Below are 72,089 nucleotides of genomic sequence, written 5' to 3' on the forward strand. Positions count from 1 at the left end.
GTGGCCAGAAAAAAGCAGACCAGAAGGGTAATGAGAATAAGCAAAATTACCAGAAGTCTTCAACAGGGCCCCAACAACCTAAGGAGGGTGGGTCCCAAACTTCCCAAAAGAAGAAGAATGATGGTCCTAAGAAACCATGGTGCCAATACTGTAAAAGTAAGACTCACTAGTTTAGTGAGTGCAGCAAGAAAGGCCAAACTCCTACCACTACTGTCCCTAAGACACCTGCACCCCCTAGTACAGTTAGTAGTGGTAGTGTACCTCCCAAGGCTATAGTTGGGTTAACCCTGGGAACTGAGGTGGGTTCTGACTTAGTTAGAATCCCAACTCAGGCAGTTCTTGTTTGTACTGGGGACATGGATATGACCCCTACTGTAAGTCCTAGTACTCTGGGCAAATACAGACAAACGCCTTTAATCAATGGAAAGATGGCTCAGGCCTACAGGGACACATGTGCCAGTGTCACTATGGTGACACCAACATTTGTGGACCCTGACCAGATCATGCTAGGTTCAGACTACCTAGTGGCCAATGCTAGCAATGTCACTACCAATCACAGTATGGCAGTTGTTAATTTCTCCTGGGGAGGGGTAACTGGCCTCAAAAGGGTTGTAGTTAGTTCAGAACTCCCAGTAGATTGTCTTTTGGGCAATGATTTGGAATCCTCACTGTGGTCAGATGTGGAGTACAGGACTCATGTAGAAATGCTAGATCTCTCCTCACATGTCCTTTCTGTGACTAGGTCACAGGCCAAGAAATGCCCAGCTGAACTAGCGCTGGATCCTGGAAGAATGGACCAGACACTATCCAAGAGAAAGAGCAGTAGGGGTAAGGCTGAGCCTTCACCCCTGCCTCAGGTTGAGAATCAGCCCTCTCAGGAGGCTGACCCCAAGACCCCAGAAGGAACTGTCCTAGAAGAGCTTGAACCTGAACAGGTTGAGTTTCTTGGGACAGGGGGACCTTCCAGGGCAGACTTGAGGCAGGCCCAGTTAGACTGTTCCTCCCTTGAACCCCTCAGACAGCAGGCTGCTGCTGAGGCTGCAGGGAATGCTACAGGTGCCCATAAGGTATATTGGGATGATGGACTCCTATACTCTGAGGCAAGAGACCCCAAGCCTGGTGCTACCAGTAGGCTGGTCATCCCCTTGTCTCTTAGAGGTTTCCTTCTCACCTTAGCCCATGAGATTCCGATTGCAGGTCACTTAGGCCAGAACAAGACTTGGGACAGGCTTGCCCCACACTTTCACTGGCCTCATATGTCTGAGGACACTAAAGAGTTTTGTCACCTGCCAAGCCAGTGGCAAATCAGGTGGCACCACCCCCCTTATACCACTACCTGTGGTGGGGGTTCCCTTTGAAAGAGTGGGGATTGACATTGTTGGACCAATGGACCCCCCAACAGCATCTGGGCACAGATTTATACTGGTGGTAGTGGATCATGCCACCAGGTATCCAGAAGCTATTCCCCTTAGGACCACTACAGCTCCTGTTGTGGCCAGGGCCCTGCTTGGAGTTTTCTCCAGAGTGGGGTTTCCTAAGGAGGTTGTCTCTGACAGAGGTGCAAACTTCATGTCAGGATACTTGACTGCAATGTGGAAGGAGTGTGGTGTAAATTACAAATTTACCACACCCTATCACCCACAGTGCAATGGGCTTGTTGAAAGATTCAACAAGACCCTCAAAGGGATGATAAAAGGGTTACCTGAAAAGCTTAGGCAAAAATGGGACATCCTTTTACCCTGCCTTCTGTTTGCTTACAGAGAGGTCCCACAGAAGGGGGTTGGGTACAGCCCTTTTGAGCTTTTGTTTGGACATCCTATAAGAGGACCCCTATGTCTTGTGAAGGAAGGATGGGAGCTACCTCTCAAAAAGCCTAAACTTGACATAGTGGACTATGTACTTGGTCTCCGCTCCAGGATGGCAGAGTACATGGAGAAGGCATCCAAAAACCTTAAGGCCAGCCAAGAACTTCAAAAAGCTTGGCTGGCATGACCAAAAGGCTGTCCTAACTGTTTATCATGCAGGACAGAAGGTGTGGGTGTTGGAACCAGTGGCCCCAGCAGCTCTCCAGGACAAATGGTCTGGACCCCATACCATCATTGAGCAAAAGGGAGAAGTCACCTTCTTGGTGGACATGGGAACTCCCAGGAGCCCTCACAGAGTACTTCATGTGAATAGGCTCAAGGCATTTGTTGACAGGGAGGACATGGGCTTGCTCATGGCCACAGATGAGGGGCAGGAGGAAGAGAGTGACCCTCTCCCAGACCTGCTCACTCAGAACCCTGATGATGGGTCAGTAGATGCTGTAGTCTTTTCTGACAGCCTCTCTGAACATCAACAAAAGGATTGTAAGTAGGTCCTTCAATCCTTTAGACAAATGTTTTCTCTGACCCCCAGTCAGACAAACTGGAGCACACATGAGGTGGACACTGGAGACAGTCTGCCTATAAAGAGTAAAATCTACAGGCAACCTGACCACGTCAGGGACTGCATAAAGAAAGAAGTACAAAAGATGTTGGAATTGGGAGTCATTGAACCCTCAGAGAGCCCTTGGGCTAGTCCTGTAGTTCTAGTGCCAAAGCCTCACACCCAGGATGGTAAGAGAGAGATGAGGTTCTGTGTAGACTACAGGGGTCTTAATGCTGTCACTAAGACAGATGCCCATCCAATACCTAGGGCAGATGAACTGATAGACAAGTTGGCTTCTGCAACTTTCTTAAGTACATTTGACCTAACAGCTGGTTATTGGCAAATCAGGTTAGCTGAGGATGCCAAGGCCAAGACAGCATTTTCTACCCCAGGAGGTCATTACCAATTTGTGGTGATGCCCTTTGGTTTGAAAAATGCACCTGTCACTTTTCAAAGGTTGGTGAACCAAGTTCTCACTGGGTTGGATGACTTTTGTGCAGCATATCTAGATGATATTGCTGTCTTTAGATCCACCTGGGAGGACCACCTGATCCACCTGAGGAAAGTTTTGGAGGCCCTGCAAAAGGCAGGCCTCACTATCAAGGCTATTAAGTGCCAGATAGGGCAGAGTCAGGTTGTGTACCTGGGCCACCTTGTGGGTGGAGGCCAGGTTCAACCCTTGGAGAGCAAGATACAGGCCATAAAGGACTGGGCTCCTCCAACCACCCAGACACAGGTCAGAGCTTTCTTGGGCCTGTCTGGTTACTATAGGAAGTTTGTCAAGAATTATGGGTCCATTGTGACACCACTTAATGACCTGACAAGCAAGAAAATGCCAAAGAAAGTTCAGTGGACAGTTAGCTGTCAAAAGGCATTTGATGACCTAAAGCAGGCCATGTGTACTGCACCTATTCTCAAGAGTCCTGACTACTCCAAAACCTTCATTGTCCAAACAGATGCATCTGAGTTGGGTGTGGGAGCTGTTCTTTCTCAACTGAATATTGATGGTCATGACCAGCCCATTGCTTTTATAAGCAGAAGGCTGACCCCTAGAGAGAAACCTTGGTCAGCTATAGAGAGGGAGGCCTTTGCTGTGGTTTGGGCCCTGAAGAAGTTGAGGCCCTACTTGTTTGGAACTCACTTCAAGATTCAGACCGACCATAAGCCCCTCTTATGGCTAAATCAGATGAAGGGTGAAAACCCCAAACTTCTTAGGTGGTCCATTTCCCTACAGGGGATGTACTTTACAGTGGAGTACAGACCAGGGACTGACCATGGCAATGCAGATGGTCTCTCCAGGTATTTCCACTTAGAACAGGAAGACTCACCTGGTCAAGGTTAGTTTAATGTCCCTAAGTTTGGGGGGGGTTATGTAGGAGAGTGGGGTCTGCAATCCTATGGTCACCCCAGATTTTAGCTTTATGCTTCACTGGTTTACAACTTTCCCTGGCTGTGGGCCTGCTAATCATACCCACAGCCTAGCTGTTCTCTCTCTAAATTGACAACCATGTACCTTAGGTGCATTTACCAATTGGTACTGGGCCACCTCATCAGTCCCTGTACAGTATACCTTAGGTATCCAGGGCATAGGTGTACCCAGGGCCTCCTACTTAGTGGAGAAGTGTGGCTCAATGGTTAGAGCAGGCAGACCTCGATGCAGAGCTCTGGCCAGGTACCAGGGTTCGATTCCCGCCTCGCCGGGTCTCGGGCTCATTAATTCCCCTGACCGGATATTCTCGCCTCAGTGCCTATTCTGATCATGGGTCCCGCGCTGCAACTCTGGGCAATAGCTTGCTTAGTCTCCACAACGGCCCCCACAACGCAAGGGATGCCTGGTCTGCACCATGGGGGTGCCCAGGAGTGGACACTTCACAGGGAAAGCCAGGAAGGGTTCCCTTGCGGTATTCGTACAAGCGCCGGGAAACCCACTGCGGGTAGCTGTGCGCTATACAAGTACAAAAACATTTACATTTACATTACCAGGGGCTGAAGCATGTATTATGCCACCCCTGGCTGGCCATCTAACCAGACACAACTGGCTGCACGACAGCTGGGGCAAGGTGGTGTAATCAGCCTTTGCTTTAGATATAGTTACCTATATCTAAACCTAAAATAGACACATATATTCCTATCAGTCACTCCTATGGAAGGCCTTATCAATCCTGAAGGCAGAGTGCTTGGAATTATGTGAGATGGTGCTCTGGCATGAGCTGAGCCCGTTTGCAGCTTGCGGAACCAAGTCCTTATAGCTGTTCCATGATAACGCTATACCATATACTCTTAAGTGCATTAAATCCTCGCGGTTAAATGCTAACTCTGGTATAACATTATCAAAACATGTCGAGTAAGGTGTCATACGATTTGGAATACTACCCCCTCGCCAATTCTGGCGACGGGGGTAGCATTCCACCCTTCTAGAGGAACACGACATGTATGTAACTGAGAACCCCGCTTAAAGTTAACTCGAGCCTTGGCATCACAAAATGGATGCTGCCACCACAGACACAAGTCTGACCTCCTGCTGCTGGGAGTCCTTTCAGCGAGGGCGGCTTGGACAAAGGGTTTCCTGCCTTGGGAGGTGCTAGCACCACCCCAGACAGGATTTTGTGTATTGGGTAGGGTAGGCTTGAAAGGAATGAGTCATGCCTGGGGCACACAAGGTGCCCTGTGCATACACCGGTTCAAACCAGTTGCTGGGGCACTCCAGCCCCAGCTCTGGCGGGAAGCCGGACAAAGGATTGGGGGTGTAGCCACCCCCCTTCCTGGTACCACCCAGGGGAGGGACCTAGTCAGTAGTGCAGCCCCCTTTAGCAGGATAAAGGTAGGAGCTGGTCCCATTCCAAATCAGATTATCCTGAACATATTCTACAAGAAGAAACTCTGGACTTCGACGTTCTGCTCCACAGAAGACTGAAGAATCTCCCTTGTGGGCAAGGAGTGTCCACCCTGCAGAAGCAGGCACCATCAAGCGTCCAGCGGCTTCCCTTTGTCGTCTCCCTTCCAGGATACAGACTTCAGAGTCCGACGAGATCCGGATTCCCAGACCTCTCCGACCTCAACCCACATCTGCAGCAAAGCTGAGACCCGTGGGTGCGACGAGACACGTGGGACCAGCCATCTTGGAAGAAACTGCACTTCGCTTCCAGCATGACCCTCGAGGTAAACTCGACCAAGTGCTTTGGGGACTGAGAAGCCCCATCCCCGAGCAGCCCCTGCACCGAAGATCAGCCCTCCAGCATCCACGAGATCTGCATGGGGCCCTTCTGCTTTGTAGCTGCTCGACGTGTTGTCTGGTCACTTGCCGGCTGGCTAGTGGGCTCCCAGACGACGAACCTTTGAATCTTTGCTGCTGGTCTGGTTGCTCCCGACCGGCCCTTGCTCCCTTCCAAAAGAAGGGCACCTCGGACTCTCCTAGTCCGCACCAGACGCTTTCTCCACTCACCACGTGGGTTGCCTCTGCCAAGGCCTGTTGACGCCGATTCCGGATCCAACACCGCCGACAGCGAGAGCCTGCGTGGGACAGCTCGTGCCTCCATCCTGGTCGTCGAAGACACCTCCTGGTCCACGTGGCTGCAGAGTCAAGCGTCCACACTTCACCTGATCGCGACGACGACATCTGGTTCCACTCCAGTCACTGGCTAGTGACTGTGAACATTGTCCCCTGTGCTTTCAGGTCTTCTTCTTCACCAATCCACCCTTGGATTGCACCGGACATCTTGCTCCTGGTCGCCTGCAGCATCTTTTCTTTCAGGCTCCATTGACTTCAACGCGAGAACCCGACACACTTTGGCACCTATGCACCCGCAGCCCGTGGGTGAGGTAACGAGAGCATTTCGGTGCTCAAGGGTAGTTTACCTGTCCTAGTGTCCAGTTCCACAGTCGTTGTTGTCCTAACTAGTCAGGATTGTCCGTACTTACCTTTAACTTGAACTGTACTGTCCATAGACGTTGTTACGTATCTCACTTGTGAGTTCACACTCTGCACACGCGTTCCGTGGGCCTCCTATTACTTACCTAGTGTTAGGGTAGCGTGGTCCCAATGATCCTACAGCCTCTGGACAGCTCCATTCCTTCTATTGACTTTCACATTCCACTTACTTAGTATATGGTTTGTCGTGCCCCTAGGGCACCATTGTAATTTCGTGCAACTTATCGTATTTTTCTTAAGAGATTGTCATGTGCTTAGCCCTATGGCCTCATAAAGAGTTCAGAGGTGTTGTTATTAATAAATATATTGTTTATTTTCATAACAACCTGTGTGGTGTCCTTTCATCTGGTATTCAAGGGGTTATATTGTGGTAAAACAGCTGGCTTCACATGTCAAAAGAGTTTAGCCTAAGACTGCTTTGTCCATGCTACCATTAGGTATGATAATATGGTTATATTGGGAGACTTTAATTACCACTGGGAAACTACCCCGAAAGAAGGGCAGGCTAGCCAGATTGATGAGGCTCTATCATCACTAGGGCTAGTCCAACAAGTAAAGGGGCCGACACATGTGAAAGGTCACACGCTTGATCTGGTGTGGACGTCACTTCCGGTACAGGGATTGACGATTACGTTGCCTTGTGTCTGGTCGGATCACCATCTGGTGAAGGGAGATCTCCTGATGAACTTACAAAAAATGAAACCTGTAGAAGGGCAGAGGGTGGTGAGAAAATGGAAAAATATTAATGGAGACAAAATGGTAGCACATCTCCTAGTGAATCCACCCCAGAATTTTCTGGATGAGAATCCAGATGCCCTTTGCAGTAATTTGGATGATAGACTTCGAAGGGCGGCCGATTACGTGGCACCAGCACGACGGGTCAACTTAGTAAATAGAGGCTTGGGATCCCCTTGGTATAATGACTCTCTTAGGGAGAAAAAGAGGGCTATACGCAAGGCGGAGAGAGCTTGGCGCAGAGCCTATGACACTAAGGCGCGAAGTCTCTATATGCTAGAACTAGCGACCTATAAACGGGCAATAACAGCCAGGAAGGCCGAGTTCTATGAGGAAAGGATCACTACAGCTAAAGATCCACAAAAAGAAATCTTTAGAGTCCTAAATGAACTCAGGAAAATAAAGGAACAGAGGCCGGAGTTCACTCTAGAGGACTGTCAGAGATTTCAGGACTTTTTCACCAGCAAAATTACAGACCTTATCTCTGAAATTGCTCGTACTCCCATGCATGCCTGCCCCCTACAGATCACCCCGGCTAAGAAGCTGGTGGACAGTCTTTTGGACACTCTACCCTTGATTGCGAAGGATGGACTGCCATTGCTTATGGGGCGAGTTAAGTCTGGCTCTCAGGCCGATCCTTGCCCTCCTGAAGTATTCAAACTGGCTATGCCAGGAATAGAGGAAGAGGTCTTGGCTCTCCTGAATTTATCCTTAGTATTAGGCAAGGTTCCGTTAGCCTTTAAGGAAGCACGACTGATCCCTTTGCTAAAAAAAACAGGGGCAGACGTGAAATGCCTGAAACATTTCAGGCCTATCTCCCAGATTCCTTTCCTGGCCAAAGTGCTAGAACAGCATGTTTTGTCTGACCTTTCCGACCATCTGGAAAGGAATGGTTTGTTGGAACCAAATCAATCGGGGTTCCGTGCGAATCACAGCACGGAGCTGGTCATGCTGTCTATCTTAGATGAGCTCAGGAATAGGGCAGATAGGAAGATACCTTGTGCCCTGGTGTTGTTAGACCTCTCCGCGGCGTTTGACACCGTGTGTCATAAACAACTTCTGTTGCGGTTGAGGGATTTCGGCATTCAGGGCACAGCTCTTGCCTGGTTCGCCTCTTTCCTACAAGGGAGGACGTAAAGAGTACAGCTGGGAGAATTGCCCTCCACTGCAACACCAATTTCATGTGGAGTGCCGCAGGGGTCTGCTCTGTCGCCCCTTTTATTTAATATATATCTACAACCGTTGATTTCACTCCTCAATCAAATGGATTGTCAGGTGCATAATTACGCTGACGACACCCAAATCATCATCCAAATATATGATGCTCCTGGGGCGTTAGCAAGGCTGCAAAATATCCTTAAGCATACAGCCAATTGGATGTCTTTGAACTCCTTAAAAATCAACCCTGACAAGACGGAGGTTTTACCAATCACCATTGCTGGTAATCCATGGCACGATGGGTTTTGGCCAAGAGAACTTGGGCCACCCCCAGAACCTGCAGCGGTGGTAAAAAGCCTAGGCATCCATGTGGATGATAAACTATCCATGCGGAAGCAAGTCACCACGGTGGTAGGAACCTGTGTCGGTCTTCTCCGACAACTTAGGAAAATTTCGCCATTATTGTCATTCTCCACCTTGAGACGGGCGGTATCCGCAATGATATTATCAAGGTTGGACTATGGCAATTCGCTTTATTTAGGACTGCCCCAAAAACGTCTGGACAAACTTCAAGTGGTGATGAATGATGCCGCCAGGCTCATTTTTAAGAAACCAAGGAGCTCGCATGCGTCCCCACTTTTGCGCGAGCTACACTGGCTGCCAGTAAGGCAGAGGGTGCTCTTTAAAGGGCTCTGCATTGCACACAAATCGCTCTATGGAAAGGCGCCAAGATATATCAAGACCCGTTTGACTCCATACATACTGGGTAGGGCGTTAAGATCTGCTGAAGCAACCCTTCTTACCCAACCACGCTTCAGATTGGCCACAGTGGGTGGCCGCGCCATTTCCAATATCCTCCCAGCAGTCTGGAATAATCTGTCGGCGGATTTGCGGAAGGAATCCAATTTGATGTCCTTCCGGAAGAAGTTGAGAACTGTTCTTTTTCAGAAGGCCTGGGTTGGGCTATAACTCCTGGTAGGGTTTTTTAGGAATCTGCTGTGCTACCTGACAAAGCGCTTAGAGACCCCTGGGTTATAACGCGCTATGTAAATTGAATAAAATAAATAAATAAATAAGGTTGACTTACAACCAATCACCATAAGGGTTGTTTGGACTGATATATGATGTTCACTAGTTCTAGTGATCACCTTGTATCAGGCCAACTTCTCACAGTTAGGTGTGCCATGTTGCAGGGATTCTGCTCATACACAGAACTGTGCACAGAGACCCAGGACCTTAGTGAATTGTGGTGGACCAAAAAACTCACCTCAGTACGTAAAACCCCTAACCGACTAGCATCAGTGTCTCATTAGCTCTCCATCCTATAGCGAAGCTACCAATGATTAGACAACCCAGAACATGCAAATCTGAAAGAAACAGGTTAGTATTAGATTCCTTACCTTAGAATATCCCCAGGCGTCAGACTGAATCCGGAAATTTTTGCGTAGCAGTACCCTTGCGCGTCGGTAGGCGTCGTCTGCGGCTCCGCATCTGTCGTCAGCGTCGTGGGCGCCGTGATGACGTCGTCGGAGTACTTAGACGCCGCCTCCGCGTGCTGATGCCAGTTCTTCTTTTTTCCGTGCCAGCAGCGCAGATCCGGAAAAATGGTACCTTAGTCATATTTTTTACTAAACTTTTTTGATCCCTTTTGATCATTTTTCGAGTCTTCGACTCCGAACGGTGCCGATAGGGATGCCAGGTTTTAAACCCTGTGAGGATTGTGACCGGCTGATGTCGGTTACCGACCCTCACCGTCGGTGTCTCCACTGTCTCGGCGTCGACCACGACGACAAGACCTGTTCCGACTGCCAGTCCCTGACTTTGAAAGCTAGGCCGGAGCGGTCCCGCAAGCGACTCGAACTCCGGCAGTCGGCCCCGCGCCGCGAGAGGTCTCTGTCCGGACGGAGGTCGAGGGACCGGTCGCGGGATCGGAGCCATCATAGCTCCGGGAGTCGACATCACTCCTCTGGGTCGAAGTCATCAGGTAAGCACAAGAAGTCGAAGAGACGTCATCGCTCTTCCGACTCCCCAGACGCTCGCGCGACGCGGCTGGGGGTTCGGGTGACACCGCCCATGCGGCTCCGTCGGAGTCGCATGCGTCGCGTCCGGCACCATACCCTCCGGTCCCTGGGCCACACGCGACGTCGGAGGAGGTCGAGCGGTTCCTCATGGCCATGAGGTCTCTCGCTCCTCCGACGGGCTCCGCGGCGCCTTCGGGCCCAGCGGACCCGTCTGGGGGCCCTAGAGGGTCGGGGGCTTCGGCCCGACGCCGTCGGGTGCTTTGGCCCTGGCGCCGCAGGCCCCCGTTGGATCCGGTTCCGGATCCGGGTCATCGCCGGTTGACCTCACGACCTCACCGGCGCCGGACCTTCAGGTGTCACCTCTGGCACCGTCTTCGGGCGGCGGCATCCCCGATGCCTCCCTTGTTCCGGTTCCGGCGCCGGAACGCCGCCGCGGGGCGCTGCTTTCGACGCCATTTGGAGATTTCTACTTCAACGAACCGGCCCCATCATATGACCCCCCTGAATTTCAGTAGATGGGTAACGAGGAGAATTGGGAGGGGTCTGAGGACCCTCTGACACGGGAGTGTCAGTCCCAGGAGGACTGGACTGGTGGACTTGGGGATGCCAGTGGTCTGGATACCTCACCAGACACTGGTTTCGTCTCACCTCCTCCCGTGGCTACGGAGGAGGGGGGCAACCTACAGTGTGGTGCTGACGCGGGATGCCAAGGCCTTGGGCCTTGAACTCCCCGTCGCGGCCGTGAGGACTAACCTCTTTACTGAGGTCCTTAAACCGCAGTCAAGCTCGGCTGAGCCTCTGCTGCCGTTTAATGAGGCCTTAACCGACGTTCTTTTGGGCACTTGGTCCAGGCCCGCTACAGGTTCGCCTGTAGATAGGAACGTGGCCAGACGCCACCGCCCGGCCCCGGGCGACCCTTGTTTCCTGTCCACCCACCCCACCCCCGAGAGCCTGGTAATTCAGGCTTCGAATTCCCAGGCCGCTTTTCCGTCAGCTCCGCCTGACAGGTAATCCAAGAGGTACGAGCAATACGGCAAGAAGGTATTCTCCTCCCTGAGTCTGGGACTGCGGTCTTCAACACCGCGTGCCTCTTGGGCCGTTACACCCACTCTCTGTGGTATACGGTCGCAGACGTGCTGCCAGAATGCCCGTTGGAGGTACGGGCTAAACTCGGCCAAGCCCTTGTGGAAGGCCGAGATGCGGCACATTACTCTATCCGGTGTGGATAGGATACCACCGACTCTCTGGGCAGAGCGATGGCGACGGTGGCAATTTGTCGCCACGCCTGGTTGAGGTCCGCCAACTTTTCGGCCGATGTCCAGAATACCCTCATGGACATGCCGTTCGATGGCCGTCGCCTCTTTGGCGACAAGGCAGACCATGCGCTTGAGCGCTTTAAGGACTCCAGGGCTACGGCCAGGTCCTTGGGCCTCTCGGCCCCGCGCCAGCAAATGGGTGCCTTTCGTTCCTTTCGTGGCCAAGGAAGGGGCGCCCCCACACGTGCCGCCAGCCAGGCACCGCAAACTAACATCCAACGCGGTGGCGGCCGTGGAAACCGCCGTGGAGGCGGTCGGGGACAACGGCGAGGTCAATCCACACCTTCCCCCGCAGCATCCCCCTCAAAACCCTCCTAGTCCGTGCTTTCAGGCCCATGTGACGCCAGTGGGGGGCAGGGTTCGCCTTTCACCTCTTCCACTGGTGCACTGTCACTTCGGACAGGTGGGTGCTGCAAATCGTCCGAAGGGGCTACTCCCTCCCCTTCAAGGCGACCCCTCCAGCCATGCCACCGCAATACCACCGTGTATCGGGGGATCATTTGCGACTTCTGCAGGAGGAAGTTACCGCCCTCTTGGCCAAGGGGGCCATCGAGCGCGTTCCTGGGCCAGAAGTTGGGTGTGGTTGCTACTTCCACTACTTTCTGGTACCCGAGAAGGGCAAAGGGGGTCTACGCCCTATCTTGGACCTACGGAACGTCATCGGCTTCCTCCGGAAGGAGAAGTTCAAAATGCTGACACTGGCTCAGGTCTTAGCTGCCCTGGACCCAGGAGACTGGATGGTAGCGTTGGACCTGCAGGTTGCTTATTTTCACATCCCCGTCCTGCCGGCCCACCGGCATTATCTGCGGTTCACGGTAGGCCACAAGCACTTTCAGTTTACCGTGCTCCCCTTCGGCCTTACCAGCGCCCCACGGGTGTTCACGAAAGTGATGGCGGTGGTCGCAGCTCATCTGCGCAGGTTGGGGGTTTCAGTGTTCCCCTACCTCGACGACTGGCTGTTGAAGGCGGGCTCGCCCCAGACAGTCGTCAGCCACCTCCAGACGATGGCAGACGTCCTGCATCAGCTGGGGTTTTCCATCAATGTGCCGAAGTCACACCTGTGCCCCTCTCAGAAGCTCCTCTTCATCGGAGTGGTTCTCGACTCGGCGCAGTTCCGGGTTTATCCTCCTGAACAGCGGGTTCGGGACATTCAGGCTCTGATTCCACCTTTCCAGCCTTTGTCCCAGGTCTCGGTCAGGTTGATGCTGCGGCTTCTGGGGCTGATGGCCTCCTGCATCCTTCTGGTGAATCACGCCCGGTGGCAGATGCGGGCTCTGCAGTGGGACCTGAAGTTTCAGGGGGCCCAGCATCAGGGCAACCTCTCCGACCATGTCATGATCTCGGAGGGCACTGCGAGACAGCTGCAGTGGTGGCTTACGGACCGCAATTGGGTCAGCGTCAGATCCCTCTCTCTTCCCCAACCGGAGCACGTAGTTGTGACGGACGCATCCCTCCAGGGCTGGGGAGGCCACATGGGAGAGGCAGAGATCAGAGGCCTCTGGCCTCCGGCGGAGTCCCGGCTCCATATCAACCTTTTGGAGCTGTGGGCGATTTGTCTAGCACTGAAAGCATTCCTCCCCTCTGTCTGGGGGAGTGTAGTGCAGGTGTTCACGGACAACACCACCGCCATGTGGTACTGCAACAAACAGGGCGGGGTGGGGTCGTGGACCCTTTGCCAGGAGGCTCTGCGCCTCTGGCAGTGGCTGGAACATCAGGGTGTGACCCTGGTGGTTCAACACCTGGCAGGTTCCCTGAACGCCAGTGCGGACGAACTCAGCCGTTGGTGCATGATGGATCACGAATGGCGTCTGAATTTGGACATGGCGCAAGGCCTCTTTCAGCAGTGGGGAGTGCCTTGGTTAGATCTATTCACCACACACCAGAGAACGCGCATTGTCATCAGTTCTGCGCGTTGGAATTTCCAAGGCGGCACTCGCTCTGTGGTAAATAAATAATTAATTACCTGTGCTATTTTTGACAAGATATACTAATAACAGATAGCTCAATAAATAAGAGTCAAGATTCGAGGTAGCTGGAGTTTGCAGGTTTTAATACAGGCATAAAGGACAGGAACAGGACAACCTGCACGGGAATAGGATGGCAGCTGCCGGGGGGCAGGATCTGGGAGCATAAGGGGTAACTTTAATAACAGCGTATAACATATATATACTAAAACAATTGCATTGCAGTAAATACAGTAGGCGTAGCAGTGGGCGGAGTGCGTAGCAGTCGCGAAAGATAAGGCAGAAAGTAGGTGTAACAAGAGGCGTGTACATAGACATGTGATGTAAACGTAACAGAATATGTCATAAATGGGGCGGAAACATGGAGGGGGCTACCTAAGGAGCCGGGACCTCTGACCTAGTGGTGCGCGCAAGCTGGCAAATGACGTGTTACTAGGGAGAACTGGGGGCTATGACTTCTGCACTAGAAGAGGAGACTAAAGTCTGGAGAGTCAGAGCGACATGTACCCAAACACTATCTAGTATCTGATGTTTAGAGAACATGTTGATAGAATCCAAAAAGTTATCAGGGCAAAGGCTAACAGACTCTAAGACTGGCGCATGCATTATTCTACATGTAGTGCGTGTTGAGGAATATTAAATGACCATTAATACAGTATTTCTCTTACATGGAGACATAAAGGCTAGACTATGACTGAAACTATTGATGCGATTCAGTAGCTGAGGAATGCAGAGAAGGAGGGCTGGACTGATAACTAGAATCATAACATACTCTTGGCAGACTGGCAGGCAGAGCCAGGCCGAGCCGGCACTGTGAGGCAGGAAGTAAGTGAAGGGTCAGGGATGCAGGTGGGGGCTGTATCGCTCCTCAGCGAGGGTTCAGGAGACAGGAGCTGAATCTGGTGTCCGGGCCCTTTTGAGGCCTAGAAACGGGGACTTTTACTGAATTAACGTGCACACTGTGAAACGTGGCAACATAGCTTTACATAGGCCTAATACTCGTAGCTTTCACGAGAACTGGAAACTGGCATACTAGAGTTGGACACAACTAGATTTGCGTCTTTAATCGATCATAAGGGAATACATATGCATATTGATCATGCACATATAACATAAGATGGGGAACACGTAGGGACACAGAACATGGCAAAATTTACTTTTCCACATTCCCTCCTTGTCACTACGTTTCCATCAGGAAACATCAATATTCATGATACCATCTATCATTTCATACAGTATCATTTGCTCGTCTCGAATTGGCTTGGAACGGGACTTAGGACTAGGACTAAGACTAGGAATACAGGATGTAGCACAAATGCCGCAAATCGCAGGGCCACATTGTAAACAGAGGCAGCAACTGAAAATGATCATTACTGCTATACCTAGGAATGACAATACTTTCCATCCCCAGGCAGAAATTATACTCCAGAGCCAACCGGACCATGTCCAGGTGCCTGGATTCTGGTGTAACTGATGGGCAATTTTATGAAGTCTGGTTATAGCTGAATAAACAGACGGTGCGTTATTAGGAATGAAAATGCAGCAACTAGATCCGATGACTCTACATGCTCCTCCTCTATCGGCCAGTATGACGTCAAGAACGAGACGATTTTGGAGCACAACAAATCTCATAGCAGATTGCTCTTCGGTTAAATTACCTAGAGCAGAAGTAGTCTCATTCACTACTGCTTCAAGGGTTCTGGTTAACCTACGGATTAGCTTACTATTCTGGACAGGGCCTATAAAGAAGAAGAATCCTTTATTGAAATCTTGATATTGTTCTAGAGTAGTTTCAGTTTGATCGACAATTGGGGACTCGATCTCCCTTCTATGTCTAATGTGTACTAGATGTGTGTTTCTATGATAATCGGATGGGGCTAGAAAAACTGGTGGCAGTAGGAAGGCAATGTAACATGTTCCATCCCAATCGAGGGGCAGACGAACATATGCGGTCTGACCACAAACAAAATATGAATGACGTGAGGCTTTGAAAATAGATTTCCCACTGTCACTATACTTGACAATAGTAGTACAATCACTATGTCCTACATGTGCGGAACCATTCTTTCTGACACATAATTCGCCTTTGACTGGTAGTACTGATATAGCAGGTAAATCTGGAGTAGTATCAGACTGAACATTCAGGACCATAAAATTCGAAGAATAATTACCTAAATTATAAACTTCATTTTCTAGATCTAACCCGGTTCTATGGGTGAGACCTTGCTTGTCTGGAAAACATGTACTGTTCAGAAGGGACATGTCAGTTGAGGATGACGTTAACGTGGACCATGCTCCACACAAACCATTATGGGAAAATGGATAAGGAAAGAGTGGCAGAACTCCCTTCGGTGTCTGGAAAGGGGGGAGTCGACCACACACCCAACAATTAGTGGCATTGCTGGTCTGGTGTGAATAGTGCAACATTCTGATAAATGTGTTATTGCGCATAGCAAGACGATAGGATAGCTCGTGGGGAGGCAGATCACTAAATGTGTGCTCTACTGTAGCATTAGAAAACTTATTTACATGAGAAATTGGAAAACATAAATGCAATGCATAACTTGTGCAGGTAACCATCAAACTCAAAAATAGAAGAAAACATAAAATAACGATACATCTGATAGAGTTTTGACTAACTCTCTCACTATGGGGGTCTATCTCATAGATGTCAGAAACCTGTCTAACCGTTTCACCCGAGGGGGACTTAGACAATTAAACTGGCTGACTTATTTTACTAGACCGGAGCTTCTTTTTATACTCCTGCTGCGGAGTTTCCTCTAACAGGGGAGGCTTGGAATCAAAGTTTGTGGCGGGACAGTCCTTGAGAATAGGGCAGTTTTTAAAGTTCTGGCAGTCCTTAGAAATGGAACAGTCCAATGTTTTTATGCGACATCCATGGAATTTCTTGACGTGAGACAGGTGCACCCAGCCCTTGCGGCCTTCCAGCTTCACGGCCGTGCGGGTGGTCAGAAGGACAAGTTGAGGTGATTTCCAGCGGGGCTCCAGCGGACTTGAACGATCAAAGTTCCGGATAAGTACCAGACTTCCTGGAACGATTTCATGCGGTTTCACCTCGGTATTGTCTGGAAATGCAGCGGCAACCTGTGAACGACAAGAGTGTAGGGCAGACATCAAGGAAGCTAGGTAATCTGTCAGCATATTACTGGAAACATCTGTAATACTTCGGGGTCTAGGTGTACCCCACATGTTCGGGGGGCGGCCGAATACGACCTCATAAGGGGACAGACCTGATCTGGAATGTGCGACCATGCGCATATAAAACAGAGCGACTGGCAGAGCTACTAGCCAGTCTACACCTTTCTCTTTACAGACTTTGGCGATGCGGATTTTCAGGGTCTGATTATGTCTCTCTACGAGACCTGCTGCTTCAGGATGGCGTACACAATGGAACTTCCACTGGTACCCTAACAGAAGGGACACATGCTTCATGAGTTCAGATGAGAATGGCTGGCCGTTATCAGAATACACGACCCTAGGGAGTCCATAACGGGGGAAGAATTCACGAACCAACTGCTTGGCAGTGGTCGCGGCTGTGTAATCTGGAACTGGATATGCTTCTGTCCACCTGGACAAAGCGCATACAACTACAAGGACATACTTGAAACCTCAACATCGCTCCATCTGAATATAATCCATTTGGAGGACTTCAAAAGGGTGGTCAGGAGGTTGGAATCCCCCTTGTTCCACCGGGACACTTTTACCTGGATTGAACTGACAACATATCATACAGGTACGGACTTTCTGCTTGGCTGCAGCTCGTAAATGCTTGTTGAACCAAATGTTCTGGATACTGTCTAACATGGCTTTTTCTCCTAAATGTGCAGGACTATGTGCGGTATTAATAACGACTTGAACCATTGAGTCGGGGAGAAACCATGTGGCTTTTCCCTTCGTCAACCATCCCTGATCTGTCTGGACCCCTCCTTGTTCGGACCATTTCTTGATTTCATCGGGAGTAGCATGTGACTGGATATCTATGACATCTTGTGTAGGATCCTTAACTGTCATACATGTAGTCGGATCTGGAGTGTAAGTCTGTGTCGTGTTAACTGGAATGTCTGGAGTCTGAGCTGTGAGCTTGGCTGTTCGATCTGCTAGATCATTACCTTGAGAAATAATGTCAGTGACTTTCGTATGTGCTTTGCACTTCATGACAGCGATAGCTGTCGGTAAATGTATTGCATCTAACAGAGCTTGAATGAGGAGACCATGCTGAATCTTGGTTCCATGAGAAGTCATAAAACCTCTTTCTTGCCAGAGCACTCCAAAGTCGTGTACAACTCCGAATGCATAACGTGAATCTGTGTAAATATTAACTTTCAGGTTCTTGGCACGTATGCAGGCTTGGGTCAGAGCGACTAGCTCTGCTGCTTGAGCGGACAGAGTGTCAATACGGTGTGTCTCTATAACTTCAGTGTCAGTAGTCACTGCATACGCGGCTACTAGATCTCCTGTACTTGTTCTCATACATGAACCATCCACATAAAGTGTCAGGTCGGGATCTGGTAATGGAATATCTGTCAAGTCTTGTCTTGGCTTTGTCATAGTGTTAACAACTTCCACACAGTCATGTGTGGCAGGATTTGAAGTAACTGACGGTAACAGTGTAGCAGGATTCAAAACGTTGCAGCGTCTGATTTCTATGTGTGGCTGGAACAGTGTCAATTCATAACCTGTTAAACGTGCAATTGTCAAGTGCTGAGTCTGTGTTCGGTTTAAAAGAACTTCCACGGAGTGTGGAACTTGTACTGTCAGGGAATGCCCTAATACTATGGAATCACTTTGTCTGATAGCTAGAGCTGTGGCTGCAACTGACTTGAGGCACGCAGGCAGAGCCTGGGCTACTGGATCTAGTGTGCTCGAAAAATAAGCACAAGGCTTGTATTGTCCTGCTTGATCTTGTGTGAGAACAGATAATGCTGTACCTTCGCGTTCTGTGACAAAAAGTGTAAAAGGCTTACTGTAGTTCGGTGTAGCTAAAACAGGAGCTTGGCATAAGGCTTTCTTTAATTCATTAAAAGCAAGTGTATGTTCAGACGTCCAAGGGAGGACAGTCGATACGGCTGCCTCCTGTGTCGTTAACTGTATCAGTGGCTTGGCTAGAAATGCATACTGGGGAATCCATTGTCTGCAATAAGAAGTGAGGCCGATAAAAGCTCGTACCTCTTTCTGGGTCTTGGGCTGAGGAAGACTCGCTATTAACTGGATACGGTCAGGTGTCAACTGCCTACCCCTCTTGGACAGTAAGTGGCCTAAATAGATCACTTGCTGGACACAGAATTGAAGCTTCGAAGGGGACACCTTGTGCCCCATCTCGGCTAGGAAATACAGAACTGTAAGTGACGCACGCTCGCAGTCACGCTCAGAACGGGCTGTGATCAGTAGATCATCGACATACTGGAGCAGGGCAGTGTCAGTTGGCATGTGAATATTGTCTAGTTGTCTTTTAAGTGCTTGACTGTAAATGCTAGGACTTTCTGTGAAACCTTGAGGAGCTCGTGTAAATTAATAGCTCCTTCCATTTAAACAGAATCCGAAAAGGAACTGGCTGTCTGGATGAATGGGGACACTGAAAAATGCGTTTTTGAGGTCTATGACAGTGAAAAATGTGGCTTCAGAATCAATGGCTGTCAATAGGGAAGAAATATCTGGAACAACTGGGTACAGGGGAATGATACATTTATTAAGTTCTCGAAGGTCAATCACTAATCGATATACTGGAGGTGCATTTGGATCAGTACGTTTCATGACTGGAATGATAGGAGAATTACATACATTGGAGTCAGTTTCTACAACCACTCCTTGAACAATGAGCTCGTCAATAATTTTGGATAAGGCTGCTACAGCCTCAGGTGGCAATCTGAACTGTCTGATTCGTGGTAACACTACACCTGGTTTCAGAGTCACACGGTGGGGTGTAATCTGCATACAACCAACATCAGTTGGACCTTGTGCCCATAGATGCTGCGGGACATTCAGTAATCTTGGATCAAAATCACGTAATACATAGTGACCCTTAAAGTCACGTAAAAACAAACGTATTCCTTCTGGGGAGCAGCAAATAACTGCACCTAATTCTTTCAGTGTCTTAATGCCTAACAAATTTTCTGGACATGATTTCGTAAGTAATAAATCAGTAGTTCGGGACAATGGACCTACTTCTAGAGAAACTGGTTTGGAAATCTCGTTAACTATTGGCTTTCCTGAAAATCCAAGGGAAACATTTCTAGAGCCTGAGAGCGGAGCCCCTGGAACCTCGTCATGACTGATAGTAGTCCTACTTGCCCCTGTGTCAATCAGAAACTTTCTGTCTTTCCCTAATACTTGACTATGAACATAGGGACCCTCTTGATCTACAGGTATCTCGATGAGAGGCAAGCCTACCTCCCTCTCTAGGCTGTTTCATGAATACTGCTGGTACTCTGGATACTCGGACTGTGCATACTGGTACATTTGCTGTGTAACATGCTGTGTTGCAGCTATAGGCTGCGGTACTGTAACTGTCTGTTGTGTATTCTGTGGTGACTGAGAAATCTGTGAAACTTGTTCTTGTCTAGGCGGACGTGGTCTTTCTTTGGTCTTACCGGTAGCTATATTGTGTTTCAGAACTGCACACTCGTTTATAAAATGACCTGGCTGTTTACAATAATTGCAGGTCCCTTTAACAGGAACTGCAGGATGACTGGCTTGATTCGGACCCCTCTTCTGACTGTCTTGTGGAACAGTTTGTGCAACTAATACTTTCATTTTCGTGTCTTTCATACGTTTCCTTTCATGGTCTTGCTCTTCTCTGATTCTATTCTGGTGATACTGAAGCATCTGAAGCATTTGGGACGGAGTATTAGCTTGCCAGGTACTCTCGACTTTCAAAACTCGGTTTTTAACTTGTGGACTTGAATTCTCGACTAGTTTAGTAACAAAAAGATGAGGGTATGACTCACTACTCGTCTTCAAACCACTGTTGATGATAAAACATTTCTCAAATCTAGAATAAAAATCACTAGTATCCTCGTCTTGTTTCTGTTTACAGGCTGAGATTGCATCCCAGTCTTCCTTTTTTGTGGCTAGTAATCTTGGCAAAACTTGAATTAATAACTCTGGCAATTCTTTACATTTGTCTCCTAGACCGGTACCTGGTACTCGTATTTTATCTTCAGCTTCTAGAGCTGCCCAATCAATCTTTTTCTCTCCCACCTCCCATTCTTTTTCCTTGAGTTTTTCATATGTGCCCGCAGGCAACAGGACCTTTAACATTTTAATTATATCTGGATACGTGTATTCTCCCATACGGAGCATGTCTTTTAATTCACGGTGGAACCCTGCTGGATCTTTATCGTGACAGGGAATTAACTTTTTCATCTCTAAGAGTTCCATCTTTGTAATCGGGGTGTAAACAAATACTCGTTGCATTTCACCACCCTGTGTCCTAACTGGGTGTACTTCTCGTAACGGATGCTGTCTATCTATGTAAAACGGTTTACTTTCTGGGGGTGAGACATGAACAAAATGCGGATTCAGGAACGTTCGGTATTTGTGGCGCTGTTCTAGAATGATACTAATTAAATCGGTACCTAGACCTTTCCATCTATACTGGAGTAACTCGTTCAATACATCATGTAACGGACCTGGATCAGAATGTTGACCCTCATACAGTGTTATGAGGTGCTGGATCATATACATACCCACCAGTCGCTGCTCGGCTGGGGGCAGTTTCAGAAACATTTGTGCCACTATTTCGTCTGGAAAAGTGGTAGAATCAGTAGCCCATCGGACTGCTGATCGGGCTAGTTCTTGTTCATGCATGGTACTAAGTTCACTATAACCGATTCGTGATTTCAGAATGTGATCGGTAGCTTGAAATACTTGTTCTAGGGAACCTTGTTCTGGTGCTGGAGGAGGAACAGTTTTCTTGGGTTCTAGACGTGAATGTCGGTCGGAAAATCTAGTTCTACCTACATACGCTATTCTGGAAGGATTCTCGTCATCTACCTCTTCGGTAGGTGAGTCGTCTTCTTTCTCGCTTACTTGTGCTGCTTTGCGTTTGTCGTGTAACCTTATTATTTCCTTACGAATTTTCTTGTACATACTCTCTATACAACTGAGTGTCCTGTGTCTTCCCTCGGCTATATGATCACTCCATTTTGTCAGAACTCTCATTTCGGTCGGATCTTTAGTCGGATAATCTTGTTCCCTTATTAAACAATTAATTAGAAACTTTAATAGCATGAGCTGAATCTCAGCTTTCCTTTGAGACATGGCTTCGCCAATACTTTCTGGATCTGTTCCTGTACGGATGAAACAATATATTCTGTCTAGATCTTCTTTCATATTCGGTAGGGTGTCCAAATACTCGGTCACCCGTCTTACGCGCAATGAATATATAACCATACTATCATCACCTGGGACTGGATCATAATGGCATTCGGTAAGAGCTCGCCTGATATCTGCAACGGACTGATGTTTGGGCGTACGCTGTAACGCACGTTCATGTAACTCGACTGACGTTACACGTTTGTGTGGCGGCGGGGTTCCCGGAGGACCTCCTCCCGCGGCCCCTAAGCTGGAATCGTCGACTGATACTCTTCGTGCTGGCAGAGTGACCGATGTAGCGGGAACTTGTACTGTAGGCTGGACCGGGGGTACCGTAACAGGTGCTGTAACAGGTGCCCCGGTGGCTGGAGGAGCAAGAATTACATTATTTACAGGAGCTGGCGGAGCAGGATTTGCATATTCGGGGACTGTGTCGTCCAAGTAGGACGAGAGAAAAATATCAGCAGCGGTCGGTTTGCGACGTAGCTTAGTCGGAACTAGTGGCGGCGGAAAATTACTGGATGCCTCCGGGGTTGCTTTTGGCGAGCCCTCGGCAAGAAGAGGGTACATACCCTTAATAAGGGCATTCCTCTGTCTGTCTGACTGTTCGGTTTTAACTCGTTCACCTATTTCAATTAATTCCCTTTCTTGGGCTCTTTCTGAGGATTCTCTACTTAATTCTGACCTTCTGATTTCTTTTTCGGTTCTTTTATGAGATTCTTTGCGCCATAACTCGATGGCATCTTTCTGGGACTGTCTGGCTTTCTTTTTCCATAATGCTTCTTCTACTCGCATGATGCACTCGGCATCCCATGTACCTGATACGGGCCATCTATACTTTTCTTCTAATTCCTTGGTGTACTCCACCCATAAATCTAGATATAATATGGCACTTATGCCATGCTTTTGATACATAAAATGACCTGGACTGTCCCTAGGCGGGACAGGAACTGCTTCCTCGAGCAGACATTTTCTAGTTCTTAACTGACGTAATTTTGAGAACAGAGGCATGACTAGGCTGGAGTTCGGACACAATACAATACACAATGAACACAATAATTACTTGAATACAAAGCATTCATACCACGACATTGAAAAACACATGGAATAACATTTAAAATAACAGTTCGGACAAGATACTACCTGAAATACTGAGAACAGAACACATGAATTTTCTCGAGAACAGAACTGACTAGAACAGAAACTAGAATGACTGGATGCACTGCTAAAACAGTACGAAACTTACCGGTCTCATAAAGAGACACGTCAGGACCCCCATCCACCTAGGTGGACACTTCGTGTTGGATTTGCGTACCCAAACCCACGGACCAGAGACAAATTAATTGACCCTGTCTAGATACTACCCCAGCAACGGTACTCACCGGGCAGCAAGAACGGAAGGCCTCGGACTGGACTGGACTGCTACGACGACGGACTACGAACTTCGGACTTCAGTTACGGGTGGGCCTCCGGATACCTCGGACCTTGCACTCTCGGCTTGGGCTCTGGTCGGGACTCGCCGCGTTCCTCCACCGCCTCGTCTGGATGCTGGACCGCAACCTCCGTCGCCTCCGTGGGCCTGAGGGATACTTGAAGCAGAAATATCTGCCACTGCGCAGGATGGTTCCGTCACGACTGCAGAGGATCAGAGGGGTTGCGTGGCTTCTCCGGCGCGTGGGGAAAGGGCAAGTTCCTGTTCGGGCGCCATTATGTGGTAAATAAATAATTAATTACCTGTGCTATTTTTGACAAGATATACTAATAACAGATAGCTCAATAAATAAGAGTCAAGATTCGAGGTAGCTGGAGTTTGCAGGTTTTAATACAGGCATAAAGGACAGGAACAGGACAACCTGCACGGGAATAGGATGGCAGCTGCCGGGGGGCAGGATCTGGGAGCATAAGGGGTAACTTTAATAACAGCGTATAACATATATACACTAAAACAATTGCATTGCAGTAAATACAGTAGGCGTAGCAGTGGGCGGAGTGCGTATCAGTCGCGAAAGATAAGGCAGAAAGTAGGTGTAACAAGAGGCGTGTACATAGACATGTGATGTAAACGTAACAGAATATGTCATAAATGGGGCGGAAACATGGAGGGGGCTACCTAAGGAGCCGGGACCTCTGACCTAGTGGTGCGCGCAAGCTGGCAAATGACGTGTTACTAGGGAGAACTGGGGGCTATGACTTCTGCACTAGAAGAGGAGACTAAAGTCTGGAGAGTCAGAGCGACATGTACCCAAACACTATCTAGTATCTGATGTTTAGAGAACATGTTGATAGAATCCAAAAAGTTATCAGGGCAAAGGCTAACAGACTCTAAGACTGGCGCATGCATTATTCTACATGTAGTGCGTGTTGAGGAATATTAAATGACCATTAATACAGTATTTCTCTTACATGGAGACGTAAAGGCTAGACTATGACTGAAACTATTGATGCGATTCAGTAGCTGAGGAATGCAGAGAAGGAGGGCTGGACTAATAACTAGAATCATAACATACTCTTGGCAGACTGGCAGGCAGAGCCAGGCCGAGCCGGCACTGTGAGGCAGGAAGTAAGTGAAGGGTCAGGGATGCAGGTGGGGGCTGTATCGCTCCTCAGCGAGGGTTCAGGAGACAGGAGCTGAATCTGGTGTCCGGGCCCTTTTGAGGCCTAGAAACGGGGACTTTTACTGAATTAACGTGCACACTGTGAAACGTGGCAACATAGCTTTACATAGGCCTAATACTCGTAGCTTTCACGAGAACTGGAAACTGGCATACTAGAGTTGGACACAACTAGATTTGCGTCTTTAATCGATCATAAGGGAATACATATGCATATTGATCATGCACATATAACATAAGATGGGGAACACGTAGGGACACAGAACATGGCAAAATTTACTTTTCCACAGCTCGGAGATGCTTTTTGTCGCGAGTGGAGTTGCGGTCTGTTGTACGCCTTTCTGCCTATACCACTTCTGCCCAGAGTGCTGAAGAAGATCAAATGCGACCGGGCCCAAGTTATCCTTGTGGCTCCGGACTGGGCACGAAGGTACTGGTATCCAGAGCTACTCAGTATGTCAGTCGATCCCCCGGTTTGCCTGCCTCTTCAGGAGGACCTTCTTTCGCAGCAGCAGGGGATGGTCCTCCACCCGAACCTGTCCAGTCTCAACCTCCATGCTTGGAGATTGAGCGGCGACAGTTGAGGCCATTTGACTTGCCTCCTGAAGTCTGTGAAATCATTCTGGCAGCCAGACGTCCCTCCAGAAAGTCGGTATACGCCTGCAGGTGGAACAGATTTGTGGCATGGTGCACAGCAAAGGCTGTGGATCCACTTTCTGCCCCTCTTTCTGAGGGTTTTCTCTTCCTTCTTTCTCTTGCCCAGCAGGGCCCTGCTCTGGGCACTATCAAGGGCTACCTTTCTGCCCTTTCAGCCTTACTGAGGCTGCCTGATCAACCTTCTTTGTTCAAGTCCCCTATTGTAACTCGCTTTCTGAAGAGCATCACACACATGTTCCCTCCTGTTCCGTTTGTGATGCCTCAGTGAGACTTGAACCTGGTTCTTACATTTCTGATGTGCGCTCCCTTTGAGCCACTTCACAACTGTCCTCTCCGCCTTCTTACACTGAAGACTGCTTTCCTGGTTGCCATCACCTCTGCCAGGAGAGTGAGTGAGCTCCAGGCTCTTTCATGTACACCCCCTTTCCTTTCTGTCCATCCGGACAAGGTTGTGTTGCGGACTAAGCCGTCTTTCCTGCCCAAGGTTGTCACGGCCTTCCATATCGGGCAGTCTATCACCTTGCCCACCTTCTTTCCGCCACCGCATCCCTCTAAAGAGGAAGAGCGGCTCCACCGCCTGGAGTCAAAGCGTGCGATTTCATTCTATTTGGATCGCACACGCCAGTTCCGGGTGGATGACCATGTCACAGACTGCGTGATCCTTGTTACGCTGTCCTTTTTCTTTTCGAGTGATTTACGTTCTAGGGCATGAAACTACAATTCCAAGCATGCCCAGAACGTCAACGACGTAATGCTCACCCGCGCTCTATCAGGAAATAAGGTCGGACCGGAGGAAGTCGGCGTTGCCGAATATTTTGCCTATGTTGATGCTACTTCGGATTGCGGATTCTGGGTAAGTGCTGTGCGTTTAGCACTGCCGTTCACGTACCCTATTTGGTTGCCGGAAGCCTGTTCTGCTGTTCTACGTGTATGAAGGACGCGCTGAGTACCCGACTTCTATGCACATTATTTATCTTGTACTGTTGCTATATGTTCGGTTCCGTATAAAGGGAACCGTTTTGGGAGACTTTTCTTGCATCGGAACGGTGCTTCTGACTTGTTCTACGTCTCCACGAGTTTAGGAGTGCTTTACGTGGGATTGTACTAGTGATTGGGGTCCAGTCTGGACTTGTCAATCTTCGGTTAAAACAATAACTGTTTGTTAAACCTTGAAGAATCTACAGAGTCCGTTGTATGCTTTGGAAGGAGACGTTAAGGATTATTATCGTGTCTATCTGGTTTGCCTATTTTCTTTTCTCCACAACCTGTTCTTTTTGTTTTCACATAGAAGAGAGTATACAAGGGATTCACAGGGGATCATAGTCCTAAGAACTTCACACGAAACGTGTTGGTAGGTTGTGACTCATGTTATGCAATAATTGTACGCCATGTTTAACATGTTATCTAAATGTTGTTGTCTCTTCCTAGAGGTCTAATATCTCCTGGGATCTCCTTATCTCTTCTTTCATACAAAGACTACTATTTTCCTTTTCAGGTAGGAAGATTGTATGGTTAGATTAGGGGTAAAGGAAGAAACTTCAGTTGATCTAAACTACACTGGTGTTACATGTATTGAGTGCAATATTGTTGCTGTTGCAGATCTCCCTCCCCGCTGTCCCCTTCCTTTCCCTCCCTCGCTTGACTATCCTGGTGCTCTGTATATATGATCTCAGACACCGGGGACGTCAGGAGGTGAAACCTATTTATCTTCAGCACAATCCCGAAGACACAGGAAGACTGAGCCTGACAGAATATTCGGCCCACGAATTCATCTACTTCCTGATTGTGCTGAAGGTAATATACATGGCCTCCCTTGACGATGTGATGGCCGCCCTGGCGTTGGTACAAACCGAGTTGGCTGCTTCTCGTCAAGAAGTTGCCGACTCTAGAGCGGAAACCGCACAGTTGCAAGCCCGTGTGGACAGGTTGCAGGGTAATCCTTTCAATGCCAGTGGTAGTCACACCCCTCCGGCCTCAGTGATAGTTGAAATGCCTGCTCAGATACCTTTAGCTCCTCCAGAACGTTTTCTTGGGGATAATAATAAAGTTCAAGTTTTTATAACCCAGGTTTTACTACACTTCATGTGTAAACACAAAATGTTTGCTACCAATCAGGCCAGGGTAGCGTTTGTGATCTCTTACCTAGGGGGTGATGCAGCGCAGTGGGCAGTACCAACAGTGAAGGAAGCGAGAGGATCCCTTGCTGTATGACTGGGATGAGTTCCGCAGAGAATTTGAAAAGACTTTTGATCGCAGGGCGGATACGTTCTCTGCTGATAGAGATCTCCTAAAATTGAAGTAAGAATCATCGGATTTAGTCACATATCTCAACCATTACCACAGATTGGTGGCAGAAACCGACTGGCCTGAGTCTAAACAATCCGTTGTGTACTACCAAGGACTCAATGATGAACTAAAGGATGCAGTGGCTCATGTAGACTCGCAACCCCGCACATGTACGGCGCTCATTGAACTTACCCAACGGCTGGATCACAGACTTACAGATAGAAAAGGAGACAATAAGAAACATGAACGCTCCTTGCAGCCCTGTGAAAGAGTGGGTCAAAGTGAGAAACCTATAACCACCGTGGAAGCCATGGAGATAGGAGCCATGAGGGCCTCGTTAACAGTGAGCGAGCGTGACCTTCGACGTAAACAAGGACTGTGTCTTTATTGTGGAAAAAAGGGGCACTATCTCAGGGAGTGTCCGGTTAAACCACAACCTGGGAGGTTTCGATCTGGTCGAAACATAGCCGGAGTCACTGAAAAGGGGGCGGAAAACTCCAACGCTTGAGGGTGGAGGAAAAAGAACCCTCGAGCATCAACATCATTCCTTCATTGACTCAAGCTAGTACGCAAGAGAATACCCATGTATTTCTTGCCATGACTGTTGTCATCAACAAAGTGGAGAATGAGATAAAGGCCATGGTGGATTCAGGAGCCACTGGATGTTTTATGGATTGTGATGTGGCTCATAGATTGGGGGTTTGTTTTTTGTCCAAAAGTGTACCAGAAACAGTGTATGCTGTGGACGGGAAAGAATTGGAAGCTGGACCCATACGATATCACACCCCTGGATATGTTCTAATTCATGACAATTATCATCAAGAGACCATATCGTTCAACATCATTCAAGCCCCTCAGTATGGCGTCACATTGGGACTACCTTGGCTGCAAAAACATGAGCCATTTATACATTGGTCTTCCAAAACGGTGCGGTTTGAATCCGAGTTTTGTAGGTCTCATTGTCTGCTGCAGCCAAATAGACCAGCAAAAGAACTTTCCTGTTCCGCATACATTGCTACGGCAGCCGAAAAGGAAACGGTTCTGCCTCAGGAGTATTGAGCGTATGAAGATGTTTTCAGTGACGTTCAAGCTGAAGTCCTCCCACAACACAGCGAATATGATTGTCGGATCGAACTCCTCCCAGGCGCGGTGGTTTCTAGTGGACGAATCTATGCGCTCACCTTGCCCGAAAACGATCTACTCCGCAGCTATTTGGACAAATACCTGGCGGCTGGATTCATCCGATCCTCGAGATCTCCTGCAGCCTCCCCTTTGTTTTTTATTCCTAAGGCGAATGGGGAGAAGCGGTGTTGTATCGATTATAGAGCCCTTAACTCTGTCACGGTGAGGAATCAATATCCTCTTACATTGATCCCGGTGCTGTTGGAACAAGTGCGTCAAGCCAAGATATACACCAAACTTGACCTGAGGGGCGCTTATCATCTTGTCCGTATAAAGCGAGGGGATGAATGGAAAACAGCTTTCAAGACGCGGTATGGGCTCTACGAGTATTTGGTCATGACCTTTGGGCTCTGTAATGCCCCAGCCGCTTTTCAATTCTTTTTGAATGAGGTATTGAGGGAACATCTGGACCTATATGTTGTTGTCTATATTGACGACATTTTGATCTACTCCGATAACACTGAGGAACATGTGGAACACGTTAAAAAAACACTGCACTCGCTTCAGAAACATCGGCTGTATTGTAAACTTACTATGTGTGAGTTCCACGTGGCTACAGTGGAGTTTCTGGGAGTCATGTTAACTCCGTCTGGACAGGTAATGGCTGACCGAAAGATGCAAGCGGTAAAGGACTGGCCTCGCCCTGAGAATGTCAAGGATATACAGAGTCTGCTCGGATTCGCCAACTTTTACCGCAGATTCATTCGGGGTTTTTCTGAAATGGTTACCCCATTAACACGCCTTACCAGAAAAACCACTCCGTTTGCATGGGACGAACAAGCACAAGACGCTTTCATTCGATTGAAGACGGCATTTTCCACAGCCCCTGTTCTTACTCATGCGAACCCCGAACTACCTTTTCTGGTGGAAGCCGACGCTTCTGAAGTAGCGTTGGGTGCGGTTTTATCACAGAGACATGTTGAGACTGGACATCTGCATCCTATTGCTTTTATGTCCAGGAAATTGAAACCGGCTGAAATCAATTATACGATTGCTGAAAAGGAGCTCTTGGCCATTCGAGATGCATTTCTGGAATGGCGGCATTGGCTCATGGGTGCTCGCCATCAGGTGGTTGTTTATATGGATCACCGTAATTTGCAGTTTATGCGATCTGCCCGACATCTCACGCCTCGGTAGTTGAGGTGGATGTTGTTCTTTGAGGAATTCCATTTCACGCTAACCTATCGTCCTGGGGTAAACAACCGGATGGCGGATGCCTTAACGCGCCAAGAAAATCCAACTTTGCACGCTGTAACCCCGGAGAGAGCAATAATCAACCCCTCGAATGTTGTGTGCGCAACAAGAACGGAAAACATCTTAGCACAGGTGAAAGCAGGAATCCAGTCACACAGGTGTTGATCCCCACCATTGCATTACGGAAGACAGTGTATTCATGGTGAAATTGCAAAAAACACAGTTGATGGACAGAATGTAGAACAATGTCATACATTCACCCCAGTACAAGGATCTGGGCCTAAATCCATCGTTTTTTTGCACTCCACACCACCCTGGGTTAGACACTGGCCATATGCAAATCAGCTCTGACCCTGTGCCTCATGGGAACAGTCCAGTCCGAACTACCAAGCCATGTCTTTCCCAGACCGGAATCAAGCATCCAAGGACCGGTTTCTGGCTATCAGCCCTCATCAGCCTGGATAGCTTGACTCCAGTGGTGTGGAGAGCCTGGGACCCACGTCTGAGCATCCCCAGCACACTCAGGGTGAAATTGCAAAAAACACAGTTGATGGACAGAATGTAGAACAATGTCATACATTCACCCCAGTACAAGGATCTGGGCCTAAATCCATCGTTTTTTTGCACTCCACACCACCCTGGGTTAGACACTGGCCATATGCAAATCAGCTCTGACCCTGTGCCTCATGGGAACAGTCCAGTCCGAACTACCAAGCCATGTCTTTCCCAGACCGGAATCAAGCATCCAAGGACCGGTTTCTGGCTATCAGCCTTCATCAGCCTGGATAGCTTGACTCCAGTGGTGTGGAGAGCCTGGGACCCACGTCTGAGCATCCCCAGCACACTCAGGGTGAAATTTCAAAAAACACAGTTGATGGACAGAATGTAGAACAATGTCATACATTCACCCCAGTACAAGGATCTGGGCCTAAATCCATCGTTTTTTTGCACTCCACACCACCCTGGGTTAGACACTGGCCATATGCAAATCAGCTCGGACCCTGTGCCTCATGGGAACAGTCCAGTCCGAACTACCAAGCCATGTCTTTCCCAGACCGGAATCAAGCATCCAAGGACCGGTTTCTGGCTATCAGCCTTCATCAGCCTGGATAGCTTGACTCCAGTGGTGTGGAGAGCCTGGGACCCACGTCTGAGCATCCCCAGCACACTCAGGGTGAAATTGCAAAAAACACAGTTGATGGACAGAATGTAGAACAATGTCATACATTCACCCCAGTACAAGGATCTGGGCCTAATTCCATCGTTTTTTTGCACTCCACACCACCCTGGGTTAGACACTGGCCATATGCAAATCAGCTCGGACCCTGTGCCTCATGGGAACAGTCCAGTCCGAACTACCAAGCCATGTCTTTCCCAGACTGGAATCAAGCATCCAAGGACCGGTTTCTGGCTATCAGCCTTCATCAGCCTGGATAGCTTGACTCCAGTGGTGTGGAGAGCCTGGGACCCACGTCTGAGCATCCCCAGCACACTCAGGGTGAAATTGCAAAAAACACAGTTGATGGACAGAATGTAGAACAATGTCATACATTCACTCCAGTACAAGGATCTGGGCCTAAATCCATCGTTTTTTGCACTCCACACCACCTTGGGTTAGACACTGGCCATATGCAAATCAGCTCTGACCCTGTGCCTCATGGGAACAGTCCAGTCTGAACTACCAAGCCATGTCTTTCCCAGACCGGAATCAAGCATCCAAGGACCGGTTTCTGGCTATCAGCCTTCATCAGCCTGGATAGCTTGACTCCAGTGGTGTGGAGAGCCTGGGACCCACGTCTGAGCATCCCCAGCACACTCAGGGTGAAATTGCAAAAAACACAGTTGATGGACAGAATGTAGAACAATGTCATACATTCACCCCAGTACAAGGATCTGGGCCTAAATCCATCGTTTTTTTGCACTCCACACCACCCTGGGTTAGACACTGGCCATATGCAAATCAGCTCTGACCCTGTGCCTCATGGGAACAGTCCAGTCCGAACTACCAAGCCATGTCTTTCCCAGACCGGAATCAAGCATCCAAGGACCGGTTTCTGGCTATCAGCCTTCATCAGCCTGGATAGCTTGACTCCAGTGGTGTGGAGAGCCTGGGACCCACGTCTGAGCATCCCCAGCACACTCAGGGTGAAATTGCAAAAAACACAGTTGATGGACAGAATCTAGAACAATGTCATACATTCACCCCAGTACAAGGATCTGGGCCTAAATCCATCGTTTTTTTGCACTCCACACCACCCTGGGTTAGACACTGGCCATATGCAAATCAGCTCTGACCCTGTGCCTCATGGGAACAGTCCAGTCCGAACTACCAAGCCATGTCTTTCCCAGACCGGAATCAAGCATCCAAGGACCGGTTTCTGGCTATCAGCCTTCATCAGCCTGGATAGCTTGACTCCAGTGGTGTGGAGAGCCTGGGACCCACTTCTGAGCATCCCCAGCACACTCAGGGTGAAATTGCAAAAAACACAGTTGATGGACAGAATGTAGAACAATGTCATACATTCACCCCAGTACAAGGATCTGGGCCTAAATCCATCGTTTTTTTGCACTCCACACCACCCTGGGTTAGACACTGGCCATATGCAAATCAGCTCTGACCCTGTGCCTCATGGGAACAGTCCAGTCCGAACTACCAAGCCATGTCTTTCCCAGACCAGAATCAAGCATCCAAAGACCGGTTTCTGGCTATCAGCCTTCATCAGCCTCGATAGCTTGACTCCAGTGGTGTGGAGAGCCTGGGACCCACGTCTGAGCATCCCCCGCACACTCAGGGTGAAATTGCAAAATACACAGTTGATGGACAGAATGTAGAACAATGTCATACATTCACCCCAGTACAAGGATCTGGGCCTAAATCCATCGTTTTTTTGCACTCCACACCACCCTGGGTTAGACACTGGCCATATGCAAATCAGCTCTGACCCTGTGCCTCATGGGAACAGTCCAGTCCGAACTACCAAGCCATGTCTTTCCCAGACCGGAATCAAGCATCCAAGGACCGGTTTCTGGCTATCAGCCTTCATCAGCCTGGATAGCTTGACTCCAGTGGTGTGGAGAGCCTGGGACCCACGTCTGAGCATCCCCAGCACACTCAGGGTGAAATTGCAAAAAACACAATTGATGGACAGAATGTAGAACAATGTCATACATTCACCCCAGTACAAGGATCTGGGCCTAAATCCATCGTTTTTTTGCACTCCACACCACCTTGGGTTAGACACTGGCCATATGCAAATCAGCTCTGACCCTGTGCCTCATGGGAACAGTCCAGTCCGAACTACCAAGCCATGTCTTTCCCAGACCGGAATCAAGCATCCAAGGACCGGTTTCTGGCTATCAGCCTTCATCAGCCTGGATAGCTTGACTCCAGTGGTGTGGAGAGCCTGGGACCCACGTCTGAGCATCCCCAGCACACTCAGGGTGAAATTGCAAAAATCACAGTTGATGGACAGAATGTAGAACAATGTCATGCATTCACCCCAGTACAAGGATCTGGGCCTAAATCCATCGTTTTTTTTGCACTCCACACCACCCTGGGTTAGACACTGGCCATATGCAAATCAGCTCTGACCCTGTGCCTCATGGGAACAGTCCAGTCCGAACTACCAAGCCATGTCTTTCCCAGACCGGAATCAAGCATCCAAGGACCGGTTTCTGGCTATCAGCCTTCATCAGCCTGGATAGCTTGACTCCAGTGGTGTGGAGAGCCTGGGACCCACGTCTGAGCATCCCCAGCACACTCAGGGTGAAATTGCAAAAAACACAGTTGATGGACAGAATCTAGAACAATGTCATACATTCACCCCAGTACAAGGATCTGGGCCTAAATCCATCGTTTTTTTGCACTCCACACCACCCTGGGTTAGAAACTGGCCATATGCAAATCAGCTCTGACCCTGTGCCTCATGGGAACAGTCCAGTCCGAACTACCAAGCCATGTCTTTCCCAGACCGGAATCAAGCATCCAAGGACCGGTTTCTGGCTATCAGCCTTCATCAGCCTGGATAGCTTGACTCCAGTGGTGTGGAGAGCCTGGGACCCACGTCTGAGCATCCCCAGCACACTCAGGGTGAAATTGCAAAAAACACAGTTGATGGACAGAATGTAGAACAATGTCATACATTCACCCCAGTACAAGGATCTGGGCCTAAATCCATCGTTTTTTTGCACTCCACACCACCCTGGGTTAGACACTGGCCATATGCAAATCAGCTCTGACCCTGTGCCACATGGGAACAGTCCAGTCTGAACTACCAAGCCATGTCTTTCCCAGACCAGAATCAAGCATCCAAAGACCGGTTTCTGGCTATCAGCCTTCATCAGCCTGGATAGCTTGACTCCAGTGGTGTGGAGAGCCTGGGACCCACGTCTGAGCATCCCCCGCACACTCAGGGTGAAATTGCAAAATACACAGTTGATGGACAGAATGTAGAACAATGTCATACATTCACCCCAGTACAAGGATCTGGGCCTAAATCCATCGTTTTTTTGCACTCCACACCACCCTGGGTTAGACACTGGCCATATGCAAGTCAGCTCTGACCCTGTGCCTCATGGGAACAGTCCAGTCCGAACTACCAAGCCATGTCTTTCCCAGACCGGAATCAAGCATCCAAGGACCGGTTTCTGGCTATCAGCCTTCATCAGCCTGGATAGCTTGACTCCAGTGGTGTGGAGAGCCTGGGACCCACGTCTGAGCATCCCCAGCACACTCAGGGTGAAATTGCAAAAAACACAGTTGATGGACAGAATGTAGAACAATGTCATACATTCACCCCAGTACAAGGATCTGGGCCTAAATCCATCGTTTTTTTGCACTCCACACCACCCTGGGTTAGACACTGGCCATATGCAAATCAGCTCTGACCCTGTGCCTCATGGGAACAGTCCAGTCCGAACTACCAAGCCATGCCTTTCCTAGACCGGAATCAAGCATCCAAGGACCGGTTTCTGGCTATCAGCCTTCATCAGCCTGGATAGCTTGACTCCAGTGGTGTGGAGAGCCTGGGACCCACGTCTGAGCATCCCCAGCACACTCAGGGTGAAATTGCAAAAAACACAGTTGATGGACAGAATGTAGAACAATGTCATACATTCACCCCAGTACAAGGATCTGGGCCTAAATCCATCGTTTTTTTGCACTCCACACCACCCTGGGTTAGACACTGGCCATATGCAAATCAGCTCTGACCCTGTGCCTCATGGGAACAGTCCAGTCCAAACTACCAAGCCATGTCTTTCCCAGACCGGAATCAAGCATCCAAGGACCGGTTTCTGGCTATCAGCCTTCATCAGCCTGGATAGCTTGACTCCAGTGGTGTGGAGAGCCTGGGACCCACGTCTGAGCATCCCCAGCACACTCAGGGTGAAATTGCAAAAAACACAGTTGATGGACAGAATGTAGAACAATGTCATACATTCACCCCAGTACAAGGATATGGGCCTAAATCCATCGTTTTTTTGCACTCCACACCACCCTGGGTTAGACACTGGCCATATGCAAATCAGCTCTGACCCTGTGCCTCATGGGAACAGTCCAGTCCGAACTACCAAGCCATGTCTTTCCCAGACCAGAATCAAGCATCCAAAGACCGGTTTCTGGCTATCAGCCTTCATCAGCCTGGATAGCTTGACTCCAGTGGTGTGGAGAGCCTGGGACCCACGTCTGAGCATCCCCCGCACACTCAGGGTGAAATTGCAAAATACACAGTTGATGGACAGAATGTAGAACAATGTCATACATTCACCCCAGTACAAGGATCTGGGCCTAAATCCATCGTTTTTTTGCACTTCACACCACCCTGGGTTAGACACTGGCCATATGCAAATCAGCTCTGACCCTGTGCCTCATGGGAACAGTCCAGTCCGAACTACCAAGCCATGTCTTTCCCAGACCGGAATCAAGCATCCAAGGACCGGTTTCTGGCTATCAGCCTTCATCAGCCTGGATAGCTTGACTCCAGTGGTGTGGAGAGCCTGGGACCCACGTCTGAGCATCCCCAGCACACTCAGGGTGAAATTGCAAAAAACACAATTGATGGACAGAATGTAGAACAATGTCATACATTCACCCCAGTACAAGGATCTGGGCCTAAATCCATCGTTTTTTTGCACTCCACACCACCTTGGGTTAGACACTGGCCATATGCAAATCAGCTCTGACCCTGTGCCTCATGGGAACAGTCCAGTCCGAACTACCAAGCCATGTCTTTCCCAGACCGGAATCAAGCATCCAAGGACCGGTTTCTGGCTATCAGCCTTCATCAGCCTGGATAGCTTGACTCCAGTGGTGTGGAGAGCCTGGGACCCACGTCTGAGCATCCCCAGCACACTCAGGGTGAAATTGCAAAAATCACAGTTGATGGACAGAATGTAGAACAATGTCATACATTCACCCCAGTACAAGGATCTGGGCCTAAATCCATCGTTTTTTTGCACTCCACACCACCCTGGGTTAGACACTGGCCATATGCAAATCAGCTCTGACCCTGTGCCTCATGGGAACAGTCCAGTCCGAACTACCAAGCCATGTCTTTCCCAGACCGGAATCAAGCATCCAAGGACCGGTTTCTGGCTATCAGCCTTCATCAGCCTGGATAGCTTGACTCCAGTGGTGTGGAGAGCCTGGGACCCACGTCTGAGCATCCCCAGCACACTCAGGGTGAAATTGCAAAAAACACAGTTGATGGACAGAATCTAGAACAATGTCATACATTCACCCCAGTACAAGGATCTGGGCCTAAATCCATCGTTTTTTTGCACTCCACACCACCCTGGGTTAGAAACTGGCCATATGCAAATCAGCTCTGACCCTGTGCCTCATGGGAACAGTCCAGTCCGAACTACCAAGCCATGTCTTTCCCAGACCGGAATCAAGCATCCAAGGACCGGTTTCTGGCTATCAGCCTTCATCAGCCTGGATAGCTTGACTCCAGTGGTGTGGAGAGCCTGGGACCCACGTCTGAGCATCCCCAGCACACTCAGGGTGAAATTGCAAAAAACACAGTTGATGGACAGAATGTAGAACAATGTCATACATTCACCCCAGTACAAGGATCTGGGCCTAAATCCATCGTTTTTTTGCACTCCACACCACCCTGGGTTAGACACTGGCCATATGCAAATCAGCTCTGACCCTGTGCCTCATGGGAACAGTCCAGTCCGAACTACCAAGCCATGTCTTTCCCAGACCAGAATCAAGCATCCAAAGACCGGTTTCTGGCTATCAGCCTTCATCAGCCTGGATAGCTTGACTCCAGTGGTGTGGAGAGCCTGGGAACCACGTCTGAGCATCCCCCGCACACTCAGGGTGAAATTGCAAAATACACAGTTGATGGACAGAATGTAGAACAATGTCATACATTCACCCCAGTACAAGGATCTGGGCCTAAATCCATCGTTTTTTTGCACTCCACACCACCCTGGGTTAGACACTGGCCATATGCAAGTCAGCTCTGACCCTGTGCCTCATGGGAACAGTCCAATCCGAACTACTAAGCCATGTCTTTCCCAGACCGGAATCAAGCATCCAAGGACCGGTTTCTGGCTATCAGCCTTCATCAGCCTGGATAGCTTGACTCCAGTGGTGTGGAGAGCCTGGGACCCACGTCTGAGCATCCCCAGCACACTCAGGGTGAAATTGCAAAAAACACAGTTGATGGACAGAATGTAGAACAATGTCATACATTCACCCCAGTACAATGATCTGGGCCTAAATCCATCGTTTTTTTGCACTCCACACCACCCTGGGTTAGACACTGGCCATATGCAAATCAGCTCTGACCCTGTGCCTCATGGGAACAGTCCAGTCCGAACTACCAAGCCATGCCTTTCCTAGACCGGAATCAAGCATCCAAGGACCGGTTTCTGGCTATCAGCCTTCATCAGCCTGGATAGCTTGACTCCAGTGGTGTGGAGAGCCTGGGACCCACGTCTGAGCATCCCCAGCACACTCAGGGTGAAATTGCAAAAAACACAGTTGATGGACAGAATGTAGAACAATGTCATACATTCACCCCAGTACAAGGATCTGGGCCTAAATCCATCGTTTTTTTGCACTCCACACCACCCTGGGTTAGACACTGGCCATATGCAAATCAGCTCTGACCCTGTGCCTCATGGGAACAGTCCAGTCCAAACTACCAAGCCATGTCTTTCCCAGACCGGAATCAAGCATCCAAGGACCGGTTTCTGGCTATCAGCCTTCATCAGCCTGGATAGCTTGACTCCAGTGGTGTGGAGAGCCTGGGACCCACGTCTGAGCATCCCCAGCACACTCAGGGTGAAATTGCAAAAAACACAGTTGATGGACAGAATGTAGAACAATGTCATACATTCACCCCAGTACAAGGATCTGGGCCTAAATCCATCGTTTTTTTGCACTCCACACCACCCTGGGTTAGACACTGGCCATATGCAAATCAGCTCTGACCCTGTGCCTCATGGGAACAGTCCAGTCCGAACTACCAAGCCATGTCTTTCCCAGACCAGAATCAAGCATCCAAGGACCGGTTTCTGGCTATCAGCCTTCATCAGCCTGGATAGCTTGACTCCAGTGGTGTGGAGAGCCTGGGACCCACGTCTGAGCATCCCCAGCACACTCAGGGTGAAATTGCAAAAAACACAGTTGATGGACAGAATGTAGAACAATGTCATACATTCACCCCAGTACAAGGATCTGGGCCTAAATCCATCGTTTTTTTGCACTCCACACCACCCTGGGTTAGACACTGGCCATATGCAAATCAGCTCTGACCCTGTGCCTCATGGGAACAGTCCAGTCCGAACTACCAAGCCATGTCTTTCCCAGACCAGAATCAAGCATCCAAGGACCGGTTTCTGGCTATCAGCCTTCATCAGCCAGGATAGCTTGACTCCAGTGGTGTGGAGAGCCTGGGACCCACGTCTGAGCATCCCCAGCACACTCAGGGTGAAATTTCAAAAAACACAGTTGATGGACAGAATGTAGAACAATGTCATACATTCACCCCAGTACAAGGATCTGGGCCTAAATCCATCGTTTTTTTGCACTCCACACCACCCTGGGTTAGACACTGGCCATATGCAAATCAGCTCTGACCCTGTGCCTCATGGGAACAGTCCAGTCCGAACTACCAAGCCATGTCTTTCCCAGACCAGAATCAAGCATCCAAGGACCGGTTTCTGGCTATCAGCCTTCATCAGCCTGGATAGCTTGACTCCAGTGGTGTGGAGAGCCTGGGACCCACGTCTGAGCATCCCCAGCACACTCAGGGTGAAATTGCAAAAAACACAGTTGATGGACAGAATGTAGAACAATGTCATACATTCACCCCAGTACAAGGATCTGGGCCTAAATCCATCGTTTTTTTGCACTCCACACCACCCTGGGTTAGACACTGGCCATATGCAAATCAGCTCTGACCCTGTGCCTCATGGGAACAGTCCAGTCCGAACTACCAAGCCATGTCTTTCCCAGACCGGAATCAAGCATCCAAGGACCGGTTTCTGGCTATCAGCCTTCATCAGCCTGGATAGCTTGACTCCAGTGGTGTGGAGAGCCTGGGACCCACGTCTGAGCATCCCCAGCACACTCAGGGTGAAATTGCAAAAAACACAGTTGATGGACAGAATGTAGAACAATGTCATACATTCACCCCAGTACAAGGATCTGGGCCTAAATCCATCGTTTTTTTGCACTCCACACCACCCTGGGTTAGACACTGGCCATATGCAAATCAGCTCTGACCCTGTGCCTCATGGGAACAGTCCAGTCCGAACTACCAAGCCATGTCTTTCCCAGACCGGAATCAAGCATCCAAGGACCGGTTTCTGGCTATCAGCCTTCATCAGCCTGGATAGCTTGACTCCAGTGGTGTGGGGAGCCTGGGACCCACGTCTGAGCATCCCCAGCACACTCAGGGTGAAATTGCAAAAAACACAGTTGATGGACAGAATGTAGAACAATGTCATACATTCACCCCAGTACAAGGATCTGGGCCTAAATCCATCGTTTTTTTGCACTCCACACCACCCTGGGTTAGGCCCAGATCCTTGTACTGGGGTGAATGTGTGACATTGTTCTACATTCCGTCCATCAACTGTGTTTTTTGCAATTTTCACCCCGAGTGGGCTGGGTATGCTCAGACGTGAGTCCCAGGCTCTCCACACCACTGGAGTCAAGCTATCCAGGCTGAATGAAGGCTGATAGCCAGAAACCGGTCCTTGGATGCTTGATTCCGGTCTGGGAAAGACATGGCTTGGTAGTTCGGACTGGACTGTTCCCATGAGGCACAGGGTCAGAGCTGATTTGCATATAGCCAGTGTCTAACCCGGGGTGGTGTGGAGTGCAAAAAAACGATGGATTTAGGCCCAGATCCTTGTACTGGGGTGAATGTATGACATTGTTCTACATTCCGTCCATCAACTGTGTTTTTTGCAGTGTATTCATGGTGTCATGACACTCCTTGTGCTGGACATACAGGCTATGCGAAAACATTGGAAAAAGTTTTGCGACAGTTCTGGTGGCCCTCCATTCGGCCCGATGTGCAGAAATGGGGTGCAGAAATGTGTGAAATGCGCTCAAATGAAATCTGATAGGCAACAACCGCAAGGATTGCTACAACCTATGCCCACTCCTGATCTGCCGTGGGAAAGTTTCTCTGTGGACTTCATAGTAGGCCTCCCTAAAGATCAGGGAAAAACAGCCATCATTGTGGTCATAGACTACCTCACGAAAATGGGCCATTTTATTGCTTGTGCTCAAGTTCCCATGGCAGATCAATTGGCACATCTCCTATTGGTACTTGCCGTACGGCTGCATGGCCTCCCTAGGGTCATAGTTTCGGATAGGGGGGCACAGTTTACGGCTCAGTTTTGGAAGACCTGGTGTGCAGAATTGCGGATTTCTTCTTCCCTTTCCACCAGCTTTCATCCGCAAACCGATGGGCAAACGGAGCGGCTGAACCAAACGCTCAAGCAGTATCTGCGTTGTTATGTGCAAGAAAATACCGAGGCCTGGGTGGATTGGTTGTGGGTGGCAGAGATAGCATACAACAGCACGCAACACTCCTCCACACTTCATACCCCTTTTTTCAGCTCTTATGGTCACCATCCTAGGTTTAACCCTTTGTTGCTCCCCAGTACCAGCTGCCATGTGCCAAATGTCAGGGACAGATTGTTGCGTGTTCGCAAGATTCTTCTCACCACACGCTCAAATCTTCCATGTGCCAAGCATAGATACAAAACTCAGGCTGACAAGCATAGGCAACCTTGTCCTGTATACAAGAAGGGGGAGTGGGTGTGGCTATCCACCAGGTACATTAGGTTTAAGAAACGTAGTGTATTCAATCCCCGGTTCATTGGTCCATTTCGAGTGCTGAAGCACTTCAATCCTGTAGCGGTGATGCTACGGTTGCCTTCGCATCTCAGAATACACCCTGTTTTTCATGTGTCCCTTCTCAAGCCCTCACACTGCCCTGTTCGACGGCCTCCCTCGCCAGTTTGGGTGCATCAGGACAGGGAATATGAGGTTCAGAGGGTGCTGGATTCCAAGCTGGTGAGAGGGAGGGTGTGCTATCTGATTTCTTGGAAGGGGTATGGGCCAGAAGAAAACTCATGGGAGCCTGCAGGGGCGGTTCATGCCCCTCATTTGGTGGAGCGGTTCCACCGGCTGTGTCCTGATAAACCGGGCGCTGGTCAGCGTCCCTCATGAAGGGGTATGTACTGTCACAGACTGCGTGATCCTTGTTACGCTGACCTTTTTCTTTTCTAGTGATTTACGTTCTAGGGCATGGAACTACAATTCCCAGCATGCCCGGAACGTCAACGACGTAATTCGCACCCGCGCTCTATCAGGAAATAAGGTCGGACCGGAGGAAGTCGGCGTTACCGAATATTTTGCCTATGTTGATGCTACTTCAGATTGCGGATTCTGGGTAAGTGCTGTGCGTTTAGCACTGCCGTTCACGTACCCTATTTGGTTGCCGGAAGCCTGTTCTGCTGTTCTACGTGTATGAAGGACGCGCTGAGTACTGGACTTCTATGCACATTGTTTATTTTGTACTGTTGCTATACGTTCGGTTCCGTATAAAGGGAACCGTTTTGGGAGACTTTTCTTGCATCGGAACGGTGCTTCTGACTTGTTCTACGTCTCCACTCAGGCATTCTCCGTGTGGATTTAACAGGAGTTTAGGAGTGCTTTACGTGGGATTGTACTAGTGATTGGGGTCCAGTCTGGACTTGTCAATCTTCGGTTAAAACAATAACTGTTTGTTAAACCTTGAAGAATCTACAGAATCCGTTGTATGCTTTGGAAGGAGACGTTAAGGATTATTATCGTGTCTATCTGGTTTGCCTATTTTCTTTTCTCCACAACCTGTTCTTTTTGTTTTCACATAGAAGAGAGTATACAAGGGATTCACAGGGGATCATAGTCCTAAGAACTTCACACGAAACGTGTTGGTAGGTTGTGACTCATGTTATGCAATAATTGTACGCCATGTTTAACATGTTATCTAAATGTTGTTGTCTCTTCCTAGAGGTCTAATATCTCCTGGGATCTCCTTATCTCTTCTTTCATACAAAGACTACTATTTTCCTTTTCAGGTAGGAAGATTGTATGGTTAGACTAGGGGTAAAGGAAGAAACTTCAGTTGATCTAAACTACACTGGTATTACATGTATTGAGTGCAATATTGTTGCTGTTGCAGATCTCCCTCCCCGCTGTCCCCTTCCTTTCCCTCCCTCGCTTGACTATCCTGGTGCTCTGTATATATTATCTCAGACACCGGGGACGTCAGGAGGTGTAACCTATTCATCTTCAGCACAATCCCGAAGACACAGGAAGACTGAGCCTGACAGACCAACTCTTTGTTGGTTACGTGGGCGCTAAGAAGGCACGGGCGGTGCACAAGAGGACCATCTCTCGGTGGGTCGTCTTGTGTATCAAGGCATGTTACTCCTTGGCGAGGAAGGAGCCTCCTGTTGGGCTGAGGGCCCATTCCACTCGGGCCACGGCGGCAAGCACTGCCCTGGGCCGTGGAGTCCCCTTGCAGGACATCTGTCAGGCACCTACGTTGGCGTTGCTGCACACGTTTGCAAGACACTACTGCCTGGACAGCCAATTCCGGAGGGATGGCTTCTTTGGCTGTTCTGTCCTCCAGGACTTTCTGGTGTGATTATTGGTTTGCAGACCCACCACCGGGGTTGGTATTGCTGGGGTATCTATTCTAAGGTAAGGAATCTAATACTAACCTGTTTCTTTCAGATGAACAAGTTACTTACCTTCGGTAACGAATATCTTTGATATCTGTAAGAAACAGTAGTTAGTATTAGATTCCTTACCGCCCCACCCATCCTTCCCATTCTGCGAACTGATATCTAGGGTTAAGGTCATCCCCTTTCAGGGCCCTAGTTTCAATCGCACCAGTGTCGGTTTTTAACATGGCTCTGCGTTTCTGGCACGGAAAAGCTATGTCTAAGAACTGACGTCAGCACGCGGAGGCGGCATCTAAGTACTCCGACGACGTTATCACGGTGCCCACGACGCCGACGACGGACGCGGAGCCGCAGACGACGCCTACCGACGCGCAAGGGTACTGCTACAAAAATTGCTAAAAATTTCCGGATCCAGTCTGACGCTTGGGGATATTCTAAGGTAAGGAATCTAATACTAACTACTGTTTCTTACAGATGAACAAGTTACCGAAGGTAAGTAACTTGTTCCTTAGGCTACTCTCAGGAATGGTGGGAATCAAGAACACTCTTTAGTTTGTTATTCTCATACCAGTCCACAACGTATGTAGATAGAGACACAGAAAAGTTTAAAATGTTTATTTTAACGACGTGCTCTAAGATGCAGTATTTTTGCTAACATAAGCAGGCATATTATTAAAAATAATACGATCAGCATTGTTACAATTCCATAAAACACAAAGGGAGAAATCATATTATAGTGATAGTGGGAACAGGTCCTATAGTACCTTGTGTACCACCCTCCTCTGCTAGAAACTAGGTTTTTATAACAATAGAAGGTCTCTTAGGCTTGAATGGGGAACCCCATACCTCCAAGATCAGCAGAAGTGAATCACATCAGGATCAGCAAAAGCTCTCTCTCTCTCTCTGGAAAATGATTTTCTCCAAGTGCCCTAATCATGCATGCAGTGCAATATTAAAGGCGCTAGAATTTCAGTTAGCTGCATCTGTGTGTGTGTTGTGTCTAGAGCGTGGGCCGATCAGCCCGAATGACAGCTAACATTGTTATGGTAACCTTGGAGGATTCTGCACTCACTGTACAGACTAAGGACGCGATGTAAGTCTAGGGATGTTGAAAACAAGCCGTTCTCATGTGAAGAAATTCAAGCAGTCTAACTTGCAACAACAGTTACATGCAGTGTCGTGTGCAAATGCCGCAAAAAGGTTAAATGGTGTTTAAACTTCTAATAAGCCTATGCTAACATCGTAATGTGTGCAAGCAGGGCCCTGCCTTCACTACAGAGGTGGTCACACCTCCATGTGACAGGAAACCAATTGTAATACCTTCCCCTGCTCAAGCTCAGCAGTAGAAGGGCAGAATCGTGTCTGTGGTTGGCAACAGCACTAGCTTGCTTGAAGACCCTGAAAGGCTGTTATTAGGAGTACAGGAGGAGGCTCCTAGGGAGCCCCACAGTACATGGGATCACACTTCCAACACTGGAATCAGTGTTGGGGTGTAGGGGACTGGCTTAGTATATGGTACACACTTATTTAAGTGAAGCACTTTGCACTGATCCAGACAACCCTTTTGGTGATTTTAGTGGTCTTAGACAACTATAGAAAGCTCTCTAAGTGGTAGTTGTGGAGAGCAGCCTTCAGGTTTATTCCATAACGAGTGTTAAGCAGCTTGTTTTACCAGATCTAATCATGTAGTGTAGGTTAAGTGGAAAAGAAACACACAGTGTAGTTATAAAAATAGTTATTTATTATCCACACTCACTAACACATAAATATATCTCCTGCCCTGAGACATAAACACAATACACATAATATTTAAATAGTAAGACAGGTAAGTAAGTACAAATACACAGTGGTCTCCAGGGAGAGACCAAACCATATACTAATTAAGTGGAATGCAAACTGCGAGCAAAGTCTTCACGTAGAAGACTTAAAAGATGTGGGGACCCAAGGAACCACTTAAAAAGAAGGACCCCTCTCAGCAGTCCCTGGAGATACCCCGTGGTAGATGGAAGGTTAGAGAGTCACCACACCGGGTGATACCCAAGGAACCAGGATACCTACACCAGGTAAGCCAGGTGCATAGGTGCAAGTGACGTTGGAAACTGCTGTAGTCCACAATGGAGGACTTCAGTGAAGATGCCATTGGTAAAGAGGGTGAAAAAGTCCAATGGAATCCAAGGGTGGATTCTTGAAGAGGAGTACCTGCAAGCAGAGGGGACAGAGTCTATGCGATTCAGGAGTGACCAGGTGACACGGAAAAGATCAATGACCACCGATGACGGAAGATGTAGGAGAGTTTACGGTGCCCTTGTCGCTGAAGCTGTGAGGACCAGGCGATGCTATGGAAGACCATGAGCCATTTGCGTGCTTTCTCACGTCGGAAGTCGAGAACCAGGGCATCGGGGACCAGCGGGAGCACCATCAAGCCTTGGTAGCTGCAACAGATGTGGAAAATGAAGAAGGTGCAGTGTTGGGACCAGCAAGGTCCAATGAACTTACCAAGTACAGGAGAGTCAGAGCAGGCCCGAGCAAACAGGGGAGCCCACTGGAGTCAAAGATGACCCTCAAGAAGACCTACAGGCCAAAAGCACTGGAGTCGCAAGAGGACCTCGAGCAGCTCACCAAGGATGTAGAGACATGGTGCAGAGGATGTGGTGAGGGCGAAGATCTTGGTAGCAAGAGGTGCTGGAGGTTGGAGCTTCTTGGGGCCCGAAGATCTCTGGAGAAGATGGGCAACAAGCCTTGGCAACAGCAAGTCAATGCAGAGCACATGGATGCTGCTCCAGCGGTTCTGACGAGGGATAATGGCTTCAAACTTGCTGAGAAGACAGTACAGGCCTCGAGGAAGTTTCAGAACCACAGCCTGTGTTACTGGGCCTTTTGAAGTCTGGGGGATGTCAGGAGCAGCAGACCGGTCAGCTTAGTTCCAGTGCCTGCAAATGCAGGGGAGTGACTCCTTCACTCCAAGGGAGATTCCTTTGGGTGTCTTTGATGCCCACAGGCCTGGAGAAGAACCTGGATGGAGCACAGGCACAGATGACACAGAAAACTGGCAGGACGATGAGACAAGGAGCAGCAGGAGTCTTCCAGATTCAGTTTCCGTTCCCAAAGCGAAGTCCAACCAAGTCAAAAGTGCCCAGACAATTAAAGTTTAAGTGTTTCGGATCTGAATCTACAGGTAAACCCTTAAATACCCAAAGGAAAGGGTTGGGACGATTTTGGGGTCCCTCCCAGAGGAGGGGCTGGACAGAGGGGATGATACTACCTTGTCCAGTTTCGCGCGGGAGCCAACAGCTTCCTAAACTGGTTTTAACTAGTATGCAAGGAGGGCACCAAATGTGCCCTTCAAAGTGGTCTTTGTGTCTGGGAGGCGGTTACACCTCTCTGTGAAAGCAAACCTATTGTTCTGCTTTCCCCTGCTCGAGGCTAGCTCAGCAGCCAGAGGGCAGAGTTTTGTCTGAGGTCGGCCGCAACACTAGCTTGCTGTTAAACCCTGAAAGGCTGGTACCAGGAATACAGGGGAGCTTACTAGGGGAGCCCCCAAGTACGTAGGATCCTACATCCAATACTAGATTCGTTTTTGGGGTAGGATGCCAACATGTTTGATACCAAACATAACCAGTTTCGGTGCAGCAAATATACAGTTAGACATCTCGTAACTGATTTGATGTCCACTATATGTATAAAATGGCTGACCGCACTTACAAAGCCTTGAGAATCCTTGGTATGTAGAGGGTGTCCTCCTCATGCAAGGTACCCTCACACTTAGAACCAAGCACCCTGCCTTCAGGATTAAAAGACCTGCCTTAGGGGTGACTTGCAGTTTGTAAGTGCAGTGACCTCAGATATAAGGAAAATTATATCTGTGATGAGTGGTGCTAGCACAGTTTGAGTGGTCTCTCATAGATAGCATAATACATGATGTAGCCCGTGGAAGGCATGTACCTATGCCCTGGGTACCTTAGTACCATTTACTAGGGACTTAGAAGGGTACACCAGTAGCCAATTAGGAAGGTACCAAAGTAATGACCATAGTCCAATTCAGGGAGAGAGCACAGTGACTGGGGTCCTGATTTACAGGATCCCAGTCAGACTACTCAGACAACAGAATGACACCACCAGAAAGTGGGGGGAACCATGAAAGCAGGTCCTACTTTCCTACATGGGGTATGATTCCAACATGTCCAACATGACCGGGTTCAGTGCAGCCACTATATAGTTAGACATCTCATAATGACTGATATCCACTATTTGTCTTAAAATGGCTGACCATACTAACAAAGCCTGGAAAATCGACTCCGGGGTTTGCAGGGGTGCCCTGCTCATGCAGGGGTACCCTCTTACTTATAACCAAGCACCCTGCCCTCAGGACTGAAGAGCCTGCCATAGGGGTGAAGTATAGGTTTTACATGCAGTGACCTCAGATATAAGAAAACGTCTATCTGTTGTAAGAGGCGCAAGCACCAACTCACACAGGCTGCAATGGCAGGCCTGTAATCACAGTCTAAGTGGACTCCCATGGGTGGCACAATACATGCTGCAGCCCAGGGGAGACCCCTAGTGTACCTCTGCCTTCTGTCCCCTAGTACCATATACTACGGACTTATATGGGTACATCAGTAGTCAATTGTGGGGGTACCAAAGTACTTGCCATGCCATCTTAGGGGAGAAAGCACAGTTGTTTGGGTCCTGATTAGCAGGATCCTAGCAGACTAGATCAAAAACACACTGATACCAGCCGAAAAGTTGGGGTAACCATGCCAGAAGGCTCCTACCTTCCTACAGTCCCCCAGAGGAAGAAGTTTATGGACCTGAAGAAGACTCTTTCTTGTTATCTTTAGGTGTTCTCCCTGCTTTCTCTTGGGGCTTGGAATTCATTTTCTTCTGGTCACCCCCACTATGAGACGTACTGCTCACTCTGGTGCGAACCCATGTGTCTGCCTTCTTTCCCAATTCTTGAGGAGAGGTCAGATCAGAATCCACCAGATATTGTGCAGTTTTTCAGACACACAGTTAAGGATGTGCTCTCCTATGATCACATTGTACAGTCTTTCATAGTCATGTACCTTGCTACCATATAACTAGCCTTCCAGTACCTTGACTGCACAGTCTATAAAATCAACCTAGTCTTCTGAGGTCTCCTTTCTGGTATTTCTGAACTTAATTCTGTATTCTTCACAGGTAAGCCCTAACCCTTCAATGAGTGCCTCTTTCAAGATCTGGCAGTTGTCTGCATCCTCTTCTCTAACTGCCAAGCACTTGTCTCTGCCTTTGTCTGCAAAGGAGAGCCACAGGATAGCTGCCCACTGCTTCTGGGGGACCTGTTGGACTTTACAGGCCTTCTCCTGTGCAGTAACCATTTGTGGATGTCATCCCCAGTTTTGTAAGGAGGGACTGTCCTGCTAGAATTCCTAGTGTCAAAGTGTTCCTGGCTGACTCTGGAGTCTCTTGTGCTTCCGCCATGGGGATTTAACCCCAAATTCTTTCTCTCTCTCTCTACATCTAGGGATTCCCTATCAAGAGGCAGCTGCTCCCTCATCAAGTTGAGTTTTGCCTTCTCAAATCTGAGGATGCTGTACCCTCTATCTAAAGCTTCCCCCCATGTTAGAATGGATGGACGCGCAGCATGGGATGTTTAGGAGAGTAAGGATGAGGAGGACCTGTTGCTCCTAGGAACCCTGCGTACCAACCTAGTGAGAGAGAAAATGGGCCTACTTCTGTGACCCCTTCTGTACCATCAGTACCTCCTTCTACAGGTATAGGGTTGTCCATAGGAGTCTCTTCTGACTCATCAAGGCCATGTCCAGTGACAGAGCCAGCAGCACTAAGTACCTCTAGCTCTTTTCCTGTAAGGTCATCCTCCTCACCAAGGTCTTTCTCCCGAAGTGCGCTTCGAGGATTCTGGAGGTCATATTGAATGAGTAACTCTATGAGAAAAGACCTAGTAGGATTACTACCGGTCTTTAGTTTTCTAGCCTTAAACAGGGTCCTAAGTTCCTGGAACCTAAGGGCACTGTGGCCAGACACCTGAGTCTGACTGGGTTCCTCACTAGATAGTGTAGTGTGTACCCTACCCAAGTAATCTTAACATCTGATAAAGACATCTAGCTGCAAATTCCTTACCTTTGAACTTCCCTGGCATCAGACTGGATCTGGAAGGTTTTTCTTAAGCAGTACTCCTGCGTGCCGATAGATGTTGTCAGTCAACTCTGCATGACGTGGTCGGCATTGTGTCCGTCATCGCTACATCTGTATCTACATAGGCGCCACCTCCGCATGCTGGTGTTAGTTCTTTTCTTTCTGCACCAGCCAGCACAGATCCACCGAAGAGAGCTACTCCCTGTCATTTTTTGACAGACCTTTTTTGACTATTTGTCAACATTTTTGAAGTGGTGTTTAGGTACTCATCATGTCCAAAAAGACCTTGGGATTCAAACCGTGTGGTGCCTGTTACCCCACCATGTCGGTCATGGATCCCCACCTCATGTGTCTTTGGTGCCTGTAGCGTGACCACGACTCGAAGTTGTGCTTCGACTGCAGGGCCGTGGCGGCTAAAGCTTAGAGGGAGCTGTCCCTAAAGCTGCTTGCTAGTCGGCATCAGGCACCTAAGAGGTCTCCTCGGAGGTCTTGTTCCCTCGAGAGAAGAGTCCGAGCTCTGCTCCAGGGCTCCAAAACAATATCCTCTCATTCGAAGTCCTCAAAGGTGTCTGGTTAGAAACACCACAAAAACACCCAAGAAGTCAAAGCATGCCATATGTGCCTTTTCTTGGAGGCCTGACCCTCTGGTGCGCCTTTGGGCCTCGCAGGCACAGCAGAATGAGTTCCATTGGGTTCCGTGCCAGCTGCTCCAGCCCCGGCGCTCATGGATCCATTCCCGGATCCAAACTGGGGCCGGTCACACCTCGTCGACCTTCCCCGATGTTACATTCAACGCAGAGTCTCCGGACGTCGCCAGCGCCTGCCAGCCGCGTCAGTCCCATTCTCATCCCCGGTGATTCGGAGACGGCTGTGTGTCCAATGATGCAGAGGCCGGCGCCGATAGAGCCTTCAGGCTCTGTTGCATCCTCGCGATACAAAAGGGGATGATGGAGAGAGCGTTTGAGCAAATCAAACACTCACCCCCAGTCAACTGATCTGGGTTTAATCCATCACCATTCTTTAGCCCACTCAGCCACCCCATTTCAGACATGGCTATATGCAAATCAGTCTGACCCTGTGCCTCATGGCAACAGTCCAGCCCGAACTGCCAAGCCATGTCTTCCATGGACCGGAAACAAGCATCCTGGGACCGGTTTCGGATTCATAATCCTCATCAGCCAGGCTATCTTGAATCCAGTGGCCAAGTGAGCAAGGGACTCACGTCTGAGCATACCCTGCCACACTTAGGGCGAACAAAGCGATACAAAAGGGGATGATGGACGGAGCGTTTGAGCAAATCAAACACTCACCCCCAGTCAACTGATCTGGGTTTAATCCATCACCATTCTTTAGCTCACTCAGCCACCCCATTTCAGACATGGCTATATGCAAATCAGTCTGACCCTGTGCCTCATGGGAACAGTCCAGCCCGAACTGCCAAGCCATGTCTTCCATGGACCGGAAACAAGCATCCTGGGACCGGTTTCGGATTCATAATCCTCATCAGCCAGGCTATCTTGAATCCAGTGGCCAAGTGAGCAAGGGACTCACGTCTGAGCATACCCTGCCACACTTAGGGCGAACAAAGCGATACAAAAGGGGATGATGGACGGAGCGTTTGAGCAAATCAAACACTCACCCCCAGTCAACTGATTTGGGTTTAATCCATCACCATTCTTTAGTCCACTCAGCCACCCCATTTCAGACATGGCTATATGCAAATCAGTCTGACCCTGTGCCTCATGGGAACAGTCCAGCCCGAACTGCCAAGCCATGTCTTCCATGGACCGGAAACAAGCATCCTGGGACCGGTTTCGGATTCATAATACTCATCAGCCAGGCTATCTTGAATCCAGTGGCCAAGTGAGCAAGGGACTCACGTCTGAGCATACCCTGCCACACTTAGGGCGAACAAAGCGATACAAAAGGGGATGATGGGCGGAGCGTTTGAGCAAATCAAACACTCACCCCCAGTCAACTGATCTGGGTTTAATCCATCACCATTCTTTAGCCCACTCAGCCACCCCATTTCAGACATGGCTATATGCAAATCAGTCTGACCCTGTGCCTCATGGGAACAGTCCAGCCCGAACTGCCAAGCCATGTCTTCCATGGACCGGAAACAAGCATCCTGGGACCAGTTTCGGATTCATAATCCTCATCAGCCAGGCTATCTTGAATCCAGTGGCCTAGTGAGCAAGTGACTCACGTCTGAGCATACCCTGCCACACTTAGGGCGAACAAAGCGATACAAAAGGGGATGATGGACGGAGCGTTTGAGCAAATCAAACACTCACCCCCAGTCAACTGATCTGGTTTTAATCCATCACCATTCTTTAGCCCACTCAGCCACGGCTATATGCAAATCAGTCTGACCCTGTGCCTCATGGGAACAGTCCAGCCCGAACTGCCAAGCCATGTCTTCCATGGACCGGAAACAAGCATCCTGGGACCGGTTTCGGATTCATAATCCTCATCAGCCAGGCTATCTTGAATCCAGTGGCCAAGTGAGCAAGGGACTCACGTCTGAGCATACCCTGCCACACTTAGGGCGAACAAAGCGATACAAAAGTGGATGATGGACGGAGCGTTTGAGCAAATCAAACACTCACCCCCAGTCAACTGATCTGGGTTTAATCCATCACCATTCTTTAGCCCACTCAGCCACCCCATTTCAGACATGGCTATATGCAAATCAGTCTGACCTTGTGCCTCATGGGAACAGTCCAGCCCGAACTGCCAAGCCATGTCTTCCATGGACCGGAAACAAGCATCCTGGGACCGGTTTCGGATTCATAATCCTCATCAGCCAGGCTATCTTGAATCCAGTGGCCAAGTGAGCAAGGGACTCACGTCTGAGCCTACCCTGCCACACTTAGGGCGAACAAAGCGATACAAAAGGGGATGATGAACGGAGCGTTTGAGCAAATCAAACACTCACCCCCAGTCAACTGATCTGGGTTTAATCCATCACCATTCTTTAGCTCACTCAGCCACCCCATTTCAGACATGGCTATATGCAAATCAGTCTGACCCTGTGCCTCATGGGAACAGTCCAGCTCGAACTGCCAAGCCATGTCTTCCATGGACCGGAAACAAGCATCCTGGGACCGGTTTCGGATTCATAATCCTCATCAGCCAGGCTATCTTGAATCCAGTGGCCAAGTGAGCAAGGGACTCACGTCTGAGCATACCCTGCCACACTTAGGGCGAACAAAGCGATACCATGAGGCACAGGGTCAGACTGATTTGCATATAGCTTGCTTGGCAGTTCGGGCTGGACTGTTCCCATGAGGCACAGGGTCAGACTGATTTGCATATAGCCATGTCTGAACTGGGGTGGCAGAGTGGGCTAAAGAATGGTGATGGATTAAACCCAGATCTTTTGACTGGGTGGGAGTGTTTGATTGGTTCAGATGCTCCGTCCATTACCACCCCCTTTTGTACCGTTTTGGCCGCCATAAGTGTGGCAGGGTATGCTCAGACGTGAGTCCCTTGCTCACTTTTCCACTGGATTCAAGCAAGCCGGGCTGAAGACGGCTGCAATTCCAGAAACCGGTCCTCGGAAGCTTGTTTCTGGTCCAGGGAAGGCATGGCTTGGCACTTCGGGCTGGACTGTTCCCATGAGGCACAGGGTCAGACTGATTTGCATATAGCCATGTCTGAACTGGGGTGGCAGAGTGGGCTAAAGAACGGTGATGGATTAAACCCAGATCTTTTGACTGGGTGTGAGTGTTTGATTGGTTCAGATGCTCCGTCCATTACCACCCCCTTTTGTACCACTGTTGCATCCTCAGCCCTATTTTTAGGTGCTAGGATTGGAGGAATATTGGGAGGGGACACATGACCCCTTAAAAGTTCTGCCTTCTGCTGAAGAAATGGACTGGTATGAGGAGCTGGGTGATGCCAGTGGTTTGGATACCTCTCCAGAGCCTGACATGCTTTCCCCTCATTACTTGGCTATGGAGGAGGGGGCTTCTTTTGCCATGGTAGTATGTAGGGCTGCAGGGATCTTGGACCTGCAGATTCCTACTGTGGCGGTCAAGACCAATGTTTTGGCGGAGGTCCTCCAGCCTGGTGTCTCCACTTTGGAACCCTTGCTGCCAATTAATGAGGCCTCAGCTAATGTTCTTCTGGGCACTTGGTCCAAGCACAGCAGAGGTTGTAGGAAAGTAGGATGTGCTTTCATGGTTTCCCCACTTTTTGCCTGATATCAGCATGTTTTGACTGTAGGCTGCTGGGATCCTGCTAATCAGGACCCCAGCAACTGTGCTCTGTCACCTAAATTGGCTCTGCTAAGTACTTTGGTACACCCACAATTGGCTACAAGTATACCCCTACAAGTCCCTAGTATATGAAACTGAGGTACCCAGGTCTCCTATGGGCTGCAGCTTGTATGGTGCCACCCATGGGAGTCCACTCTAAATGTGACTAGAGGCCTGTTATTGCATCATGTGAGTTAGTGCTTGCACCTCTCACAACAGATATATGTTTCCTTATATCTGAGGTCACCGCACTTAAAACCTATAGGTCACCCCTATGGTAGGACCTTTGGTCCTGAGGGCAGGCTGCTCGGATACAAGTGTGAGGATGCCCCTGCATGAGCAGGACACCCCTACAAATCCCGGAGTAGATTCTCCAGGCTTTGTAAGTGCAGTCAGCCTTTTTAAGATGTATAGCTGACATCAGTCATATGACATGTCAAACTATATAGTGGCTGCACCGAACCTGGTCAAGTTTGGTATCAAACATGTTGGAATCATACCCCAACACCGACTCCTGGTGCTGGAAGTATGATCCCATGTACTGGAAGAACTCCTTAGTGGAACCCCCCCCCCCTGTTATCCCGGTAACAGCCTTTCAGGGTGTGCCAGCTAGCTAGTGCTGCTGCTGACCACAGACACTGTTCTGCCATCCTGTTGCTGAGCTGAGCTCGAGCAGGGGAAGGTAGAATAATAGGTTTCCTGTCACAGGGAGGTGTGACCACCTCCCAGACAGGACTTAGTGTATTGGGCTGTGGTGGGGGTGCTTTCCATTGCCACCAGACTGAATTGAATGGCACATTTGGTGCCCTCCTTGCATACTCTGGTTTGACCCGGTACAGTAACCCTTAGTCCTGCTCTGGTGCAAAACTAGACAAAGGACAGGAAAGTGGCCTCCCCTCTGTCCAGCCCCTCCTCTGGGAGGGACCCTTTTCCTAGGGTACTTAATGGCTCCCCTGTGGGTGGGTACTCAGTTTCGTCATGGAACAAGACTCACCTCTGAAACCAAGACACTCTTCGACTGTCTGGACACTTCGACTTCGTTGGACTTTGTCGGGAATCGAGACTGCATCAAGAAAGACTCCTGCTGCTCTTGGTCACGCTGTTCTGCAACTCTTCTGCCTCGTCTGTGTCTGTGCTTCGCTCAGGTTCTCCAGAAGACCTGTGGGTATCAAGGACATCTGAATAAATCTCCCTTGGAGTGAAGGAATCACTCCCCTCCATCTGCAGGCACCGCAACAAAGCTGACCAGTCTGCTGTTCCTTTTATCCTACGTATTTCCCGAGGCCCAGCAACACAAGTGGTGGTTCTGCAGCTTCCTAGAGACCTTACCTGTCTTCATCGGCCATTTTGAGGATCGTATCCCTCGTCGGGGCCGCTGGGACCAAACCATGTCGACTTGCTGTTGCCAAGTCTTATTTGCTCTGCACTTCAGAGGTCTTTAGGCTACAAGAAGCTGCAGCTTCCAGCACCTCATCCATCAAAGATTAGCGTCCTCACTTCATCCCTTGCACCATGGGCCTCCATCTTTGGTAAGCTGCCGGAGGTCTTCTTGCGACTCCTGTGTCTTGAGCCTGCGGGTCCTCTTGAGGGCCTTCCTTCAGTAGGCTCCCCTGCTTGCTCGGGGCCTGCTCTAACTCCCCTGCACTTGGTAAGTCCTTTGGACCTTGCTGGTCCCAACGTTTGCATCGTTTCGCTTTCCACACCAATTTCGGCTCACAAGGCTTGTTGGTGCTCCTGCTGGACATAAGCAACTAGACACCGACATCCGACTTGGGGTAGCTCATGCATGGCTCCTGGTTCTCCTCCTGAACTTGCCGACAACAATTGGGATTGTGCCTCCTGGTTACTTCCGAGTGGCATAGACTCTGTCCCCTCTGCTTGCCGGTTCTCCTGTTCAAGAATCCACACTTGGATTCCACCGGACTTCTTCAAAGACCTCCAGAAGCACTTTCTTTGAAATCTTCCATTATCGTCAACTGCAGGTTCCGACGTCACTTAACCCCTATGCACCCAGCTTCCCTGGTGCAGTTAACCTGGTTCCTGGGGCAACCAAGTGTGGTGTGGGGTAGCCCTCCAACCTTCCGTCTTCCTAAGGGTTTCTTCGGGGTGCATTAAAAAGGGTCCTTCTTCTTTAAAACTGCAACCACAACTTCTCCATTGACTTCTATTGGGCACATGGCTGTGTTTCCACTCTGCACACAGTTGGGGTTCCTGGGTAATTATCTTGGGTGGTTTCTTGGTCCCTAGCTCCTCTGAATCTTCTGGTCCAAGTTCTGTTCTTCCTTGCAGTTTGCATTCCACTTACTTAGTACATGGTTTGGTCTCCCCCTGGAGACCGGTGTATATTTGTGCTACTTACCTGATTGGTTTGAAGTATTCTTGTGTGTATTGTTGATATCTCTGGGTAGGAGATATATCAATATGTTAGTGATTGTGTTGCATAATAAATAGACTTATTCTATAAACACTCTGTGTTTATAGAAATAAATACTAATAGTAAACACTGTTCTTTTTCATCTAATCTACACTGTTGATTAAATGTGCCAAAACAAGCTGCTTTACACTCCTTCAAGATAGGCCTGAAGGCTGCTCTTCACAGCTACCACTCTCAGAGCCTAAGATTATCAAAGACCACTAAAATCACCAAAAGGGTTGGCTGGATTAGGGCAAGGTGTATCACTCCTTTAAGCGTGAATCACATGCTAAGCTAGCCTCCGACCCAGGGGCTCCTGTGAATAGAACTATCACACACCGCCACCGCCCTGCTCCATGTGACCCATCTTTCCTCACACCTCACCCGACCCGAGAGCTTGGTGGTCCAAGTCTCTACTTTTTGTGGCGCATTCCCTTCTGCACCCCCAAGTAGGAAATCCAAAAGGCTGAATCGCTTTGGAAAGAAACCTTTCTCTTCCACCAGCTTAGCATTGCGGTCGGTAAACACTACATGTCTATTGGCTCATTACTCCTATTTTTTATTTGAGATGGTTGCGCACATGCTGCCACAAGTCCTGGAGTAGGCTTTCGCTGTCCTCTTCCAAGCTGTTGATCATGGGAGAGCTGCAGCGAAGTTTACCATCCGCTGTGGCCTTGACACAACTGACTCGCTGGGCAGAGCAGTTTCCTCGACAGTGGCCATTCGGCGCCACGCCTGGCTGAGAACGTACGGCTTCTCTGGGGATGCCCAAGCCAACCTTATGGACATGCCCTTTGATGGCTCCTGCCTCTTTGGAGAATAGGCAGACGCAGCGCTAGAGCGCTTCAAGGAGTCGCAGGCAACGGCCAAGTCCTTGAGCCTTTCTGTAACATCCCATCCGGTGTCTGCCTTTCGTGGCTGCAGAAGGGGCTTCAGCTGCGGAAGGGGCTTCCAGCTCGCCAGATCTATCCTAGTCAGAGGCCTGTGCAAGTTCTGCAAACTCTGCATTGGCATGGGCACGACTCGCTCTGACCCCATGCCGACAATTCTCCCAGTTCATGGGCGTCCATTTGGTGCCAGGATACGCCATCACCTCCACCACTGGCGGGACATCCTCTCGGACAAGTGGGTTCTACAGATAGCCCGAAGAGGCTACTCCCTCCCCTTTGAGACCACCCCTCCCTCCATGCCACCTACATATTGTATTTTTTTGTATTGTAATTGCTGAAGCAGAGTGATACGAAGGAGAGCACGATTTATGAGCGCTGGTAAAAACCATTGTTTGCACACGATTTTAAAGTGTCTATAAACTGTTTTTAAACTTGTAAATGCACTCACCTACCTAAATTTAAAGCGCATCCCCGGTCCACCGCCAAAAGTTTGGTTTGAGTGGAGGGACGGCGCCACGCCCACCACGGAGGAAGTGATTGCTACTTCCAGGGCACAACCAATCAGCGACCTGAAGCTGACTCCCCACAGGTTCTTAAGCCGCGCCCGCCTTTCCCTCTGTTGATTCTGAAGCAGAGTGATACGAAGGAGAGCACGATTTATGAGCGCTGGTAAAAACCATTGTTTGCACACGATTTTAAAGTGTCTATAAACTGTTTTTAAACTTGTAAATGCACTCACCTACCTAAATTTAAAGCGCATCCCCGGTCCACCGCCAAAAGTTTGGTTTGAGTGGAGGGACGGCGCCACGCCCACCACGGAGGAAGTGATTGCTACTTCCAGGGCACAACCAGTCAGCGACCTGAAGCTGACTCCGCCCCTGCCCCTATAATCCATGTGTCCTCGACCGCGCAGCGGGCGCGCGCAGCGGGTGCGCCGATGTCGCGCCGAAGTCAAGCCAAAGTCCTGCCCGTCTGCGCCCGTCCGCGACCAGTCGCGGCCAGCGGCCACGACCCTTGGCGCTGCCAGCCACTCCCATATTACTTACTCGAAAGAGGCTCTTCTGGCATGTATTCCTTCTACATGCTCAAAAGGCAAGATTATAAACTGCACATACACCCCTTTTTCCTGTTCTGAATGTAACCTCTGTCTTCTGTCCATACCCTCTGAAATTGATTTGGAAACTGCCGACTTTCCACCAAAGCGGCATATACCAATTCCCCCTCAACCTTTAGTCAACCACTGTTTTATCAGTTTAAATTGTAGGTCACTACCTAAACACAAAAGGGATATTTATGATCTTCTTTCTGATTTACAACCAGCTGCACTGTTTCTTACGGAGACCTGGCTGACCAATAGCTCGGGTCCAGACATTGCAGCTGCGCTACCTACTAACTATAGCTATATTAGCAAAAACAGAACACATAAAGAAGGGGGTGGTATCGCCATTATTTTTCAAAACTCCTATGTATGTCAATGGATGGATCTTGACATTCCCAATTGTGAAGCTGGTTCTTTTAAGCTTAAGTTATCTTCGAATTTCACTCTATCTGGTGCTTTAATATATCGAGCCCCGGGCACAGCCAGCACGTGGGCTGCTTCGTTTCCCGAGCTCATTGCACCATATCTACTAGAGGCAACCAACTTTTTGATAGTTGGTGACTTAAACATCCATCTAAATGACATCTCCAGTCACACCAGTACCAACTTTTTAGCAGATCTATCGGCCTTAAATCTCACCCTTCATAATGAAGGTCCAACCCATGAGGCAGGCAATCTCCTTGATCCAATCTTCTTCAATCAAGATAACATCATTTGCAAACCACCGAAACCTATTCCTTGGTCTGACCACTATTTAGTGGAATTTACAATAGCAATACCACAGCTGACCATCTCTCGTAAAGCTCCATCTGGTCCCAGAGTGTTAAGGAACTGGAAAAAGTTGGATGCTATGAAGCTCAATACCTGTCTTAGGGACACCAGGCCCTTAATTAACACAACAAATATAGGAGATGCTACAACTATCCAAAACTGGCTCAGTTCTGCCATAAATACATGTCTTCCACAGAAAAATATAAACCAAACTCCACTCCATCCTCCTGCTCCCTGGTTTACTGATGCCCTTAGGCTGGAAAAAACAACCTGTAAAAATCTTGAGCGCAGATGGCGTGCCCACTATGATCCCGCACAAAAATTATTATATAAAGCAGCCCTTCTGAACTACCATGCAAATTGTGCATTAGCTAGAGCCGAATTTGCTAAAACAACTATTGAAAATGCCCAAAATCGGCCCAAAGCACTTTTTAAAATCATCCGGGATTTATCTGGTTCATCCTGCCAACCAAAAGCACCCTCCCTAGACTCTGCACAGTGCAATGCTCTGGCAGAATTCTTTCAAAATAAAATCGACAAAATCTATGAGGAGTTCAAAGACCCAAATAGTCTTCCATCAGTCCCGAACTCCCCGGAAAGCTTGTCCAAATCAGGAAAAGTTATTAATCACCCCGTCTCAGCCACTCACCCCCAGCTTCTAACCAACTGGGTCCCCCTTAACTTGCTTTCATTACACGAAATTATAAAAACTATCAAGTCTGGCTCTCCCCTTGACCCTTTCCCCCCCCAAATCCTTCCTTCACTTGATACCCCTTCCCTCACGCTCATTTTAGAGCTTCTGAACAGTTCTTTGAGAGAGGCTGAAGTCCCTAAAGCTTGGAAACATGCCATGGTCTCACCTCTTCCAAAGAAATCTACCGCAGATCCAAACGACCCCTCTAATTTCCGTCCAATCTCGCTGTTGCCCCTTTTTTCCAAAATTTTGGAGAAACATATTGTCTCCCAACTCACTCACTTCACAGAATCCAATCACCTTCTTCACACATCCCAATCCGGTTTTAGGACAGGTTTTTCAACGGAACCCACCTTACTTGGTGTCTCTGAAACCATACGTCGGCAAGTGGATGATGGGGAGACCGTGGCACTTATATTACTCGACTTAAGTGCCGCATTTGACACGGTCTCCCACACCATCCTCATTAACACCTTGCAAACCTATGGTATCACAGGACCAGCACTGGCTTGGCTTAGTAGTTTTCTCTCTGAGAGAACTTTTCAAGTATTTTCGGCCACATCCTCTTCTCAACCCCATAATCAACCTTATGGGGTTCCCCAGGGCTCGATACTCAGCCCTTTATTATTTAATTTATACGTCAGTCCCCTTGCCCGTTTAGCCGAACAATCTGGGTTGACAATTTACTCATACGCTGACGACACCCAGATTGTTTACTCACTCTCGGCAAATGCACATTCCAACCCATCTTCCCTCCATTTGGGCCTCTCCAACATTGCCAATTGGATGTTTGAGAATAAGCTAAAACTCAATGGAGGAAAGACGGAATTACTTTTATTTGGAAAACAAACCTCCTTGTGGGGCCCACAACATTGGCCCTCTCAGATGGGGCCGACACCCACCCCCTCTACCAATGCTCGCAACCTGGGCATCATTTTTGATGAAAACCTATCTATGAAACAGCAAACGGTCAGAGTGGCAGCTACGTGTTTTACCATACTCAAGTGGCTAAGGAAAATCAGGTGGATGCTCCCCCAGAATACACTAAAAACTGTAGTCCAAGCTCTAATTACTTCTAGGCTGGACTACGGCAACATCTTATACCTGGGAGTATGCAAGGATGTTACCAAGAAACTCCAAACAGTGCAAAATGAAGCTGTGAGACTGATATGCATGTTACCAAAAAGATCTTCTACGTCATCTGGTCTCCGGAGTCTCCATTGGCTCCGGATTGAACAACGAGCAAAATTTAAAGCTCTATGTTTCATGCATAGAATTAAGGCCGGTAAGGCCCCTGCATATTTGAGCTCCTTGGTTAAACAATACGTCCCCACTAGAACTCTACGCTCCTCGACTCAACATAAGTTCCAGGTACCCAGGATCAATCGAGTTAGACAAGGAGGTCGCTCTTTTTCCTATCTGGCCCCCTTGTTATGGAACTCCCTTCCAATCCAACTCCGCACAAATGAATGCTATTTGCAATTCCGTAAGAACCTGAAGACATGGTTGTTTAACCAATAACTAAACTTCATCTGCTCAACTGTCCCTTTCCCCTTGTTACCGGTTTCAGCCTCTTTCTTAGCGCCGGGAAACCTTAGGGTAGCTGTTGCGCTCTATAAAAATAAATATAATAATAATAATAATAATAATAATAATAATAATTTATATAGCGCTTACTACCCCTGGCGAGGCATCGAAGCGCTTTTTCACAGAGTAGCACACTACTCGAAGACCCATAAAGGATTAGTGTTGAATTAGTATGGTGAAATATGAAAGTAATTAAAGTGGTGGATAGTACAGTCAGTTATTTGGATTCGGAAGGATAGAAGAGGATGAAAAGGTTTGTATTTATATAGCGCTTTTTACCCGTGATGGGGTGTTGAAGTGCTTTTTTTTGGCGAGTAGCACACATATGATCTGTTAACGAGGACTCACATGCCCTACTTTGAGAGTCCGTCACGACTCTTGGACCAGGGAGCCATAGAGAGGGTTCCGGTGCCAGAAATAGGCTGCCGTTGCTATTCCTGCTACCTACTGGTCCCCAAAAAGAAAGGAGGCCTCCGTCCTATTCTCGACCTCACAGCCCAAAACTACTTCCTCAGAAAAGAGAAGTGCCAGATGCTCACTCCTGCTCAGGTTCTGTCTGCCCTGGATCCGGGAGACTGGAAGGTAAATTTGGACCTAGAGGACGCCTGCTTACATATTCCCGTTGTGCTTGCTCATCGCCGCTACCTGCAGTTTATGGTGGGCCACGAGCACACTCAGTTTACTGTGCTCCCCTTTAGCCTTACTAGTGCCCCTCAGATGTTCACCAAGAAAATGGCGGTGGTCACAGTTCATCTGTGGAGATCCGGTGTTACAGTCTTCCCCTATCTCAATGACTGACTTTTGAAGGCGGGCTCACCCAGGCAGTCGTCTTCCACCTCCAGACTACAGCAAACCTTCTGCATTTTCTGAGGTTCACTATCAACATGCCGAAGTCACACCTGACTCCTTCCCAGACGCTCCCTTTCATTGGATCTGTTCTGGACAAGGTCACTGTCAAATCTTCTGAACCTCTCAGCATAGGTGGGCATTGTGCTTCTGTGCCTCCTGGTCACCTCCAAGTGGCATAGACTGTCCCCTCTGCTTGCAGGTTCTTCACTTCCAGAATCCACCTTTCGATTTCACCGGATTCCTTCACAGTCCTTTCCAGGGGCATCTTCTTCGAAGTCTCTCATTGCTGTCTATGGAATGTTCCGACATCATTTCACCCCTATGTACCTGGCTTCCCTGATGCAGGTAACCTGGTTCATGGGGCATCCATGGGTGGGGTGGCTCTCCAAACTTCTGTCTTCCAAAGGGTTTCTTCAGGGTCCTCCAGGGTGGGTCCTTCTTTAAAACTGCAACCACAAATTCTCCATTGACTTCCATTGGACACACTGCTGTGTTTCCACTCTGCACACCTCCGTGAGGTTTTGCTAGGTACTTACCTTTGGTGGTTCCTTGTGTCCCTGGCTCCTCCGGGTCTTCTAATCCAAATCCAATTCTCTTTTGCAGTTGGCATTCCACTTTCTTAATATATGGTTTGGTCTCCTCCTAGAGACCAGTGTATATTTGTGCTACTTACTTGATTCTTGCAAAGTATTCTTGTGTATTGTGTTGTTATCTCCTGATAGGAGATATACCAGGGTGTTAGTGAGTGTTGTGTAATAAATAGGCGTATTTTTATATAATGACTTTGTGGTTCTTTTTCATTTAACTTACACCGTTGATTAAAGTTGGTAAAACAAGCTGCTTAACACTCCTTCAAGATAAACCTGAAGGCTGCTCTCCACAGCTACCACTTTGAGAGCTTTCAAAAGTTATCAAAGACCACTAAAATCCCCATAAGGGTTGTCTGGATTAGTGCAAGGTTCATCACTTGAATAAGTCTGCACCATATACTAAGTTAGACTCCTACACCTCCCACCCATCCTCCGCATGCTGCAGTTCTTCATGTCAGGGATATTCCCCTTAAGAGCCCTAGGGCAAGATTTAGGTAAATCTGAAATACCGATTTCTTAATAGCGAATTTTACTGATTCGCTATTAAGAAATTGGTATTTCCTATATAGGGAAAGATTCGGTAAAAAATACTGAATCCTTAATATTCCTTATTACCGAATCGTTAATTGAGATTCTGTAATAAGGAATACCTACCCATTCATTTCTATGGGCTTGGAGGATCATAGGAATGAATGTGAAGACATTCACTATTAGCGATTCGGTATTACTGAATCGCTAATAGTGGGAGCACTTTCGAGTGTGCCAGGGTGTCAAAAGGACACCCTGTTGCACCCCTGAAATGTGCATGTTTGCACATGTGGCGCACATACATGCCCTAAGGGCATGAATGTGTGCCAAATCTCACTTAACAAAAAACAAAAAAGTGATTTTTTTAAAGGAAATCAGTAATTACCACCTCCTTGAAGTTGGTGGTAATTACCGATTTCTTACGGCTCAAAAACACTCTTTAATGTGCTTCCTACATTGCATTTAAGGAATTGGTATTACCGATTCCTTAAATGCAAGAGCAATAAGGAATCTGTATTTACCGATTCCCTATTTACCGATCCCTTACCTACATTAGGAATGGCTAAATACCGGGCGGTACAACTGAAATTTACCGAATTTTGGCGTGACCGACCGGTATTTAGCCACATACATTAGACCCCTAGTACTCTAAACACACCACTGTCCGTCAACTTCATGGCTCCATGCTTCTGGCATGGAAAGTTGTGAAAAGTACTGACTTCAGCGCACTGAGGTGACGCCTATATAGACGAAGCAGACAAAATGATGATGGAGACGACGCTGACGACGTCACACAGAGTTGACCGACGGGGTACTGCTATGATGCCTGGTGTAGGGAAGTAGGATCTGCTTTTATGGTTACCCCCACTTTTTCCCTGGTGCTATGCTGTTTCTGACTAGACTGACTGGGATCCTGCTAATCAGGATCCCAGTCTCTGTGCTTTCCCCCCTGAAATTGGTATGGTAAGTACTTAGGTACATCCCAGATTGGACACTGGTGTACTCTTCTCAGTCCCGAGTATATGGCATAGGTACACCAGGGTTCCCCCATGGTCTGAAGCATGTATTATGCCACCCATGAGGGACCACTCAAACTGTAAGTAATGGCCTGCCATTGCAGCCTGTGTAAGTTGGTGCTAGCACCACTTGCAAAATATATAGGTTTCCCTATATCTAAAGTCACTGCACTTAAAACCTATAAGTCACTTCTAAAGTATGCCTTTCAATCCTGTGGCAAGGTGCTCGGCTCTAAGTATGAGGGTGCCCCTGCATGAGCAGGACACCCCTCCAGCCTTCGGAGTCTATTTCCCCGGGCTGTAAGTGCATCAGCCATTACGATACGTAGAGTGACCATGAATGATTCCGTGATGACCATCGCTAAACAGGCTGTAACAAACCCTAACATGGTTGGTATCAAATGTGAGAAGTTGGCCTGATATATGATGCTCACTAGTTCTAGTGATCACCTTGTATCAGTCCAAACAACCCTTATGGTGATTGGTTGTAAGTCAACCTTATAGACCAGCTATCCTAATGGTAGCATGGACAGAGCAGTCTTAGGCTAAACTCTTTTGGCATGTGAAGCCAGCTGTTTTACCACATATAACCCCTTGAATACCAAATGAAAGGACACCACACAGGTTGTTATGAAAATAAACAATATATTTATTACTAACAAACACCTCTGAACTCTTTATGAGATCAGAGGGCTAAGTACATAACAATACTCTTAAGAAAAATACTGTAAGTCTCACATATTACAATGGTGCCCTAGGGGCACGACAAACCATATACTAAGTAAATGGTATAAGGAAATCGATAGAGGAAATGACGATGCCCAGAGGCTGTAGGATCGCTGTGACTACACTACCCTAACCTTAGGTAAGTAGCAGGATGCCCACGGGACACGTGTGCAGAGTGTGAACTCACACGCGAGATGCGGAACAAAGTCGATGGGCAGAACAAATTATGAAAAGGTAAGTAACAGACAGTTCCGACTAGTTAAGACTAAAACGACTGGATACCTGGACACTAGGAGAGTCAATCTACCTATGAGCACCAAAATGCTCTCGTTACCTCACCCACGGGCTGCGGGTGCATAGGTGTGAAAGTGTGTCGGGTTTCCGCGTTGAAGTCAATGGAGCCTTGAAGAAAGATGCTGCAGGCGACCAGGAGGAAGATGTCCGGTGCGATCCAAGGGTGGATCGAGGAAGAAGAGGACCTGAAAGCAGAGGGGACAGTGTTCAAAGTCACTAGCCAGTGACCGGTGTGGAACCAGGAAGGAACCAGATGCTGTCGTCGCGATCAGGTGAAGAGTGGACGCTTGTCTCTGCAGCCACGTGGACCAGGCGTTGTCTTCGATGACCAGGATGGAGGCACGAGCTGTCCCACGCAGGCTCTCACTGTCGGCGGTGTCGGGTCCGGATTTGGAGTCAACAGGCCTTGGCAAAGGCAACCCACGCGGTTAGTGGAAACAGCGTCTGGTGCGGACCAGGAGGGTCCGGGGTACTTCTCTTTTGGAAGGAAGCAAGGGCCAGTCTGGAGCAACCAGACCAGCAGTGAAGATTTCAAGAATCGTCGTCTAGGAGGCCACTAGCCAGCCGGCAAGTGACCAGACAACGCGTCGAGCAGCAATCAAGCAAAAGGGCCCCACGCAGATCTCGTGGATGCTGGGGGGCTGGTCTTCGGTGCAGGAGCTGCTCGGGGCTGGGGCTTCTCAATCCCCAAAGCACTTTCTCGAGGGTGCCTCTGAAGTCGTGCTGGAAGCGAAGTGCAGTTTCTTCAAGATGGCCGGTCCCATGTGTCTCGTCACACCCACGGATCTCAGCTGTGCTGCAGATGTAGGTTGAGGTCGGAGAGGGCTGGAAGTCCAGATCTCGTCGGGCTCTGAAGTCTGGTTCCGGCAGGAAGGACGACAAAGTGAACCGCTAGGATGCTTGATGGTGCCTGCAGTTGCAGGGTGGACACTCCTTGCCCACAAGGGAGATTCTTCAGTCTTCTGTAGAGCAGAACGTCGAAGTCCAGAGTTTCTTCTTGTAGAGTTTCAATTCAGGATAATCTAATTTGGAATGGGACCAGCTCCTACCTTTATCCTCCTAAAGGGGGCTGTACTGTGACTAGGTCCCTCCCATGGGTGGGACCAGGAAGGGGGGTGGTTACACCCCCTATCCTTTGTCCGGTTTTGTGCCAGAGCTGGGGCTGGAGTGCCCCAGCAACTGGTTTGAACCGGTGTATGCACAGGGCACCTTGTGTGCCCCAGGCATGTCTCATTCCTTTCAGGCCTGTCCTACCTAATACACAAAATCCTGTCTGGGGTGGTGCTAGCACCTCCCAAGGCAGGATCCCTTTGTCCAGGCCTCCCTCGCTGGAAGGACTCCCAGCAGCAGGAGGTCAGACTTGTGTCTGTGGTGGCAGCATCTATTTTGTGATGCTGAGGCTCTGTTTAACTTTAAACGGGGTTCACAGTTACATACATGTCGTGTCCCTCTAGAAGGGTGGAATGCTACCCCCGTCACCAGAACTGGCGAGGGGGTAGTATTCCAATTCGTATGACACCTTACTCGACATGTTTTGATAATGCTATACCAAAGTTAGCATTCAACCGCAAGGATTATAATGCACTTAAGAGTATATGGTATGGCGTTATCATGGAACAGCTATTAGGACTTGGTTCCGCAAGCTGCAGATGGGCTCAGCTCATGCCAGAGCACCATCTCACCTAATTCCAAGCACTCTGCCTTCAGGATTGATAAGGCCTGCCATAGGAGTGACTGATAGGAATATATGTGTCCATTTTGGGGTTAGATATAGGTATACTATATCTACAGCAAAGGGTGATTACACCACCTTGCCCAAGCTGTCTTACCAGCCAGTTGTGTCTGTTTAAATGGCCAGCCAGGGGTGGCATAATACATGCTGCAGCCCCTGGTTGGCCCTGAGTACACCTATGCCCTGGGTACCTAAGGTACACTGTACAGGGGCTGATAAGGTGACCCAGTATCCAATTGGTTATGTACCTAAGGTAAATGGAGTCCATTTTACAGAGAGAGCAATTAGTCTGGGGTTCAGAATAGCAGGGCCCCAGGCCAACTAGGTCGAAAACCAGCTAAACACTAGGCAAAAAGTTGCGGGCAACCATAGTCAGATATCCACCTTCCTACATCAAATATGTTGGAATCATACCCCCACACCATATTGTGTGGGAGGCATGATTCCATGCACTGTAAAGCTCCTCCGGGAGGCCCTCAGTACTCCCGGCACCATTCTTCTAGACCCGGACAGCACAACATGGCTAATGTCGACCAGAGACACGATTCTGTCATCCTGCCGCTGAGCTAGGCAGAACAATTGGTATCATGTCACAGGGAGGTGTGACCACCTCCCAGACAGGGTTTAGTGTATTGGGGCCGGGTGGGAGCGCTTGCCAGTTCCACTCAGTCTGCATGAAGGGCACATTTGGTGCCTTCCTTGCATAGTCCAGTTCAAATCAGCTCTGGGAGCCGCTGGCTCCCGCTCTTGCGCGATTCTGGGCAAATGACATGGGAGTATCTTCCCCACTGTCTGACCCCCTTCCCTGGCAAGGAACCCTGAATTGTCCCAACCCTTTTGTTAGGGTACTGAAGGGCTTACCTGAGGGTGGGTCCCTAAATCTGTTGTGGTACAAGATTCATTTCAAGACACCACTTCCTCAACCATGTGGGCCCTCTAGACTTTGCTCTGGGCATCAAGGCTGCAACTGAGAAGGCTCCTTCTGCTCCTAATCTCGTCCTTGCTTGTCTTCTGCAACGTCCGTGCCTGTGCATACAGAAACCTTCCAAGGCCATGTGGGCATCCTAGACACCTGAAGGAATCTCACTTGAAGCGAAGGAGTCACTTACCTGCATCTGCAGGCACCGCAACTAAGCTGACTGGTCTGCTGATCCAGGGCTCCCACAGTCGCCGAAAGGCTCAGCAACACAGGTGGTGGTTCTTCACATCCCGAGGCCTGCCCTGTTCTCTTACAAAGTTTGAGGCCAGTATCCTTAGTCGGAGCCGCAGGGACCGAACCCCTGTGCAGCGCGTCAACTTGCAGTTGCAAAGGCTTGGTGGCTTTCTTCCACCAAGATCTTCAGGCTCCAAGTAGCCCCAACCTCAAGCATTTCCTGTGACCAAGATTTTCATCCTCACAAAATCACCGTGGGCCTGCATCTTTGGTGAGCTGCTCGAGGTCCTCTCATGACTACAGTGCCTCCGGCCTGTGGGTCCTCTTGAGGATCATTTTTGAATTCTGTGGGCTCCCTTGATTGCTCGGGGCCTGCTCTGACACCCCTGCTTGTGGTGAGTCACCTGGACCTTGCTGGTCCCGACACTGCACCTTCTCTGTGTTCCGTATTGTTCGCAGTTGCCAAGGATTGTTGGTGCTCTCGACGGACACCGACCCCTCAACTCTCAACATCCGACGTGGGGCAGCTCATGAACGGCTTCTGGTGTTCCACAGCGTCGCCTGGTCATCACAACTGCAGCTCCACGGTCACATCATCTCTCCGGTAACACTTGACATCGGTGAACATTCGTCTTCCGTGCCTCCGGGTCACTCCTGGGTGGCATAGACGCTGTCCCCTCTGCTTGCAGGTACTTCTCAACTTAAATCCACTGGACACTTTCACCTTTCCCAGCAGCGGCATCTTCCTGAATTCCTCCATTGAGTTTGACTGCGGTTTCTGATGCCACTTCACACATATGCACCCTGCTTCCCTGGTGTAGGTATCCTGGTTCCTAGGCTATCCACGGGTGGGGTAGCTCTTCAACCTTCTGTCTTCCACTGGGTTTCTTCAGGGTCCACTGGGATGGGTCCTTCTTCTTTAAAATTGCAACAGCGACTTACCCATTGACTTGTATTGAGCCTGCAGTCGTGTTCCCACTCTGCACACGGCCTCTGTGGGGTTTCTAGTTACTTACCTCGGGTGGTTCCTTGGGTCTCCGGCACTTCTACTGTAGTGTAGTTCATATAGTCCCAATAGGCTCTGCGCATTGGAATAATATCTTCAGTAGTGTAGAAGTAGGACTGAGGTTAACTAGGTCTCTACTGACTATATTAGACTTAAGTTTTTGCCAGCTAGCTCAGAGTTCACTAGAAACTTTCTCGAATAAGCGAGGAGGAGTTTAACCTCCCTGGATAGACAAGAAGGGATTTAGTTTCTGACAACCATAAAACATGACAACTTTGCTCTCCCTGATTAAGAGTATATCTCTAGAGTCGTGTGAAAACAAAAGACAGCTATTTCACTCAGTCAAAAAGTGCGTACTTAGTTTCACCAGATTGCAGAGAAAAAGAGAGACGGGTGTTTTCAATAAAAGGTATTATTTATTGAGCAGTCTCCTTCCTCATACAAGAGAAATGAATTGCTACAATTGCAATACTTATAGTAAAGTAAAGTGCATATAGTAAAAGCAGGATTATAAAATAATACTGTAAAAGCATTGATATGGTTTCTTAGCCATATGGTACTTTAAAATGGATAAAAGATATACATACATATATACATTGACTAATCGTACTCAACTGGTGCTTCTAAATAGGCCTACCCCGGTGTACCTGACCTAAGCCTAATACGTGGGAACGAGTAAGGAAGTAGCAGTTTAAGTTAAGTTTGTTTTGCCAAGAATCTGACTGAAGAATTCTCTGTAAGGGTTTAGTCAGTTCAGTACCTGGGTATTAGAAGGCAGGAGGGCTGGTATCTCTATCTCAGGACTCGATATCCCAGTCACCCGCAAGGGTAAGCTGGAAACGCCGGAGGCTGGATTTTCTCGGCAGGAGAAAAGACAGCGTCTTTCTCAGCGCGTCAAAAGGGGAGGGGCAGCGTCCGTGGGCTCTCGCATCAGCTGGGCTCTCGGGCAAGTAGTAGCTGCTCCAGATTCATCACCACCGTGTCTGCTTAAGGCAGCGTTGGTATATTTATACCTGAGAGGTGCCGGGTTTGACGTAAGGCTGGACATAAGACGTCAATAAAGATGTCACTAAGAACTGGTCGTTCTTACAGTGCTTTACAGGAGTTCTTGGACGAAATCAAAACAAAGGCAGCGTGGATTTCCCAGGTTGCTGGAGGCTTGGATTTGTTTAAGAACTCGGTGTGCTTTCTAGGGGGGCTGGAGGAGTAGGCTTGCTTAATGTGACAGCATGCGCTACGACTGAATTATGAATAGGGTTTCTATGCCGTTGTAGGGATATTATTGATTTATAACCGGACAAGGGCAAAGAATAGGAATATAGATTCAGGTTCCTAGATAAACACACTACACCCACTCCACGAATACATGTCCATAATTACTAAAACTAAGCAATAGTAAACATATCTAACGGTGCATGTGTATACCGATCCACCCCAAAAAACATTTTTTTGCATTTGAAATGGCGTATGCGAAATACATGAAAAATGTGTATAGGTACTGTACGTTTGTAAAGCAGAGTAATCATTCATAAATTAGGATGCATATATATCAGCGGAATGATTTTGCGAAAATTACACATGAAATGGCTCTTAATACAGAAAAGGAAAGTGCGAGACCATTTCATCACATATAAATAGTTATTTGTAAATATGCTAGAGGCTGAGGTAATATATTGTCTCTAGAGTTCCTAAAAATAGAAGCTCTGTTCTCTAAGAATAGTTCTACTTTAAGCAGAGAATGAGTGCCAAAAAAAAAGGTAAATATTTTTGATTCCCGGGGAAAAAATAATTTCGTTTGTCAGGGGAAGAAGAAAAAAACGTTCCAAATATTTCCAGTAGCTTTTGTTTATCAAAGCTGAAGGCCGAATTCAGAGTTCAGGGAACGCTGTGTGCTCGTTTGCTTTAAAGTTATTCTTTCTGTTCAGGGGAGAACATCATTTCAGACAGACTTTCAAAAAAGCAGTTTACCGCTGCAGGTGAAAGTTCGACCAAGTTGGAAAATGTAGCTACCATGCAGTCTTGAGCATGATCGCTGTCATCGATGTATTGATCAGCATTGCTTACAGAAGGTCGTACCTGGTTGATGCTGCTCTCATCTTGTACTTCACTACCCTTTAATCGCAGTGGTGAAGTCTCCACGAATGCCGTCATCAGGATAGGTAACCGCTGGGGACAACACGATGCATGAGCCGTTACAGGACTTAGCAAAGTATCTGTATCCAATGGTACTTCTGATAGTAGTGTGAGACAGATGTCCAACACGCATTCTTCTCCGCACAGCATACATCTTAACACAGGTAAGATACAATTCTGCCAGATGGGTCTGAATGAAAGAAACCAGGTCATATTCAGATCTCTTAGCCGGGCTAATCCAAGGACTTTAGTTATGCGGTCCCGATAGCGTATAGCTAGGATCGTTTCTTCCATTGTTGCTGGAGTCTTGTCTGTGACATGGCTTGCCATAACGAAGCAGGAGAATCAAAAATAAAATGCCTGCTATGAGTCCCAACAGGAGTGGAAAGCCGCCAAAGACCAAATGGACAAAATTAGGAAAGATGCCCAGGACTGCTTTAAAGGGTGTCAACAGTCCCGAAAAAATGGTCTTAAATACACTAGGGATACCATTCGTATCTGACATGTTTAAGATTTGGTTTAGTATTTCTGCGAAATGTAAGGGGCAATTTGTTGATCAAAGGTTATGTATCTCTGCCGTTGTCCTTGCAACTTGCAGATCATACGTTTCCTTTGATGACGTCAAGGGCACAGGCGTCTGTAGAAGAACAGACTTCATTCTGCTTAAAGTATCAATTCGAATAGAAGAGAAATTCACAATGGGTCAAATTTTTTCCTCCCTGTCTGGAGTGTTGTTCGGATACAATACTTGCATACAGCAAGTGACCATGGAAGAGACGCTTACGAGATAAGCTTTTCCTGGCACCAAGCCACAACATCTGTGGTCCACTATTAGAATGTAGCTCCAATTCGAAAGCCGTCTAAAGAATGGCTCTATTCGAGTTGCAGGTGCGCCATACTGGTGGCATGAAAGGTTATTTGAAGTCCCCTCACAGGCCCCATGTAGATTTATACCCTGACACAGAAGTATACCCCTTAGTGATCTTTTACAATTATTACCACTAAGAAATACATTCTGTCCTTTTTCACTATAACATGTGTGTGTGTAAGGTAATTTCCATGATGACTTAATGTATCCTTTACCCAACTTTTCATACTGGCCTGCTCGTATATACTCTTGGCAGTATCTAAATTGGAAAGATGTTATCGGAATAGTTATGATTCCGTGTATTATCCATTCAATGACAGGTCGTT

The sequence above is a fragment of the Lissotriton helveticus genome, chromosome 6 (genome assembly GCF_964261635.1).
Source record: "Lissotriton helveticus chromosome 6, aLisHel1.1, whole genome shotgun sequence".
Lineage (NCBI taxonomy): Eukaryota > Metazoa > Chordata > Amphibia > Caudata > Salamandridae > Lissotriton > Lissotriton helveticus.